Source organism: Lactuca virosa, chromosome 6 (assembly GCF_052849685.1).
Source record: "Lactuca virosa cultivar CGN04683 chromosome 6, Lactuca_virosa_CGN04683_v6, whole genome shotgun sequence".
Lineage (NCBI taxonomy): Eukaryota > Viridiplantae > Streptophyta > Magnoliopsida > Asterales > Asteraceae > Lactuca > Lactuca virosa.
This window is the reverse complement of record NC_136431.1, coordinates 25,240,367-25,312,455: the sequence shown is the minus strand read 5'-3', so window position 1 is coordinate 25,312,455 and position 72,089 is coordinate 25,240,367. Positions and strand designations below refer to the sequence as shown.

Below are 72,089 nucleotides of genomic sequence, written 5' to 3'. Positions count from 1 at the left end.
CGCCAGAGTAGGTATGGTAGCGTACCGTTTGGAGCTACCTGCGGAGTTGAATCAGATTAATAACACCTTCCATGTGTCTCAGCTAAGGAAGTGTGTAGCCGACGAGACGGCGGTTGTACCATTAGAGGACATTCAGGTGGATGCGAGCCTGAATTTCATTGAGAGACCAATTGCGATCATGGATCGAAAGGTGAAGGTTCTAAGGAACAAGGAGGTACCCCTGGTTCAGGTCCAATGGCAGCATAGGAGAGGGTCCGAGTTGACGTGGGAGCCGGAGTCCGAGATACGAGAGCAGTATCCAGAGTTATTTCCAGATCATGACTTCGAGGGCAAAGTATGATTCTAGTGGGGGAGAATTCTAACATCCGGAGTCCCAGGTACATCATTTTGATTATTTACTTTTGAAGTTTATAGAATGACTCGACGAGTTGGTGCTACAACTCGCCGAGTAGTATCGCGAATGGCCACGTGGGTTTAATGACCTACTCGACGAGTCCGAGAGGCGACTCGCCGGGTAGGCGTTGGGATGAAAAACCCTAAATCCCCGGGTCTGGGGCCTATTTAAAGGCACTTATAACCTTATTTGCGGCTACCCTTCCTTGAGAGCAAACCCTAAACGACCTGTGAGCCTAGAGAGAGAGAGTGCTTTGCTAATTGTGAGTGTTTGGTGCATTTTGTAAAGAGAATAGAAGATTTCCAAGCCAAGGGACAGGAGGGTGCTGCTAGATCTGAGGTTGTTTCACTTCAAAGCTTCTGGGAAAGGTATAAAGCTTTCGCCTTTCTCATCCTATTGTGTAGATCTTATGATTTTGTGAATCTAGGGTTTTTCCACCCAAATATGAGGACCTTGAGGGTTCCATGCTCATTGAAAGGGTTGAACTTCAGATCTGGACCATGTGAGGTCCCTAGAGTCCAAAAGTCCATGCTTTATCCAACCATAATAGTGATATTGAGTGAAAAACCCTTTTTGGGGTGTGTTTTGGCATTTTAAGCTCAAAATGTCATGCATGAACGTAAAGCCTGTGACTTTACGTGATAGATGAGCCTTAAGAGTGTAGATCCAGAGTTTGGGGAAGTTCCCTGCTTTGAAAACGACTGAATGAGAGATGGGTCTGAATGGACTCGCCGAGTCAATAAGCCGACTCGACGAGTCGGATGGGGTTGTCCCGATGGAATAGATCGTACAGCAACTCAACGAGTTGACGGGTCAACTCGGCGAGTTAAGCCAGACTTTTGAGTAATTCTGGGAATGGCGAGCAGACTTGTCGAGTTCCATGAGTGCACTCGACGAGTAGGGTCAACATGGACTGTGGCTCGAGTTTGACTTCTGTTGACTTAGGGTTTGGTCAACCCTGTCTTTGGGAAACATGGAGGGGTAAAATGGTCTTTTCCCCACTTCAAGAGAGAGAGAGAAAGAGAGATAACTTAGTAAAATGTGCAATATTAAGAGTTAATTAGATATACTTATCTTATGTGATTAGGAGGAGGCTAGACTGGTGATTTGTGTGCGAGAGTATTCATTCACTCGGCTTACTTACGAGGTGAGTCTTCTCAATATACTTGCCTTGAGTGGTACATTGTGTGATTGAGCTGTTTATTGTGTTTATCTGTGTATTTGATATTCTGCATTATGTTTTTGTGATTTATGCTGAATATTGTTACTATGAGCTTACTGAGCTGGGACCGGAGGGTCCCACTGAGACACACTGACTGGAGGGTCTTATCGAGTTATAGACTAGAGTGGCTAATGAGTTGTATGTGGTATTTTGGGGAACTCACTAAGCTTTATGCTTACCGTGTTATGTGTTATGTGTTTTAGGTACTTCCGATGATCGCGGGAAGCCCCCGGCTTGATTGTACACACACTCGCTTTGGGGATTTCTTTTGGAGGATCCTGGTTTATGTGATAAACAACTTTTGATAAGTAAATTGTACTAATGTTGCTACTTGAGATTTTCAGGAAATATGATATGTGATTTTTATGTTCAAAATGAAAAAAAAAATTGGTTTGAAAATTTTGGTGTTACAAACACTTACGTCAGATTCTAGAAACACTACGAGTAGAGAAGCTTTATGCGAAGTTCTCTAAGTGTGAATTTTGGATTCGAAGAGTCGAATTCTTGGGTCACGTGGTTAGCGAGGAGGGAATTGACGTGGACCCTTCCAAAATAAAGGCCATTGAGAACTGGTCAGCACCAAAGACGCCTACAGAAATTCGTCAATTTCTAGGCCTCGTTGCTACTATCGCAGGTTTATTCAGAACTTTTCAAAGATTGTGAAACCCCTTACCACATTGACCCAGAAAGGTGTGACCTTTGACTGGGAAGAGAAACAAGAAAATGCGTTCCAAACGCTAAAGCAAGCCTTGTGCAACGCACCAATATTATCCCTCCCAGAAGGGATAGAATATTTCGTGGTTTACTGCGATGCATCCATCCAAGGGCTTGACTGTGTTCTTATGCAATGAGGAAAGGTCATCGCCTATGCCTCAAGACAGCTTAAGACACACGAATTCAACTACACTACACATGATCTTGAGCTTGGAGTAGTAGTATTTGCTCTGAAGATCTGGATACACTACCTGTATGGTACGAAAAGCACTATCTTTACAGATCATAAAAGTATTCAACATATATTCGACCAGAAGGAGCTCAACATGAGACAACGACGGTGGGTCGAGCTACTAAATGACTACGAATGCGAAATTCGTTATCATCCCGGTAAAGCCAATGTAGTAGCTGACGCCCTAAGTCGGAAAGAATACTCTGGTCATGGAGTCAAGGCATTGACTATGACAATCCATTCACATCTATCCACACAAATTAAGGAGGCTCAACAGGAAGCCTTGAAACCTGAAAATGTGGCATGTGAAACCCTAAGAGGGATGGATAAGAACTTAGTAGCCAAGGGTGACGGAGTCTTATATCTCATGGATCGGATCTGGACACCAAAGTTCGGTGGCTTCAGAGACGTCATGAACGAAGCGCACAATACTCGATACTCCGTTCATCCAGGTTCAGATAAGATGTATCTGGATCTCAAAAAGTTATATTAGTGGCCTAACATGAAAACAGATATTGCTACCTTTGTGGGCAAGTGCCTTACTTGCGCCAAAGTTAAAGTAGAATATCAAAAGCCCTCAGGTTTACTACAACAACCGAAGATACCTGAGTGGAAGTGGGAGCGGATTACAATGGATTTCATAACCAAGTTACCCAAGACAACGGGTGGACTTGATACCATTTGGGTAATCGTCGACAGATTAACCAAGTCTGCACACTTCCTGCCAATCAAAGAAACCGAAAAGATGGAGAAATTGACAAGGACATACATTAGGGAGATCGTACGACTGCATGGTGTGCCCATCTCTATTATCTCCGATAGAGACAGTAGATTCACTTCAAGATTCTGGCAGTCGCTACAAAATTCCCTGGGAACTAGGCTGGACATGAGTACAGCCTACCACCCACAAACTGATGGACATAGTCAGAGGACGATACAAACGATGGAAGACATGCTGAGAGCTTGTGTGATCGACTTTGGTAAAGCATGGGATATCCATTTTCCATTGGTCGGGTTTTCATACAACAAGAGCTACCATTCTAGTATCAAAGTTTCTCCATTTGAAGCCCTCTATAGCCGGAAGTGCATATCCCCTCTATGCTGGGCTGAAGTGGGTGACACGCAACTAGCTAAGGGACAAGTCCCTAACAACACTCTCACAGGTCCGAAAATCATTCGAGAAATGACAAATAAGATCGTTCAGATTCGCGAACGATTGAAAGCCTCTAGAGACCGACAGAAAAGCTACGCTGACAAAAGACGTAAACCTTTGGAATTTCAGGTTGGTGACCTCGTTCTATTGAAGGTCTCACCCCGGAAGGGCTTGATACGCTTCAGAAATCGTGGTAAGCTAAATCCAAGGTACATTGGGCCTTTCGAGATTCTCGCAAGAATCATACCAGTAGCTTACAAACTCAAACTACCTCAATAACTTAGTAACGTACACCCTACCTTCCACGTATCGAACCTAAAGAAGTGCCTTTCTGATGAGACTCTTGTTATCCCACTCGATGAGATTGAGATCAATGAGAGCCTCAACTTCGTGGAAGAACCAGTAGAAATCATGGATAGGGAAGTCAAACAAACCAAGCAAAGTCGTATCCCGATAGTGAAGGTTCGCTGGAATGCAAAGCGGGGACCTGAATTCACTTGGGAGCGAGAGGATCAAATGAAACATAAGTATCCTCATCTTTCTATCTCGTAAAAGTCAAACTTGGTCAACTAAAGTCAAACATATTAATCAAGGGTCAAACTTATTTCTTTTATTATCTTAATATAGTTAGATTAAGGAGCTAAAAGTGTATGGAACTTGTATATATGAGTGATAGGGTTTATGGAGGAAAGTCTTTTGGAACCGAGGACCACAAACAACCTTCGGGTCGTGATCATGCCTACGGGCCGTGATCATGCCTTCGGACCGTGAACCATCGGTGTACGGCCGTGAACTCATCCCCTATATATATTAGTGTTGACTAATTTATGACTCACTTCTACACTTCTGACCGCAAACACTCCCATTCTCTCCCAAAGATCATCAACTGTAAACCCTATTTTCTCTCATCTATCATCCGAGGATCCTTAATCCACCTTCGGATCTGTTGAGAATCATCAAAAGTTCATCCTTTTAGCAATCAAGTGTTCTTCATTTGATGTTATATTCACTAACTTCATGCCAATATGTTGCATAAATTGCTATTTAGGACTTGTTTTGTCCCGGGAACTAGCTTGTGAATCAATCATCGTATATCGAACATTTAATTGTATCACTCACATAAGGTGAGTTCATACCCCTATAAATTACAGTTTTAAATGCTTTTAAATGATTTTTAGGGGGAGAATACAAGTAGAACACAATATAATTGTGTTAAACACTTACATGTGAAAACGTCAAACAAAAGGATTTCTTATACTCAAACACTTGTTAAAACCATTTTAAAACTATTCTTAGATTTCTGTTTTTATCAAAATCATATTTGTGTATCTATTTATGTATAAGTATGCTTTAACGAACTTAGGACTATTGCTAAATACCTTGACTCCTGTTCCTTGTTTGGTTGTGGGCTTAGGGTAGGATCACTAGTCCGACTGTCGGCTAAATCATAGTTATACTTGCTAAATATATACATGCATATTTAAACCCCCCGTTTTTAAGGAACATACTTAACTCAGTTGCTTATGTTGAACAATTGAGTCTTTTCTGCAAATCAGTAACAGTTCAAACAAACATACTACTAAACTATAATATGTATAGTTTAGAGGATCACTACACATTATTTCAAGATCAGAGGAACATACATGAGTCAATACATACATACTATAACAAGACTAAGAAGGAACATACATACTATAACAAGAATAAGAAGGAACATACATACTATAACAAGAACAAGATAACTAAAATGTGAGATACTATTTCATGATATAGCAATATACTTGTTATGTCACGTTTTGTAACTAGAGTCTCTTGGAGGGAGAGCGTGAGTTTGTGTATAGATCTATACGGGATTGACCATCCCACACCTTGCTGCTAGCTACAGTGGGACCTGTAGGTCTACGGGTGACAAATCTCATACCATTTTCGACGCCTGAAGAACGTCGTGTTTTATACTAGTCAATCAAGCATGGTTATAACCTAATCACATTTAACCTAAATTAACCATTTTGGTTACAAGGTAGTTAATGCATCAGTAGCTTATCTTATAAATATGGAAAACTTGCATTTTATACTAATTCAAGTACAAACATATATTTTTACAAGAGAACGAACATACAAAATAGTCGGGTCTTGGGTAGAAGACTACATTTCATTTTTAGAAGAAAATATAGGATTTTCTGGGAAGTATTCAAACATTTTACTAAACAAACACAAACATCTTCATGAAACAAATACAAACCTTTGACATTAAATACTTATGAACTCACCAACTTAAATGTTGATACTCTCTTTCAAAATAACTTGTATTCTCAGGGAACCAGTAGTCAGGTACACTGGACCAGCTTTTGAGAAGACGGAGCATGTTCAAGACTCGTCTTTTATTTTGATATATGCATTTTTGGTGTCATATAACTACTCACAGAACACACATGTATTAACTATTCTATTAATGCAATGGATGTTTTTGCTTGTTTTACTATTATGCATTGTTATGATACTGTACATGACGTCCTCCGCCTCCGAATGTTTCCGCCATCTCGGTTTGGGGGTGTGACAGCAATGTACCTTTTCGCACATAGTATAGCATAAACAGTTGGGTATCGATCACAGGGAACGGTTTAAGCTAACTAATTTATCTACTAAAAATTAACCTAAAATACGCAAAAGTAATTTGGTTTTTATATTATTTTACAAGTTCAGACAACTTACTCTCCTAATTATCAAATTCAATCAATGACTAAAAACACTCATGTTTAGTTTGAATGGTGCAAACGAGCCGAGTCGAACCTGAGCCTGGTCAGGCTCGACTCGGGCTCGTTTACGTTATATGAGGCTCGAGCTCGAGCTCGGCTCGATTCAAGCTTTCTTTTACTGAGCTCGGCTCGAGCTCGTAAAGAGTTATACAAGCTCGGCTCGGGCTCGAGCTCGACTCATTTTTATCTGACGTGCCTAAATAAGCTTAAGCTCGGTTCGAGCTCCTTAAAAAGCTTGTTTAATAATACCCTAAATTCATAATTCCCCTAATATATTTTTATTTTAATATATATAAATAATAATAAACTATATTGTATAAAGGCTCATTTAGTCTCGCGAGCCTAATCGAGTTTAGTGACATAGGCTTGAGCTCGAGCTCATTTAATAAACAAGCTTAATATTAAGCTCGGGCTCGTTTAAAATATGTTTCGAGTCGAGCTTTTAACGATCCGATCTCGAGTAGCTCGCGAGTAGCTTGGCTCGTTTGCACCTCTAGAATCCACTTCTCCTCGATGGTTAGCTACTAATTATGGTTAATTCACGTTGGTTACCAATTATTATGTTATTAGCAATTTAAGTCCAAATTTATTAATATTTAACTAATTAATGTAGAACTATGCATGGTCACACATAATTTAACACATAATCAATTATGAATTATGAATGGAGCTATGTAAGATTGATTAAGCAAATATAATTATAATCATAATATATTTCCTCCACCACAACCAAATTTAATAACTTTAATTGCTAATCTAAGATTGGTTCGATCCTATCTCTAGTAATTTGATTGTCACTAAATTACTAGGTTTCAATTTCATGCAATTTAATATCCACTAAGCTACACAGAACATGAATTTCAAGCAATTTAAGTATCAAATATTAGCATGCTAGGTATTCACAATCAAACACAAGCAATTAACCAACTAGCAAAATCCATAACTAAATAACTAAACCATGAGTTGAAGTTTCATCTAGCTAAACAGAAGTAGCTACATTCAGCTACTCATGGCTGAAATCAAACACTCAAACTTGATAAATAAAAACATAGTCAATTGTACCGAATTGAAAGATTAAGTTGTGATCTTCAATCCATTCTTCTTCCTTGGATATTAATGCTTGATTTCTCTGCCTTTTTCTCCGCCAGAATCGTATTCTCACCTTCTTAGTCTCCAGCCAATATCTCAAAATCGTAAGCATCAAGGATATATATATATATATATATATATATATATATATATATATATATATATATATATATATATATATATATATATATATATATATTCATGATTTGTATACTCCACGTTGTGAATTTGGATGAATCCTTATCGGGCAAGAACTCTGACTTCCCGTGTACTCATCTTCTAGAATCACCAACTCCACGTCGTGGATTTAGCTTTTCGCTGGGATTTTCTTTTATTTAGATTCCTCAATCCTCCAAAGTTCCGCCACTTGTCGCTTTTGGTCCTTATTCTTCAAGATTACTCATTTTGGCTGCAAAACATAATTCAATCTTATAAGTACCACCTATCTTTGCAAATAACCAAAATATTAATAAAAAAATGTATTAAAATATTGTCTACAAATGTGTATAAATATGGCAATATCAATTATCCAAGGGAACAACTGCGGACTCGTCGGCCACACACTTTCGAAGCTGAGAAACATGGAAGGTGTTGTGGATCTGGCTGAGCTCGTCAGGAAAATCCATCCGATACTCAGCCTTGCCCTCTTGGGCGGAAATCCTGAAGGGAACAATAAACCTAGGGCCCATCTTGCCCCACTTTCGAAATCAAATGACACCTTTCCAATGTGACACCTTTAGAAGCACGAAGTCTCCTACCTGAAACTCGAGGTCCGAACGTCGCCGGTCTGCTTAACTCTTCTATCGGCTTTGTGTGACTCGCAACCTGTCACGCACCTACTGAATCAACTTCGTAGTATTAAGTACTACCTCATTACTCCCCATGAACCGATGCTCGACCTCACCCCAACAAAATCGGGGTTCTGCACCTCCTCCCATACAATATCTCAAATGTTGGTCGGTCAATACTGGCATGATAATTGTTATTGTATGAGAACTCAGCCAGTTGGAGATAAGTATCCTAACTTCCTCCAAAATCTAAAACACATGCCCGAAGCATATCTTCGAGCATTTAAATCATCCACTCGCTCTGACCGTCGGTCTGCAGGTGATATGTTATACTAAAATGCAACTGAGTGCCCAACTCCTCATGAAACTTCCCTCAAAACCTGGAAGTAAAACGAACATCCCGATCTGAAACCACTAAAACTGGCACTCCATGCAAAACTACTACCTCCCGAATATATATGTCGGCTAGCTTCTTAGCAGATATACTCTCAGCAATCGGTATGAAATGAGCACTCTTGGTCAACCTACCCACAATGACCTAGTTAGAATCAACTCCATGTGTCGTCCTTGCCAGTTTTGTGTTGAAATCCATGGTAATCTTTTCCCACTTCCACATGGGAATGGGTAACGATTGCATCTTGTCGTGGGGTCTCTGATGTTCGACCTTGACTTTCCTGTAAGCCAGGCACCGCTCGACAAACCATGCTATCTCCCTTTTCATATAGGGCCACTAATAACTCAACTTCATATCTTGACACATCTTTGTGGTCCCCGGATGGATTGAGTACTTTGACTTATGTGCCTCCTCCATAACTGTCTGTCTCACCCCACCAGTAGTCGGAAATCAGACTCTACCACACTGAGTCAACAACCCCCAACTATCTTTGACAAATAAAGGAATTTTACCCCTTCTTCACTTCGCTTTCCAACTCTTTTTTTTCAATCCCTCCACGTAAGCCTTTATGATCAAATCCAACAAAGGCGAAGTAATAACCATCCTCAAACAAATATCCTTGATAGGAGCACCCATCACCTTACGACTCAGAGCATCGGCCATCACATTGGACTTCCCAAAGCGGTACAAAATTTCACTATCATAGTCCTTAACCACATCCAACCACCTCCGTTGTCGCATATTAAAATTCGACTGATCCATCAAATACCTCAAACTCTTGTGGTCAATGTAAATAGTAAACTTAACCCCATACAGATAGTGCCTCTAAATATTAAAGGCAAAGACCACATCCCACAACTCTAAATCATGCGTAGGATAATTCGACTCATGAGACTTTAACTGCCTCGAAGTGTAAGCAATCACATGACCCCTCTCAATAAGTGCAACTCCCAAACCTGAAATAGAGGCATCACAGTAAACCACAAACTCATCCGATCCCTCGGGAAATGCGAGAATTAGGGCCTCACACAATCTATGCCTCAGGATCTCAAAGCCAACTGCTGATTAGGCCCCCACCGAAAAGTCACATTCTTCTTCGTCAAGCGGGTCAAGGGCACTGCAATCTTGTAGAAATCCTGGATAAATCTTCGATAATACCCCGCGAGACCCAGGAAACTCCGAACCTCAGATCGGGTCGACCAATATACACTTCTGATTGACGATGTGCCCCAAGAACTGCACCTCGCGCAACCAGAACTCACATTTGGAGAATTTGGCATAAAGCCTCTCCCTCCTCAGGGTCTCCAACACCTCTCGCAAGTGTTTCTCATGCTGATCCTTGGTCTTGGAGTAGACCAGAATATCATCTATGAATACTATCACGGACCAATCCAACATCGACCTGCAAACCCGGTTCATGAGATCTATGAACGTTGTCGGTGCATTGATGAGCACGAAAGGCATCACCACAAACTCGTAATGACCATATCGAGTCCTGAAGGTTGTCTTATTCACATCATCATCCCTTACCCTCATATGATGGTACCCCGATCACAAATCAATCTTGGAAAACCAAGATAGACCCTCGAGCTGGTCAAATAAATCTTCAATCCTCGGGAGCGGGTAATGGTTCTTCACCGTTAGCTTATTCAACTCCCGGTAGTCAATGCACATCCTATGTGAACCATCATTCTTTTTCATGAACAGTATCGGTGCCCCCCATGGAGAACTGCTCGGTCGAATAAATCCCTTGTCTAGCAGCTCCTGAAGCTGCGTAGACAACTTTTGCATCTTTGGTGGAGCCAAGGGATATGGTGCCTTGGCTATTGGAGCCACGCCAGGAATTAGATCAATCCAAAACTCAACCTGCCTCTCGGGAGGCACTCCTGGCAAATCCTTAGGAAATACATCGGGGAAATCCCGAACGATGGGCACCCCACTCAATTCCGTTGTGCCCTCAACTTGAGTGTCTGCAACATAAGCTAGGAACCCAGAACAACCCTGCTGAAGATATCTCCTGGCCCTCGCAGCTGAAAAACCCATGCGAAGCTCCCTCGACTAGAATGAACAGTTCTCCCCCACTTGGGGTTCGAACTCTCACTAGCTGTCGCTCACAGTCAAACATGTCCCTATTGGGTCCCAACCAATCCATCCCGATGATAACCTTCGATCCTTGTAGAGGAATCGACACCAAATCAATAGAGTATCTCTCACTAAATAGATTCAAGACACACCCACAATAAACCCTCAACGCACTCATAGTATGTTCATCCGCAATCTCAACCTATAACGGGAATTCCAGAGTCCCGGGAGAATCACAAAACTTCTTGCTAAGTGCAAGAGATGCAAAGGATCAGATAACACCTAAATCAAACAGAACATGAGCAACCATACCATTGACCGAAAAGGTCCCTATATAAGATCACATATAATCACCAACATAAATAAGGAAAAAAATAATATACAAGGATAAATCACATACCAGTAATCACATCTGGTGTTGCACAAGCCTCATTGGTGGTTAGCTGAAATGCCCTGCTCTTCACCACAGGAGCCTCCGCCTTGCCCTGACGGCCATCAGTAATCCTCTAAGTGGTTGGTGCAGGCGCCTCCGTTGCTCCCCCTGACAATCTTGGACACTCAGCCTTTTTATGGCCGGTCTGATTGCAATGAAAGCAAATCAGAGCACCCCTGGGGCAGTCCCTACTCATGTGGCCCGACTGACCACAACTGAAACAACTGAACCCATCAATCGACACGCCCTACTGTGTGGCTTGTCGCACTTGCCACAGCGGCTCCGACCTTGCGAGCCTTTGGTGCGTGAATTGGAAGTCTTGGGCCTCTTAGCTTGGCCTACCGATGTCTGTACCTGCTCTGACTTCCGCTTCGTCCGAAGCTCCGACTCAATCTTCCGCTCGCGGGACTTATCGATCATATCATTCAGGGTCTTACACCCCGAGAAGCTCACAAACTACCTGATATTCTCTCTCAACATATCGTGGTATCTCATATTCCTCACTTCCTCATCCGCGATGTACAGAGGAACCAACAAACCCTCTCCCTGAATTTGGTGGTAATCTTCGCCACAGTCTCAGTAGTCTGGCGAAGGTCCTGAAATTCCCTCGCCAACTGATTCACCTCAATAGCTGGTGCAAACTCCCTCTGAAAACCTCTAAAAAAATCCTCCCAGGTCATGACTACCATTGCCGCTGACCCTACAGCTCGGCTAACCTCCTCCCACTAGTCTCGTGCTCGGTCCCTCAACAGGTAGGATGCAAATCCCACCTTTTCCCCCAGGGAAAAAACTCGTCCGCTGACCATTCTCCATGTCAGCGATACAACATCGGCTAGCGAATAGGTCCTTAGCTCCAAAGAACTCAGGAGCTCCACAGGCCTTAAACTTCAGGAATGAGGGAGTTCAAGCTCCTATCTGGCCCTCATCAATCTCAGCTCAAAAAGACCTGAGCCTCTCATCCATCAGCTTTATAATCCCCTCCTTGACGGTACCGAAAATCACAGGAGTAACATCCAAGATACCACGAGTAACCTCAACCGCAATGAACTCGCGCAACCTCTCATCAATCGGTTCTGTGCCTGAGCCAGAACTTGAACTAGAACCAAATCCATAACCTCCTCGAGTAATCATCACCATGCTCGAACTGAAATACAATATAAACAATCAAGATAAGACTCGAGGGGGGAATCTCCCTACACAGGTCTCCTTAAAGTCTCCAGGTTTGCTCTCGTATCAGGTATAAATCATGTGTTTCCAGTAGTACGATCCCAATACTACCTTTCACACATATATGTACCCTCCTCAAGAGTCGTCCTGATTCCTCTAAGTCACCACACTAGAACTATACACCATTCCTATGCTAAACAACATACATATCCTAGACTTTCCTAGGAATCCACAACTCCCACCGCTCGTAGTACCGAGAACCTCAATCAACACCGTTGGTTGCCTTATGCATACAAGTTATACACAAATGGAATCACATAGACTGTCAAATGATGATTCTACCCAAAGTCCACAACCAAACAAGGAACAGGAAATGAGGTTAAATCAATCATTCCAGGGCTATATGATCCTAGTTGTATACAACTTTGGAAGCATACACTTAGCAATTAACTGAGCCGATATCAATTCCAAGTAATACATAACATTAAATTCCCCTAGGCTATAAGGCCGCACACAAATCAGGCATTTCTATCATACGCTTCCTAAAAGTATCCTTATCCCTAATCTAGCATGCAATTCACATATTAAGCATAATGCTCATAACACATAATTATGGGTAATTTGGGAACCACTTACTTGAGCTAGGCTCATTGCACACATCACACCCCTTTTTACTTAGTAAAAGTCTTTTTAGAAATTCAATTTCGTTTTTCTTTTAAAAAGATTATCATTTCCTCAGTTTGAGTTCTGACACACCCGAAAGTGTGTCTGAATCCCTCAAACCAAGGCTCTGATACCAACTTGTAACTGTTAAAAAAACAATGATAATTTTTTTTCATTTAAAGGCTATCAATTTCATTCATTAATTGTTCCAAAAACCACCGTCAATGTAATATTCAAAACATCATAGTATAATTATTTAAAATGCTGAAATCATGAGGGGAGGATGTTGTGCTATCACACCGGGCCCTTCCCTTTCGAACGGAAAGTACATGAAACCATAAAAATAAACTGTAAGCACAAAGCTTAGTGACTTCCCCAAAGTACCACATACCAAAACATAAAACTGGGCTTAACCATGGGGTATAAACCAACCCGATATACACATACACAATGTTTTAAAAACCGGTTTGAACCGGCCGGTCGAACCGGTTGGACCGGGAACCGGGGGAGAGAGCGGTTCAACTATCACCGGTTTTACGTCGATTTCTGAACCGGATTAAACCGACCGGTTTTTAGAAAAATCTGGTTGAACTGGTCAAAATCAACCGGTTAAACCGAATAAAAACATTTGGAAAAGTACCATTTGCATAATAAACTTTGGTGATTTTTTTTCAAATCTATTTTGTTTCTCTAAATAAAAACATATGGTGAATGTTATAAATTTTTTGATGTTTTCTCTATTCATCTAAAACTATGCTTTGTTTCAGTATTATGTTTTATTTTTCTTTTTGACGTATATGGATTGATGTAAAACACTAAAACTTCTGGTTATGTGTTATTTTAATGTATTTGGATTGATTTACAACTTAATTTTATGTATATCTTTAATATTTGAACTTGTAAACGTCAAATCATGATTTATATATGTATGTATGTGTAGGAAAATAGAAAAAAAATGAAAATTATAGAAACCGGTTGACCCGACGGTCGAACCGGTTAAACCGGGAACCGGTCACCATATCGGTTCAACTAAAAAACCGGTTTTTAAAACATTGCACATACGGGGCCCGCAATGGGGTGTATTTCAACCCGATCAACAAACATGGGCCCTGTCCTGGGGCCTCACCCTGGGATATCTTTCAACCCAAACATACGATAGTAGGCACCGTCCTAGGGTTTGTTTCAACCCATCATACAAACTCATATAAGCCACATAACACCTATCGCCCTGGAGAACACAATAATGGACCGACATTGGTGCCTTCGACCCATGGATACAGAGAGAAGACTCACCTCATGAACAGATGAAAAACTGAAACAACACTCTGCTCCGGAATTAACTCTACCGGTCACCTTTATAAATACAGCGACCAACACTCAAAATACAAATCATAATATCCTAAATATCCCTAGGTCAAACTTTGGTCAAAATCCAGGCCAAAATCAAAAGTTAAAAATCAACCTAACTAGCCACCACGTCGTGGCCTCCTTTGACACGTGGTGGTTGCAAACCACCAAAACATACGGGTCTGGACCAAGTCACTACATCGTTGGGACCTCAACCACGTCGTGGTGATACGTGTGGACAGTTTAAACAATTAAGACTTTTTTTTCCTTCCACTACAAAAAACTCCAAGGCTCAGATCTGGTCCTTCCCATCGTCTTGATGGGTAAAGTTTCCAACTTTATCCCTCAAACCCTTCCATAAGCCAAACTCCCAAACCTAACCACTAATGGTGACTTAATGCATCAAGATTATCATTAAGCACCAAATCCTTAGAGTTACACCTCTAAAGTTTCCAGAATGGTTTCACATTCCAAAGTGACCTTGAAAATTGTGGCTTTATGGACTTGCATGTCCAAAACATCCTTTTTCCACATTAGGGAAAAAATAGGTTTTAATGACTAAAATGTCATGCATGACATCGAAACTTGATTATAATCCAGATCCAACACACTACTTGCTCACGTAGACCTGTATATTTATAAAGTTGCAACCTATATGAGATCCCATTACTTAAGTTCATCTAAATCATGGAAAAGGGGGACGAAATAAGAGATCTAGCATGTCTAAAACATCCTTTTTCCACATTAGGGAAAAAAATAAGGTTTAATGACTAAAATGTCATGCATGACATCAAAACTTGATTATAATCCAGATCCAAGACACTACTTGCTCACGTAGACCTGTATATTTATAAAGTTGCAACCTATATGAGATCCCATTACTTAAGTTCATCTAAATCATGGAAAAGGGGGACAAAATAAGAGATCTAGCAACATGGCAAGAAAAGGTTGAGTCTTGGGCACTCACCAAGGTCAAAAATATGAGCTTAGCTGAAGAAACGATGCTTTCCACGAAACTACTTCACCAAAAGCTTCCTTCTCCTTCTAAAATCACCAAAATGTTCCTTAAATAGGGTCCAAGACCCGAAAATTAGGGTTTTCACTAAAAAGCACCCGCCACGTCGTGGTGCCTCAAGACCATGCTGTGGTGGGTCATTAAAATCCCGCGATCCAAACTGATACGTGTAACATCCCAAAATTCGAGACCAAAAATTCCATTTTTAATTAAGTAATTATAAAACCACTAGTCTGAAACATCCATAGTGTCAACTCATTTCATAATAAAAAACCAGTATTTCAAATAACTAAAACATATCATAGAAAAGTATTATCAAAGTACAACTCCCAAATATCTCATAATGCGGAAATCATAGTGTGATGCGCTGCGATCCTGCCGGCTCCGTTCCTTTTGAAAAAGAAGTACCTGAAACCAAAACTGTAAATCATAAGCACAAAGCTTAGTGAGTTCCCCCATCATACCGCATACCATACAATACACATACTGCCCAACATATCCGGGTGTTGGCCTACCCCTTCGGTCTCTTTCAACCGGTAATTGCCTAACATATCAGGGTGCTGGCCTGCCCATTCGGTCTCTTTCAACCGGTAATTGCCTAGCATATCAGGGTGTTGGCCTACCCCTTCGGTCCTTTTGACCGGTAACGGGGACTATTTCACCCCTACTACTACCATATATCATTTTAGTACATAAACACATAAGTCGCATACTGCCTAGCATATCAGGGTGCTGGCCTACCCCTTCGGTCCTTTCGACCGGTAACGGGGTCTATCCTACCCCTCCTACCACTATCACATAATATCATAGCATACTAGCCCATAAAGCATAACAGATAGTGGCATACCAGACAATTATCACAAAGACAATCATCTCTACTATAATCTCCCACTAGTGGGTCGACATTGGTGCCTTAGACCCACTTCTATCGGAAGGTAACTCACCTCGAATGCTGAAGCTCGCTGCCCGAACTCCAAAGCTACTGCCCTGACAACTTCCCAAACTAACAATTTCCAACACAATATCCAATTAGCAACTAAGTTTTAAACCATGAACCATAATCCAATCTTGGGGTAAAATGACCATTTTACCCTTGGCCCAACAAGACCCATAACTAAGGCCCAATCCCAAAACAAATAAGGTCCAAAACCATAAGATCCATAAAAGCCCAATATATGTCCCAAATTCCAGTTGGGCCCCCTCCCTTCGCATGGGCCTCGACCTATGGCCCAATAATGCTTTTCTAATCCAAAAGGTCAAAGTCAAAGTCAAAGTCAACGCTCCGAGTTGACTCAACTCGTCGAGTCTGCTCTTCAACTCGCTGAGTTCTCATGAATCTCAAAATCGTGACTTTTCGCATCAACTCATCGAGTACTCCCTCAACTCGTCAAGTTTTCCTTTTCAGAGTCGGGACATTTCAAGAGCAACTCTTCGAGTTCTCTCATGAACTCGCCGAGTTCTTCAATATGTTAAGCCCTTCTTAATGGATTAAGCTCCTATCCTTCAGATCTAAGCTCTATACTTCATATTCATACTGAAAATGTCCTTTTATGGGTAAAGTTTCTAACTTTACCCGTTAATACCCTTCCTTAATGGATTTAGCTCAAACCCTAACTCTTTAAGACATAGATCTTGATCCAAAAGCCATTAATACTTCAAGATAAGGCATACCAACTGAGTTCTAGACCCTAGATACTACATGAACACGTAAAGCCTCTGACTTTCTCCCCATGCATGGCCTTTTGGAGCTTAAAAGGCCAAAATGACATCCTAAAGCTTGCATGGGGCTTCAATGGCCATAAAGTTTGCACCTTTATGCCATGAAAGCCCTTCAAGGTCCTAGATTTGGAGATATACTCACTTGGGACGTCCATTTCCCAAGGATCATGCTATTTGGGCCAAAAACCCAATAAAAGTGAAAGTGAAGAGATCTAAGTAATCATTAAGAAATTTTGAGACTTGCTTACCAAAAAATATTGCAATTGGAGTGAAGTTTCTGGATCTATAATCTCCTTCTCTAGTCCTCCAACTTCTCCTTCTTCCTCAAGCTTCACATACACAAGATTTCTCTCGAAAATGGCTCACAAGCTCACACAATACATCAGGGTTTCGAGATCTAGGGTTTGGGTCTTGGAGGCTGGAAATGAGGTCAGCCTATGGAGGTTAAAGTGTTTATGTAACGACCCAAAAATCAGGGGTAAAAATTTCATTTTTAATATAGCTAAAACATTGATTCCTTTTATTTCAAACATTTCAAATCATCATTAAGTAAAACATTTATCAGAGTTCATCCCAAAATCATTCATTGCGGAAAGTATATGTGTGTGCACTGCAATCAATCTGAGCCCTTCTTTTCCAAATCGATGATACCTGAAACCAAAACTGAAAACCGTAAGCACAAATCTTAGTGAGTTCCCTAGAGCATACACCACATAATCCACATATTCACATAATCCATATGAGTTGTAACAGCTACATAAACCTTATCAATCACACAAGCCATGCATACAAACATATAAGGATGCCATGAAAACCCTCCAAGGTCTTACTCCGGGTGTCATGGGAACCCCCACATGGTCTTAGCCCACTGTCATACCAACCATACATATAAGGATACCCTGGAAACCCTCCAGGGTCTTACTCCGAGTGCCCTGGGAACCCCCATATGGTCTTAGCCCAATGCCATGGAAACCCTCACATGGTATTGACTAAGGATGCCATGGAAACCCTCCAAGATCTTACACCCTAGTGCCTCGGGAACCCCCCGAGGTCTTCCTTGCAAGCATCACAAAGACAAATAGCATATCACATGCCACATAATCAACTAGCATACCACATAACACGAAATCAACTAGCATACCACATAACACGAAATCAACTAGTATATCACATAATGCATAATGAGCCGGCCTTGGTGCCTTAGAACCATTGGTATGGTGAGGAGACTCACCTCGAATGCAAAAGCTTCCCGAAAGAAATCCTTAGTTGCTGCCATGTCCACTTCCCGAGCTATCAATACCAATCAATATACCCAATTAGCAATTGAGTCCCATACCATAATCCTTAATCCATGCATGGGGTAAAATTACCATTCTACCCATGGCCCAGTATGATCCAAAACTAAGGCCCAGACCAAAACAAAAGCCCAACACAATAATGTCCATAAAACCATCAATGGCCCAATTTTCCAAATTGGGCCCGGACCTTTCTAATGGACCTTATACTAAAGCCCAATATTCTCTTTAGTCAATAATCCTGACCCCAATTGGCCCACGAAGGCCCACAACAACCTAATCCAAGAATTGGCCCAAATCGAGGCCCATAATGCGAAGTCCATTTCTATATTAGGCCACAAGGCCCAATAGGCCCAACTATTCAATTATTGGCCCAAAGATACATTCAGGCCCAACTATCATCAAATCCAGACCCAAAACCATTAGGGCCTAAAGGTCCGAAGTCCACAAAGGCCCAAGTCCTCCTGAGAGCGTACGCCCAACGTACCTCTTATGTATGCTTAGCGTACTGGGCAAAAGGGTTGTACGCGCAGCGTACTACATTATACGCCCAATGTACAAACGCCTGATGCATAAAATCCATTAAGTGCTTAATGCTTCAAACCAAGGGACCAAATTACAGATCTGAGCTCTTCCTAACGTCTTAATCCATAAAGTCACTGACTTGGTGACTTATATGACCTACATGAACCCAAAATCAAAGTATAACAATCTACTTCCATGAAAATGATCATAACTCTTGCATGAATCCATTAAGACCTCCAAGATGGCAAGTTTATGCCTTAGGGAGTTACTTACCACCAAGGGTGGCATCCCTAAGCCTAAAAACGGATTTGGAACCATAAAGCTCCATTCTTGGGACCAAAAAGATCCAAAAACTCAACATAATAGATCTAAGCATTCAATGGTCAAGTTCAGAGCTTTATACCTTCATCAAGTTGAAAATGAGTCACAAAAGCCAGATCCATAAGCTTCTTCTTGATCTCCATCTTTGCATCCAACTCCACCTTCTTGAAAATGGGTCAAACACCCCAAAAATGGACTCCATAAGCTCAAAATGCCACCATGGATGATATATGACGATTTATAGGGTTTAGAGGGATGGAGGCTGAAGGTATTAGGGTTAGGTTAAGAGATAAGGAACTTAAATAGGGTCTAAGACCCTAAAATAGGGTTTTGGTCTGATTGGCGTACGCCCAGCGTACATATGGTACGCCCAACGTACTCCGAGGAACATTCGCGACCATCCTGGTCATTACGCCCATCGTACTCCAAGGTACGCCCAACGTACTGCCTTATTCACTAGTACGCCCAACGTACGCCCCTCGTATTCGACTAAGCCTTAAACCCACGAAACTTCCGAAGGCCATAACTTCTTCGTTGTAAGCCCGGTTCCGACGATCCTTATATCAACGGAAAGGTAACAAGAAGCCCTACACTTCTAACAACTCAAACCTTTCTTAAGACCTTCCGAACAAGAATCCATTTTCCTTACCGAAATACCCCTACGCTCCAAAATACGAACCGAACACCCGGATCACTTCTAATGCATCACCCGAACCCAAATGGGCCTAGATCTTACCTTTTCAAAAGCCATAATTCTTATGATGACCGATCTTCGGGCCATATCCTCATACTAGGAATCTATTTGGAACAGGATGTTACAGTTTAAATAGGGTGTAAAGTCCCGATTTTAGGGTTTCCCAAACCCAGTCCAACTCGTCGAGTTTGTCCTCCCCAACTGTCGAGTTGGTCTTCTAAAACGCTCGGTCCAGCATTCCAACACGTCGAGTTTTCATCCTTGAACTCGACGAGTTGGCTTCTTAATTGAAGTTTTTCTTTCCTTAGTTAGTCTTCGAGATTATGGGTGTTACAATAAGCCACGTCATGGTGATGCTCCACCACGTCGTGGCCACTATTTTAAAATAAATACAAGAAAGATGATTCATACCTGGACCAGATGTTACAATCATAATTTTTTTATTGATTCAAGTTGTAGAGGTGATTGTGGTGGTGGGTTTTACCATAGACTACATCGTTTTTCTTTTCTAGATCAAACTTCACCAGAAGCCTGTGTTTCCCTCCTCTTTACTGAACGATTCCCCTAGAAATAGGTTCCAATTAGACGAGAATATAAAGTCGATGTCCCTGAATTTGATGCTAATAAAGATTTAGGGATCAAGATTTTGATGTTGCAATCGTACTATGTTGATTGATTTTTGTGAGAATCTTATTGTGTTGATTGGTTTTTATGAAAATTATACAATGTTGATTAACTTTTGGTGCTTATTACTTGATGTGGAAGTGTTCTTGTCAAATGCCTTTGGTTAGCATCTATGTGGTTTTTTTTGATTCTATATCTTCTTGTTAATTCCATTTTATAGGATTGATTCATATATGCTTGATGCTTTATTTTGGTTAAAGATTTTTTTTTTAATCTTTGTTTTAATTAAAGATGTTGGTTGAAGAATCTAAGACTTGGAGAAGATGAGAGTGGATTGGCGGTGTAGGGGATGATGGTGATGATAGTGGTGGTTAGAGATGGTGGTGATTGGTGATAGTGATGATGCTGATGATGACATGTAGGTGGTGGTGATGGTGGGCGAGTAGTGGTAGAAGCAATGGTAAAAGGGCAATTTCATTTTTTTAAAAAGGTTTAACATCCCCTCTTTAGGGCGGTTGGAGGGGATGACTACCGGTGTTACCAAGACCCTCCATAGTGACCAATGATATTACTTTTCCAAAAGTATGACCAAAGATGTTATTTTATGTAAACAATAGGGACCAAAACTGTAATTTACTTATAGAAAATGGTAGGGATGAGCATATGGACCGGGGAACCGGCCGGAACCGGTCCCGGAACCGGAACCGGCCGGAACCGGTCCCGGAATCGGAACCGGAACCCGATGGAATCGGTCGGGCCGGGACCGGTACTATAATCTCGTCAATTTTTGGAACAGGGACCCGGTAAGAACCGGTCATTGGAACCGGCCCAAAACCGGGAACCGGACCGGATAACTCACTCAAATTTTGAAAGTTGCATAACTCACTCAATTTAACTTTTTTTGACCTGGATATTTTTCCTACATGTAGATTATGATTTGTACTTAAGCTTAAACTATAAAAACGCTTGATTTGGTTAAAAATTAAATGAGTTACAAGCCCCACAAGGAAGGGTATCAAATCAGAATTTTTTTTATGTTTCAACAATTAAATGTAATCTGACTTTGTTGTTCAAATGTGCATAACTCACTCAATTTAACTTGTTTTGACCTGAATCTTTTTCCTACATGTAGATTAGGATTTGTAGTTAAGTTTAGACTATAAAAACGTTTGATTTGGTTAAAAGCTGAATGAGTTACAAGCCCCGCAAGGAAGGGTGTCAAATCAGATTTTTTTTTATGTTTCAACAATTAAATGTAATCTGACTTTATTGTTTAAATGTGCATAAATCACTCAATTTAACTTGTTTTGACCTGAATCTTTTTCCTACATGTAGATTAGGATTTGTAGTTAAGTTTAGACTATAAAAACGCTTGATTTGGTTAAAAATTGAATGAGTTACAAGCCCCGCAAGGAAGGGTGTCAAATCATAATTTTTTTATGTTACAGCAATTAAACGCAATCTGAATTTGTTGTTCAAATGTGCATAACTCACTCAATTTAAGTTTTTTTGACCTGAACATTTTTCCTACACGTAGTTTAGGTTTTGTAGTTAAACTTAGACTATAAAAACGCTTGATTTGGTTAAATATTGAATGAGTTACAAGCCCCGCAAGAAAGCGTGTCAAATCAAATCGGATCCAAAATCGGAAACCCAGCAAAAACCGGACCCGGACCCGGAACCGGTGGAACCGGAACCGGTAGAACCGCCGGGCCGGTTCGGTTCTTGATTTTGGCCGAAGCCTGTTCCCGGTTCGGGTCCGGGTCGGACCGATTCCGGCCGTTTTGGTCCGTTTGCTCATGCCTAGAAAATGGTGTTGTATTTAGATCCCGTGAGGGTATTTTGGTAAATAGATGCTTAGCTCGCACCTCTTTTGTTCCAAATATATACTATTTCCTCTCCAGCCCCACGATTTCATTCTCTCAATCCTCACTTTTTAGGGTTTTCGTAACCCTTTGCGTCTCTTTATCGCTGCACCATTCGATGGCTGAGGAAGCACAGTATTCGTCCGGAGCTGACTACGCCACCACGAAACGCAAGTACGATGACTCAACTACACCACCTCCGCCTTCATCCACCCGTCGAGCCACTGGATTTTCCGCTCCCATAATCCCTTCACAGTCTCCCGACTCCGCCCCGGCTTACAACAGCGTACCTCCGCCCGTAGATGAGATCGAGCTGGCTAAACAGAGAGCACAGGAGATCGCTGCTCGTCTCTTCAGCAGTGCCGAGGCCAAACGCCCGAAGTTCGATAATGGCGGAGGAGGCGGCGGATATGATTCCAATGATAGCAAGGGGTTCAGCTCTGGTCCTCCGGGTTCGATTCTTTGCTCTAATCTCATTTTTCATGTGCCTTTTCGCTGTAGGGTTTGTGACTGTGATTATTGCTTTGGTAACCTCGTCTTGATCTCTAAGACGAGCATGTCATTTGAATGAATTCGACTAAAGTTAGGTAATAATGAAAAATGAATCTTCTAATTGTTTCGGAGCAACTAGAAAGGGATTACAGGACTAGGAAGAATTCTGTTTCATGATTATGTGGGTTGAATAAATTGTAACAAACAGTTTAGGTTTCATTTGTGCTTTCACTCACAGATACACGTGCACAAAATGTGTGAAGTACTTAATGTGTACATGATCTGAAAACAGATGTGTTTTGTGTTTGAAATCAATAATGATTTATATACGTCCTCAGATCACCTGCTTATGGTTTACTTTTCTGTAAGTGCAGATTATGGACAAAAGCCTTATTCGACCACTGCTGTATCTTCTGCTTATGGTTATGGCAACCCAAGTAAAAAGATCGACATCCCAAATGGAAGGGTAGGTGTGATAATTGGTAAAGGTGGAGAGACTATAAAATATCTTCAGCTGCAATCTGGAGCAAAGATCCAAGTTACCAGAGACATGGATTCAGATCCTCATTCACTCACCCGAACTGTAGAGCTAACAGGTACTTCAGAATCAATAGCAAAGGCTGAGCAGTTGATTAAGGATGTGCTTGCTGAGGTATAGTTGATATCAACATGATATGCTTTCCATCTAGTTGTAACATGCTTTGAGTAGCATGTATATGTTTATATGTTCATAATTGTTGATTTTGTTATTTAGGCTGAGTCAGGAGGTTCTGGCATAGTTTCTAGAAGAATGCCTGGTGAGTCAGGTGGTGCTGAACAGTTTGTGATGAAAGTACCTAACAACAAGGTATTTTATGCTTAAAGCTGGTTTAAGTTTACTAGTCATTTGTTGCAACTGGTCTTTAACTGTTCCATTTTTGTTCATGCTTCTAGGTTGGTCTTATTATTGGTAAAGGGGGGGAGACCATAAAGAATATGCAAGCCAGTACAGGAGCTCGTATTCAGGTCTATTTAAGTTTCTCTGTTCTCTATGAGCCTATCTTCTATATCGAGTGTTAAAGTCTCTCTTTTGAGGACTACACTTGACAAGAGAAATGATTATAGCTGAAAAGATTATTGTACCTGTTATCAGGTGATACCATTACACCCACCCCCTGGTGATACTTCAACAGAGAGGACAGTACAGATAGATGGATCCAGTGAGCAGATTGAGGCTGCAAAACAGTTGGTTAATGAAGTAATCAGTGAGGTATGTGCAGTTATACAAGGAGACCAAGCATCAGCTTGGTTTCAGAAACTGTATGCTAGATTGCACTTGCTTTTCAGTATACATAGCATCTTTATTCTTACTTGGATAACATAGTATACTTTGATTGCTCAATATGTGAATCCAATGGTTGCATGATTCAAAATGAAACTCTTTAAAATGGGTTTTTTTTAGAACTTTCTGCTAATTTAGGACAAATTAGGTATCTTTTAGTTAAAGGTTGTTACACCTCCCATTTCTGCCCTTCTTATTTGGTATGTTATTGTAGAACATATTTTTTTTGAAGTCATCTTATACCATAATCCATAAACTCGATAAATTGCCACCACCTGCTTCTATTCCCTATATTCTACATGTACAATCTGAGGTTGCAGATTTCTGTTGGTGCTGCTCTTTGGAATGAACAGCTGTCTGAATGGTAAATGCATGCAGATACATATATTTCATAATGAAAAGAAGAGAGCATATTTGTATATTGGATTGGATTGCCTCTGCAGGGCTGTTGGAAGTTGGAACTTTGTCATCTATACTTACAGTTGTTAGAATCAACTGATGACTGTCTTATTGGTGTTCTAACAAGGAAATATATATATATATATATATATATATATATATATATATATATATATATATATATATATATATATATATATATTACATACCTGGTTATGAATATGATAAATCTAGGGTTTATATGGATATCTGATATAGTTAATAAGCATATAAAGATTATGCTGAACCTAGATTTAAGGACTCGAATATTATAGTTGTATATGTCTTGTTGCTGATATTGCTGTTAGGATGATTCAGTGGGTGTTGGGGTAGTTGGAGTTTTGGTGACACCAACTTGAAACTGGTATGGCTCTAAATCTCTTTCCAGAAGAACTGCAAATATATCATTGCTATAGAGATTTCTGCGTGGTGTGCTATACTATCTATACAGTATACATATTGGGGTTTGATTGAGGATATTAATTGCCTAATTCCTAACACACTATTTATAGGTTATTCACCATTTTTATAAACCATAAGTGTTTCTTTGGATAAGAATGATACACTGCTATCATATATTGTATAGTTTTTTGCCTCCTTTTTTGTTGTTGTTGTTGTTGTACCCATTCACTTCGAATAGGGAGAGGATGGTCTTCTTCTCACTTCTCTTCTGCTGGAGTAAGCTCGGTAATACCACCCGACCAGTACGGTATGTAGGCCACTAAACCCCGTCTTGATATATAATCATATCATCAATATCAATTAATGTGCTTTAATAATAATAATAATATCTGTGCTGCTACTACTTACTTGTAATATGTAATTGCTTTCCATGCTTTTTTCTGCCTACCATATCTATATGAATGTATAAAATTAGTAGTATATGCTTTGTTAATTAATTTTTACCATGCATGTTTATAAAATGTTTTTTTTGGCTAATTTGAGATGATGACTTTTATCATGCAGAATCGTCCGAGAAACTCAATGGGAAGTGGTGGAGGAGGATATTCACAGCAAGGCTACCAAGCTCGACCCCAGACAAACACCTGGGCCCCACCTGCACCCCAAATGCCACAACAAGGCTATGGTTACATGCAACCAGGTGCATACCCCGGTCAGCCCGCTCAATACTCCCAACCCCAATACGGCGGCTACCCTCGTTCAGGCGGATATGCCGCCGGCTGGGACCAGTCCGGTCAGCAAACCGCACCGGGAGCTGCTGCTGCTGGTGCTGGTAGTGGTTATGATTACTACAACCAGCAACAAGCTCCCCAAACCCAACCACCTGGCGGCACCGTGGCGGCAGCAGACGGGTCTGGTTACGGGTACAGTCAGCAGGGTCAAGGTTACGGTCAAGATGGATATGGTGGGTACTCGCAATCTGGTTATGCGCAAGGATACGATCAACAAGGCTATGGTAATCCAACAGCTGGATATAATGAAACCTCTGATGGTCAAACTGGTCAAACTGCTTCATATGGTGGACAAGGTGATACTACTGCTGCTCAAGCTCCACCACCTGCATCTGGAGCTCAATCTGGTTATGTTCAGCCTCCACCGCCTGCTGCTGCTTCATATGGTTCCTATGGGGCTCAGCCGCCTTCTGGATATGGTGGGTATGGACAGAAGCCTCCTGTTACTCCACCGGCTTACGGGCAGCCGCCACCACAGCAGTCTCCTAATGCTGCCCCACAAGGTGGTGGCTATGCCCAACCAGCTCCTTATAGTGGTTATGGGCAGGCGGATGCAAGCGGTCAGCGCCCTCCTTATGGTGGTGCTGCTGCTGGGTATGGCCAAGCAGCATATGGGCAGCAGCCAGCTGCAGCAGCATATGGAGGCTCGTATGGCGGTGGTTACCCCCAGCAACCTCCTGCATATGCCGGCGATGCTGCTGCTCCGGCGACCCAAGCAAGTCAGGGTAGCAGTGGTGGTGCGGTTGCGAAAGCTTCACCTCAGCAGAGTTGATCAGGTAAGAAGAGTAGAATGTTGGTTATAAAATTGTGGTAAGTGGTAACTCAGATGATCTTTTCTTTCCTTGTTAATTGAATATTTTTGCATGTTTTTGTTGGATACTTGGATATGCCCTTTTTAGACATTTCACATGTTCCATATTCCATATTGCATCATCATATGTATGAGTCATGTTTGGTGATTGTTTAAGTTAATTGTTGACATGTAACCTTGTTTCCCCTTTTATGATCGATTATGGCATGGATTTTAGTGAACTCTTCAATTAAAGTCGAACACTTATTCAGAAAGTTCTTAGCTACGGAGGTGAAGAAAATAATTATCGTAGATAGAATTTATATTATAAATTTGTGAGATTTGATTAGAGCATCGATCAAGAATGAAATAGAGCCACGTGCTCGTCTGCATATTCAAAACATGAGTACAATAAAATATACAATAAGGAGATTAATGTAAGGCTAAAATAAGAAGGGTAATTAAGCGAAAGATCCCCAAGTAAATGTGACTAATAAAGCAAATTTACTTTGGGTGTCGAAAACTTTGGTGAAGAATTTAGGGGTGGCCATTTGATCCGAACTTGAAAAAAACTGGAACCGGCCCCAGATTGGAATGGGATTACATATTATCCGTGCATTAAACTCGATTTTGGAACTTAATGGTAAGGCTTATGACTATATAATTATCATATAATAAAGTACATAATTTTAAAAGCAAGTAAATACGAAATTATGAAATCATACATCTTGTTCTACAAAACTCAACTACACAAAAATAAACAAAGCATCACAATTCACACAAAATGCAAATGAATACAATGCACTCGTTCAAAAGCTTAGTGAGACAAATATGATTTGATAATAACTTAGAAGATGTATATAGTAACACTTATATTAGTTATATAGTTTTTTAATTTTTTTTTACAAATTATCAAATTACATAAGAAATGAGAAGATGTATATAATAATATTGATTGATTAAAATTATGTTTTTAACATATCTAAAAGATTAACACTTGAAAAAAAATCCTTCAATTTTCATCAGATGACGATATAAACTCATTCCAATGATTGAAGATCGAGACAAGATGGTGAATAGAATTGTTGATCCGATGTGTATCATTCTCATCCATAGCTTTTAGAAATTATGATGTGATACTTGTTACATAAGACACGACTGAATATTGATACATGTTGTAATTCATATTACACGTATTAAATCGGGACTAAGACGTATGTCAATAGTATAACACTTGTACTTTTTTGTTCCATACAAAAAAAATTGTAACTCGCTATCAATCTTTTGTCTTTATAAAATACACAAATGACATCTTTAACATATTATCAAACAATTCTAAAAACTTGTCATATAACTTGGTTTAATTCCGTCACAGCCTAATGAAATTAGGCAACTCGCACCTCCCACCAAAGGGAGTAAATATGCGAATGGACAAAAATGATGGGAACCATTTGTATAATTTAGCCTAGTATTAGAGAAAAAGAATCAGGGACCTTGTTGTCATTAATTAAAAAAGCAAGGGTGAAATTTGTTGGTATATAACACTCATCCATGGACGCTCAAAACCCTTTTCACCACTCTCGACCATCTCTATAACTGCACTAAATTTAAGAACAAGGTAAATTGAATTTCCCTTCGTTTATTATATAGCATCTTCGATCAATTCCTAATCATATCGGAGCTTACGTTCAATATATGTCATTTCGTTTTTTCTTTGTAATGGATGATTCTATGTGTAAAATGTATCATAGATTGTAAAACTATTGGTTTTTTTGGGGAATATTTGAAATACCTGCGAATGTGTTCTTTAAAACCGTTCTTTTGATCGCCAATTGGTATGCAATTGCTTCGATCTTCTTAATTCATCATGCCTACGCTCAGTATTCCCATGGATTTACATGTATGGTTAATTGGAAACTCATGTAAGAATTTCTTCTGTTTTATTTCTTTGGTATGATCGATTTGAGGATATGGAGTTTAGGTCAAGTTGTATGGTTCATTTTTCAGTGAGTATATTTATCTATTGTTAAAATGGATGATTATGTTAATTACTTGTAATTCAAACACTCTTTATCTCTGAGTAATTTTATCTATGCTTTCCAATCGTAATCTTTTAGATTTAGTGAAAGCTAAACACTCTGAATTTCTTGATCCTTCATCTTACTGGCTAAATACAACCATCGACGTCTCTTAATTTCTGATTGCAAGTTGCAACCTATGTTTAGCATTTTCTTTTGTATGTTCAAATGATTTGATCCTCTTTATACACTATTATAATGTAGAAGTTATGGCATCAAAGTTGAATGTCTTACGTTCAAAGGTAGCTGAAGCCTCAAAGTTTTTGTCCAAGAATGGAAACACCTACTACAAACAAACACTAGAGCAAAACAAGAAATACATTCAAGATCCACCAACTATAGAAAAATGTCAGCAGTTATCAAATCAGCTACTTTACACTCGTCTTGCCAGGTTCCCAACTTTCCCACAACATATGTATATCTTGTTTTGTTTATGAACTAGGAAAAAAGACATAAATGCCATCGTCATCCTGAATGTTCTGTTGATGAACACCTGTCTTGTTGAATCAGTATTCCAAGTCGCTATGATGCATTCTGGAAAGAGCTTGAGTATGTGAAGCAACTGGTAAAGACAAGGCATGAGCTTAAAACTGAAGATATGGGAATTGCTGCTCTTTTTGGGTTGGAATGTTTTGCTTGGTATTGTGCTGGAGAGATTGTGGGAAGAGGATTTACTATTACTGGTTACTATGTTTAAATCCATTTCCTGCAATCAACGTTAGCTTTTTTGCCTATGCTTTGCTTTTTCAGGATATAATAAGATAGTCTACTTAGAAATACAGTTTTTCATATTTTATATGACAACTTAGGGGCGATAATCACTGCCCAAATAAATTCAAAAGATTCTTACTTTAAGTTTTGTGGTGTGGAGCACATAGTTTGTGTGTTTATGTGTGTGTGTGTGAAAATGAAGGGCAATGTCATTGGCAACTACTACTCACATCTGTAATAACATTGTAACCAAAATCTAGTTTTCTCAGGATGTGACATGACACTGGTTAAATGCTTATTGATGCAAACAATGTTTTCTTTTATAAGGATTTATACAAGAAGTGGTTTTGGACACACGTTGTGCTTATGTTACAATCGGTTAGATGAGTTCTATAAAATTTGGTTGTATATTTCGTTTGAAGAACCATTTTTCGCATAAATTCTGGGGGAGAAAAGTAAAATATCATTGTATAAACAAAGATTTAACATTTTAACTAAAAGTAAAAGTGGAATTACAATAGCACTTGATAATAATAATTGTTGTTTTACTAAAAATGCAAAAAATAATAATAATAATAATAATAATAATAATAATAATAATAACAAATTAATATTTGAGAAAAATGTAACTGTTTTTTTCCTAATGACAATGAGATAAAAGGTAACCATGAATTTGTATCAACAGAATCTGGGTGACCACTTGCCTCAATTTGGGACACGATTGCTTGGTTCGCATGGTTTGCAAGGTATTGTGTGAATTTTGAGTTTTCTTTGGGCCGATATACTTATCCGAAAAAAGAAGATGTAAATCGAGCATACATAAGTAAAAATGCTACGAAGTGACTTTTTAAAGATAAAATCAAACCAAGGACAAACAACCAAAAGCTTCTTATATCGATTAAAATCACACAAAGTGAGATGATGGGAACTTCCACCTAACAGAAATACCAAAGGGACTAAATATGTGAATGGACAAAATTGATGGGAACCATTTGTATAATTTAGCCTAGTATTAGAGAAAAAGAATCAGGGACCTTGTTGTCATTTATTAAAAAAGCAAGGGTGAAATTTGTTGGTATATAACCCTCATCCATGGACGCTCAAAACCCTTTTCACCACACTCTCGACCATCTCTGTAACAGCACCAAATTTAAGAACAAGGCAAATTGAATTTCTCTTCGTTTATTATATAACATCTTCGATCAATTCCTAATCATATCGGAGCTTTGCTAGTGTCTTATATATGTTATTTCTCTGTGAAAAAAGCTTATATCATGTTATATCAAATGCTGGTCTATATGCACTTTGTTCACCTGTTATATCATGTTATTCTTTTTTGAATAGACGTTTACTTAAATTAGAGGTTTGATAGAATAATGTGACAATAGGTTCCTGTAACAAATGTTGGTCTAATTTTTTTCAGGTGGTTATTTATAAATGGACAACATAGTGATTATGAGTTGGCCAAAATCATAGATGATATGGTAAAATGACTAAAATGATCATTTTCACCAAAAAGACCAAATTAGTCATTTTGACCAAAATGACCAAATTTGTCATCACCAAAATTAACGTAATTGGTAAAAATGATTTCTTTTTTACATGTTATTATATCATTTTTTAATTGACCAAAAAAATATTATTTTATTTGTCTTTTACGTGTGAAAGTAGCAAAATGACCACTTAAACCGTTAGCAAGACCAAAATGATGAGAATGCTTTCTTTTTTACAATTATCTTTCTATAAAAGTTGAATCTTCTTATCCAATATCATTTGTGTCTGTATTTTTCTTATCAAAGCATCATACTTTCAAAGTACCATGCCATGAATAGGTATACTTTCAAAATTAGCACCCAACTAATTTTTTTTTTTTTTCTAATAACTTAGCTCACTTGACTTTTCTTTGTAGTACATTACTACATTTTTCATATATTTGGTGATTAAAGTTGCATGATATGACAGATATAGTAATAGAATGTGCTCGATCTTTAATAAGGTTAGCTAAGGAATCAACACAAGGACGTAAATTGGATTGAATGGATGTTTAAACATATTAGGGATATCTACTTTCATTTCTTTCTACTACAATATTGTACTTTTAGTTTTTTTCTTATTAAAGCATTCTACTTTCATTTCTTTTTTTAGGACATTATACTCTATTCAATCTATCCAATTATAGTAGTATCCAATTGTTTTGTAAAAATTTACATTTTTTATACAAATTTATGAGTCGTCAAAGATCGGGTAACAAAAAGTTTGACTTTTTTCACGTGTAGTTAGGATGGAGGTACACCATGGTGTATTGGCTTTCAGAGAGTCGAGAATGGTGTGTCAATTCTTGGAGGTTAGTAAAAATATAGTAAATGACAATTTTACCCTCAAGACTCCACTTATTGTATAGACTTATTTTTATTTTTTTATTCTTCTGGCGTTTCATAATCGAGACAAAATTCAATGAAATTGTTGACATTGGTTTTAAAATTCAATTAACTCTTCTGTTTTTGCAAAAGGACCAAAATACCCTTATCATCTATTTTTAAATAAGACACCGATTTATCAATTTTTTATTTCATTTCATTTCAAGAACATTTAACTGATTTTTATTTACTTATAAACAACATAAATGAGATTTTTCCTAAGGTTTATTTAACCTTTGCTGGTGGTGCTTCCATGATTCATATACCTGAGAACTACCTTGTCCCATCACCTTGTGTCATGTCATTATGTTTCGAATTAGCATGTTCCTCATTGCAATCTATTTTTGTAATTATATTTCATATTTGTTGAAATCTTATATATTTATTATATTTTTTCTTATCCTACAAACTTTTCAAATTTACAGTTTTTTATATGGTATTTATTATCTTAAATTAGGTATGATTTTATATATTTTTGTAATTATATTTGACATGTTATATTGATCTTATTTTCAATACTATACCATATATAAGACATGTTTTAAGTATGGAAATGATATTACATTCCAAAATCTTTATGTCATATCAGCATTAATCAATTTTATATTTCCCTATAAATATAGTGTCTACGATTTTTCATTCAAAATCAATTTTCTCTCTAACTAATCATCTCCTTTCATTGCAAATAATAGTATTCCATGGCAACTAATAATGCAGACCAAGTCGTGTTTGATAAGGTTGCTGAAATCGATGCATCCAAAGAGTCTTGGAACATACGTGTTAAAGTCGTCTTGCTTTGGAAGCAGACCTATAAAAACAATCCTAAAATGGTCGGGAGCCTAGACATGATTTTAATTGACCAGCATGTACTGTTTCTACAAACTTTATTATTTAATTGACCATGTGTATGTCTATTTCTTGGAAGATTAAATGTGTCATGTTTCTACGAACTTTATTATTTAGATTGTCAGATTCTTTCTTCTTATTATTAATTGTGTCATGTTTCTACAAACTTTATTATTTAGATTGTCAAATTTTTATGTTATTACTTCAAAATTTATGTATTTTTGCATAAAAAATGTATTCTAATTGCTTTTTAAATATGGCATGGATGTTAATCGATTTCAGTTATTCTATTTTATTTTTATGTTATTAAATTTTTTGATACTTTTTCTTTAAATTTTATTTCTATTTTATTAAATTTTAATATATAATATTATTTTTATGTATTTTTATTAATTTTAATAATCAACTTTAGTCTATTCACTGAATCTGTTATTATTCCTCTCTTTTGCATCCATTTGATAAATATACAATTCTTAAAAATCTGGTTTTGTAGTTCCCGATCCTTTCACTCATTTACTCTCGATTTCTCAATTAGTATGTGTATGTTTGATTTCTTGGAAGATTAAATGTGTCATGTTTCTACAAACTTTATTATTTAGATTGTCAAAATTTTATGATATTACTTCAAATTTATGTATTTTTTCCTGAAAAGGGTATTCTAATTGCTTCGAATATGTGGTCATTCATATGGATGTTAACTTTTCCTAATTCTTTTGTTTTATTTCTATTTTATTAAATTTTGTGATACTTTTTCTTTAATTTTTATTTCTATTTTATTAAATTTTAATAAACAATGTTATTTTTATGTAGTTTTATTACTTTTTTTGTTTACACTTACTTATCTTTCATTGTCATCTACAAGGCAGTAGAATACAAGCAACAATAAAAAAAAACTCTTATTCCTGTATTTGAATCCTTATTCGATGAAGGAGCTGTCAGGGAGATCAATAACTTTGCTATGGATAGCAATGAAGGCGATTACATGTTTGTTATTCATAAACATAAAATCAATTTCTACAAAACCACAAAAGTTCGTGTATCCACTGATTTTGTTGATATGGTAGATCCTTATCATTTTATCTCTTTCCCATATTTGCTAGCCAGGAACTCTGACACTCGCGTTGCATTTGGTATGTTGTTCTGTTATTAGTTTAACTCATTTCTATACTTCAATTTTAATGTAATACACAATCGTATTATTATTACTAATTTATTACATTTGTCACATAGATTTTCTTGGTGAAGTTGTGTCAATTAATCCCATGCGAGTCATTGTTGAGAATGGAAGAGAAAAAAGGTTAATGAATCTGGTTGCTCAGGGTTTAAGGTACACATTCGTATTAGACCATCTGTTATATCCACCACTAACCACTTTAGTAGTGGGTGCCACATCATCACCACACACAACCACTAAAAGGTTGGTATACCCACCACTATAACCCTCTTATTTTTTGATTTTTAAATAAATAAATACATATATATATATATATATATATATATATTATTGTAGAGAGAGATAGAGAGAGATAGAGAGAGAAAAAATGTATTGGACGTTGGATTCCGTTGTGTGCACCACAATCCACCACTACCACTAGCTACCACTAAGTAGTGGGATGGTGTGCACTATAGTGGTTAGTGGCCACATAGACCACGAAGGGGCTCGTCCTTGGTATACCAGATGGCTTTATTATTACACATTCCCACTTTTATATTTATCTTTCATTAATAACCACCATGCATTTTTAGTGGTACGAAAATTGCGGTTGCTTTGTGGCATAGTTTTGCACTGAAGCTGAATACTTACATTTCACAACATCATAATGAAACTGATCCGGTTATCATCCTGTTACGTTTGGCCAAACTCAAATCTTTGGGTCGTAAGGATTTTTTTCAATAGATTATCGTTTCAACTTCAAAGTAATTACCGACAATATTATTTTACTATTCATTTACAGGTCAGCCTCAAGTTGGTAACTATTTGTTTGGGTCTAGATTGCATATAAATGATGATATGCCTCACATTTTAGAGTTCAAATCAAAGTATGTTTTCCTAATAATTATGAATCCTGTAATCTTTTATGTTTTTATATGATTACAAGTGTAATTATTACCTTAAATTAGGTATCTACCATACTTAAGACATTTAGCTTACTAAATCATTACTTTTATTTTTTAACCTCATTTTTTATATATATGTAGTGTTAATGCTTTGGATATGAATGTTGAGTCTTCTCCCCGTGTAACGACCCAAAAATCAAGGGTAAAATTTTCATTTTTAATATAGCTAAAACATTGATACCATTTGTTTTGAACATTTCAAATCATCATTAAGTAAAACATTTATCAGAGTTTATCCCAAAATCATTCATTGCGGAAAATCATAGGTGTGTGCACCGCGATCAATCCGAACCCTCCTTTTTCCAAGGCGATGATACCTGAAACCAAAACTGTAAACCGTAAGCACAAAGCTTAGTGAGTTCCCCAGCATACCACACACACAATCCACATATCACATAACCTGTTAGCTATAAAAGCTACCTATATCACATAAGAATACAGACATAAACATGTAAGGATGTCGTGGGCTCCCCCCAGGGTCTTACACCATTGTGACATGGGCTACCGCACATGGTCTTTACCTAGGAATGCCATGGGCTACCCCACATGGTCTTACATCCAACGTGCCATGGGCTACCCCACATGGTCTTTACCTAAGAATGTCATGGGCTACCCCATGTGGTCTTACGTCCAATAGCCACGGGCTCCCCCCGGGGTCTTCCATGCAATAACATACATAATCACATAACATATCATATATCATATACATATCTACACATAACACAAAGATAAACCTGTAAGGATGCCATGGGCTACCCCACATGGTCTTAACCTAGGAATGCAATGGGCTACCCCACATGGTCTTACGTCCAATTGTCACGGGCTCCCCCTGGGGTCTTCCATGCAAGTATCACAAAGACAACTAGCATATCACATATCATATAATCACTAGCATACCACTTAGCATAAAGCTAACTACCATACCAAAATGTCCATTACAGCTACTGTACCACATAACATAACATGGGTCGGCCTTAGTGCCGTAGACCCATTGGTATGGTGAGAAGACTCACCTCGCACTGCAGAAGTTTTCTGCATGAATTCCTTAGCTGCTGCCCCACCAGCTTCCCGAGCTGTCACTACCAATCAATATACCCAATTAACAATTGGGTCCCATACCATAATCCTTAATCCATGCATGGGGGTAAAATGACCATTATACCCTTGGCCCAGTATGATCCAAAACTAAGGCCCAAACTCGAAACAAAAGCCCAACATAAGTACTAGTGGCCCATTAATGGCCCAATTTGCTAAATTGGGCCCAATTCCTCTAATGGGCCTTACCCTAAGCCCAAACACCCTCTTGGCCCACATTAACTGACTTCTGATGGCCCATTAAAGCCCAAAGAACCAAAATCCCTTGAATGGCCCAAACCGAGGCCCAAAAATCACAAGGCCCATCTTTGATGAGTACGCTGGGCGTACTCCTATGTACGCTAAGCGTACAGGCTAAATGGTGCGTACATTGGGCGTACTTGTATGTATGCTCATCGTACTCCCCTGTTAAGTCACTTTCCTATTAAGTGCTTAATACTCAGATCCAGAAGCTACAATTACAGATCCAAGTCCTTTTCAACATCCTAAACCATAAAGTTGCTTACTTGATGGCTTTGCATGACCCACATAAGCTCCAACTCCAAAAATGATAATCTACTTCCATGGGAATGGTCTTAACTCATGCATGAACCCATTAAGACCTCCAAGATGACAACTTTCTACCTTAGGGACTCATTTAACACTGAGAGTGGCAACTCTAAGCCTAAGAATCAGATTTCAACCATAAAGTTTCATCCTTGGGACCAAAATGAACTAAAACTCACAAAGGTAGATCTAAGAGATGAATGATCAAGTTCAAAGCTCAAGCTGAGAATGAGTCCCAAAAGCCAGATCCATAAGCTCCTCCTTGATTCCCATCTTTGCAACAAGTTCCATCTTCTTGAAATGCACCAAAAACCACCCACAAAGCTCACAACACTCTAGGATGAAACTACCACTCGAAAGTAGGGTTTAAGGCTCTGAGAATGAAAGGGAGGCGCACCCCTCGGACTTAAGGTGCTTTAAATAGTGAGCCAACCCTAAAAATTAGGGTTTTGGAGATCCTGGACGTACGTTGGGCGTACTCCCCGTACGCTGGGCGTACGTCTTCAGCACCCTCGATTCATTTACCCAACACTACGCTGGGTGTACCCAGCTGGACACATGCATGCTTCCCTTGCATGCATGGGACTTGCTTGCCAAACATTTCCATTGGGGACAATTTATGCCAATAACTTCAAAGTGTTATAACTTATTCGTTCTAAGTTCATTTCCGACGAACTTTATATCCATGACAAGGTGGTGGGAAGCCCTACGCTCCTATCCACACCCCCAAGTCTAAAACCTTTCGGATAAACCCGGGACCCATAAAAGACCGAATCGCCCCTACCCTTTGGCTTCCGAGACCCTAACCGAGTGCTTACAAAACTGGGTGTTACAACTCTCCCCCACTTAAATTAGATTTCGTCCTCGAAATCATGCATCACCATTCCCGTCACACCAGACAACCTGATCAACACGTCCACAAGCCTGAGAATACCACAGCCTTCCCAAGGCAACTAAGACCAACCCTGCAGGGTTCTAAAACCCGAAGATGAAACGAATTCCTTGCAACGTAATTCCGTTTACTCAATCTGAGTCCTAACGTCTCGAGATGGCCCGTCTCCCTGAAAGACCGCCCATATCGAATCATTGCCGAGTTCACGGCACTTATCCCCCAACTGGCTATTCAGCTCCTGATATTATTTAGTCCAACTGCAAACAACTTAGTATATGCCCCGACTGACAGGCAATTCCACACACGGACCCCTAAACGCTGAAACCGCCTCAACTCCTCCCGCTGCCACATAGTTGCTCTCTTGAATAACGGATGGGACCTTCCTGGTCCCAACTTGCCTGCCAACTATCCGGAACACCGGACACCTACCCGGTTGCTGAGCCAGAGACACACGCTCAGCAGTCCCACATAACACCCGAAGGACACCTCGTCTGACAATAACTCCCCTGGCTATACCTCTTCTCTCGACTCCTTCAATCCTTTTATCCATCCGATCATGATAGGCGGACAACCTGTCGCCACTGAATTCGATGCAAAGATGAATGCTACCAGAACAACTGTAGTCATACATCATACCCGGTCTCCTTCGACCTACCGTTTCCTGATTCCAACATGTCGTGGCTCTATTACGGAAAGAGCCACCCGAGACACATCACAAGGGCTTAAACTACTATCAAACCAACCCGTTCATCATCCTGGAATTCTGCCCTCGATGCCCTCGGCATATAGATGCCCCACATCCCATCTCACTGAAACAAAATCCTGCACCAACACATGCGCGAATTTCGATTTCGGGTTCCTATCCAAAACCGAATTGATACTCTGCTCCTATCCAGAGATCCTCGAATCGACATTTGCATAATGAACACGACTTCTCGTCATCCTTTACTCGGACGATTAATAAATACCCTTAGCCGATTCCCTGAGACTACCAGTCTCACACCCGGTCCAACCACCAGGTTCTTAAGAGATCCAATATCAGGGCTACCCAGTCGTAGCCCTACTATGACACGCACTACTCATCCACATGATCCTGCATCTCAAGATCCAACCCTTGTCTCAACAATCTCTACTGGTTCCAACCTGAATTCACATACTCGTCCGAGCTCGCCCCCGGATAACTGATCGATCAATCACCTCTGGTCCTGATCCTAACTAAGTTGTGGCTCCCCCCGCAACCCTGCGAACTAGCCTACCCTAGTCCCAATCACCTGAAAGAATTCGTGAATGCTACGACACTCCCGCAGTCTTACACTATACCCTAACTGACCATTAGTGAATGCTACGGCTCCCCCATAGTCTTATATCACTTTCACCCTTGCTTCTGTCCTGGATACCTGGACGGTTCTCCCCCACTTAGATTCAACTAAATCCGCTCGGCACACGAAAATTGAAGGATTCCCAATCCTCATTACATTCCAATGTTCACCTTGCAGATGACTGATGCTTACCAAAGCTAGCACCCCAAAAGTATCCCTGTCCAAACAACACACTTCCTGAAAACCAACTAACACTTCTTGTATCCCAACAACATCAATGACTTCAAACGCTTAAAAGTGATATCACGATCAGATCTCGGAGTCCAAAGGTCGGATAGACTAACCAAAACCTCAGCAACAACTCTCTCTTCCCTCGGCAATCCCGATGGCTCTTCCAAAAACAATTACTAAGGCTACTGAAAGCTGGTCATAACTCCCTCGTTCGAGCCCTTGAACCAACCCCGAAAATGACTGGAGCAGATGCACTCACTGCTCCTCCCTGATCGTCAGACAGTCGACCTGCTTGTCGTCCACCTGAACCAACCCCTACCCTTTGGCTTCTGAGACCCTAACCGAGTACTTTCAAAACTGGGTGTTACAAGCCGTACATCGCAACTCAACTCAGATACTGTTGTGGCCAATCCAGAGGATTACTGCCTCCGTTTTCAAATAAAAAACATTGATGAGATTCCTGATTGGACGAGGTTTAGTTAACATTTTTATATAAGAGTTTCTGCATTATATTATTGTTTTGATTTTCTATGTACCATTCATATGAAATATGATTTTAATATGATTCCTTTCAAACAATGTATGAAACAGGAAGTTGGTTTAACCATCATCGCTACTATCATCGGTTTTGATATGGATGAAGGCTGGTATTCATTTTATTGCCGTGATTGTTCTAAAAAAGTTACTAAAAATGATTATGATGTTGATGCTGGCCCTTTTCATTGTGATGGTTGTGGATTAGTCTCAGATGTATATGGAAAGTAAGTAATTATTAGCTCTTGGACTATGCATGCATTTAACTTTTTTCATATATTTCATTGTGTATGTCAAGCTAATATAATTATTATGTTATATATTTAGGATTATGATAGTAGTTCGTGTGCAAGATGAAAGTGGGTCTTCTTCGTTCGTGTTGTTTGAGCGTCATGTAAAAGATCTTATTCATCGTGGAAACCAATGGTTGATGAAAAAAATATCTAAAGTTTGCAAAAAGTGTATCCATTATTTAAATGATTGACATATATGATTTTTCTTCTTTAACTTTTCAACTAGTTCCTTGTAATGTAAATTAGGATCAAGGACGCCAAAAGATGCCTGATGAGTTCAAAATCCTTATAAATAAGAAGTTTGTCTTCAAAGTTCAGATATCCATGTTCAATCTGCAGAACAACTATCGTGCTTACACTGTGCAGAAGTTGACTGATGGTGAAAGGGTTCTTGCTGAGGTTTTCAAACGGTCACCAAATCATGAACACCATATTTTAAATGATAATGGTACTTCTATTAACAAGCCAAATAATGTGGGAAACTGACTCATATATGTTTCTAAAGTCAAACCCTATGACCTCTTTTCAATATATATTTCTTTCATTTTCATGAATTTGTGCAAATATGTTATGTTTTTTATATTTTACTATGATCAGATTTTTATCCTTTTGTGTTTTCTACAGGAAAATAATGATTTTGTGCATGATGACAATCTTGATGTTGTTGATCTTGAAGCTTTAACACCATCATCCAGTACGGAGAAGCGCCCTATTGAAATTGTTGCCAACACTGACTCTTTGGAGTGGTCTTCTTCAAAAGATGGTGTTGTTCCTGCTACCTTGAAGATCCTAAAGATGGAAAAGTTGAACTAATATGAAGCCACCCATCAACATTTTACATTTCATCTTAAATATGTTTACAAACATTTTCTTTTTAATCCTTTGTGTGGCACTTTAAATTGTTTAATTATGGATCTTTTGGTCAAGTCTTTTGGTTGTTTTTAAAATTTTATTGGGTTGTTATTTAATCTGAACACGATGATATTCGTGTTATTTATGACAATTTCAAGTTATTTTATTGTTTTGATTTAATGAATATTTTGTTTCTTTTTCTTTCGTTCATCATTTGATTTTATATATTTATCATGTGTACATTATTATTCTAAATGAAGCATATCATATGTCTTATGCCTGAAATCCCACTTAAATTCTATGCATGTTTAATGTATTATCGGTTAAGACATTTGGATATGGTAACAAAATAAAATCATAGTATAAGTATTCAAAATGTATTTTTCTATAATGCATTTATTCCCACCATAATTATCTGCAAACTTTACCTTTTACATAATTTAAACCTTCTAATATTCAATTCCAATATTTAAAATGTTGGAAATCATTAGTAAAAATTTATATTTTTATTATATATACTATTTCACGTACTTTTATTTGTCTAAATGAAATTTAAATTTTATTTGCATAAGTATATATTGTTTGCATATTGAAATCATCATTATACTTTTTTTTTTATCATATAATTTAAAGTTACATTAATATTTTGCAGGAAAAAACATTGATTGTTGTCGGTACGATTAAGCGTGTGTGTGCTGATGCGGAATGATACTATTTTGCTTGTACTAAATGTCAAGAGAAAACTATAAAAGTCGTTTATATGCATGAGGATCAACTTCAAGATAAAGAAGTTTTGGAATGTTACACTTCAACTTGCATTAATAAAGAGATATTTGTTATTCCAAGGTTTTCAATTGTTCTTTTATACATATTATTATAATATTCGGTTAAACTTTCTATATCAATGGTTTTAGTTTCAAAATCACCATTACAATACAAGACTTTATCGGTTTGGTGTCACTTACGTTATTTGATCGTGACGCAAAGATACTTCTTGAAAAAACCGCACAAGAGTTGCTTGAAAATTTTAATGAGGTTATTGATATTATCTTTATTTACACAAAACTAATTTTAACTTTTTGTCTATCTATTTTTATAACCGTTCATTTTTTTAGGAGGGTAATATGGACATTTATCCATCTGCTATGAATGTACTTTTGGATAAAAAGTTGGCGTTCAAAATTCAAATTTCAAATGATAATTTGAAGAACAAACTTGATGGTTATGAAATCTCAAAGTTCACTGATGATAATAATTGCATTGCTCAATTGGAAAAAAAAATTAACATCAAACAAGTAACATATGAATTTATTTCTACCTTTAGAATTTATTTCGACATTAATGATGCTCTTTTTGCTTATTGTTTTTTTTTGTTTTACAGTTCTCATCATTGGACCCTGAGATGTTTATTGAGGATTTAAAGATCTCAAAAATGGAAAAGCTTGAATAACTTTAAGTAATTCATCATTATTTGACATTTTGGTTTGAATACTTTTTTTTATTAGTTTTTATTGCTTGCTTATGGATTTGTTTTGATTTAAAAGTTTATGTTTTTTTTTTCATCTGCTTCCCATAAAATTTCTTTTTTTAATTATTATGTGCTCCCCCGCATTTAACGCGAGTTATAGTATTTGCAAAATACAAAGTAGGTGACTATTCTGTTGGCATCGGTGAATGGTGATGCAATAGATGAGTGCTTATACAATATTAACTACTCTCGAACATGTGGATCATTCTATTTTTTTCAACTACATCAAAATTCTAATATAATGTTATAAATGACATCAAAATGTAATTTTTTTTTACTCACAAATATATGGATCATTCTATTTTTTTCAACCACATCAAAATCCTAACAGAATGTTACAAATGACATCAAAATGTAATTTAAAAAGAAATTATAAACTTAATTATAAATTTAGTGACGATACTTCTATTTTAAAAACAAATAATAACTTTTTGATTACACATTTAAAAATTATAAATAATATTTTTATTTCTTAACCGTAGCTTCTGCTAGTTTAAACCTAATGAAAAGATACAAATGTTTAATTTTATTAGCATATGCAAGTGCCGGTTAAATAAAAAAAAGGTAAGAAACTGAAGGTTTTCTTGTTAAACCATAAACCATCATTTGTATTTTCTTTAAATTTATCCATATTTTTTCAAATATATTATAAATATCGTTTACCTATACGGCTATACACAATATGGAAATAGGACAAAGAACTTATTGTAATAGTTACCGAATTTGTAGATTTAACGAAAATACAGGGACCATTTTAGTAAAATTGGATGACTATACACGGCCCATTGCACATCTTGGGCTTAAACTGGAACTTCGGTTCCCTTCGCCTCCATTTTTAGGGTTTTGAACCACCAATCACAAGCCATAGTCTTTATATATTCCAGTTACAACACAAGCAGATCATAAAGTAGATTCATCTGTAAGCCGCCGATGTTCGTTTTCTTTGATCAGTTAGTGTAAGAGCTTCATATCTCATTCAAATCAATATAATTTTTTTTTTTTTTACATCAATATAATTTTTTTTTTTTTACATCGTTTTTGAACAAAATGAAGTTATTTTATGCTACGAATTCTTCTAAACAAATGCTTGTTTTCTACTGTATGATTTTCGTTTTTACGGCTCTATCATCAGAGTCAACAGCAGGCGCCGACTTGTTGGCGACTTGACTGCCGCTTAGAGCCTAGATTCAATTCCGGTTGAAGATCCATGAAAATTTCTGTTAATTTTTTCACGACACAATTAATCGGATACATTTTATTTAATTTCATCTCCCATGAAAGTTGTTGAGGATTCATTAGTCTCCAAAATAGGATGGATGTTTATAGAAAAGGCATACTCAGACACAGGGGCTTTGTTGAAACTTGAAAACAAGCCGCCTTTTGCACGGTGCCAATAAGTTGCTACTTAACACGATTGGGGGAAGGTGTTTTTGCACATCTTCCTTCAAATTACAAGTAGCTACATCCAATTCTTATTGAGTTCCACTAATTTGTTTATAAAAGCCTAAATATAAGCATTTTTTATACACATTCAGGTCTAATTTGATTAGTTTTTGATTTATTTATATGTTTTATATTTCTGAAAAATGTCATTGAATAAGTGGTGGAATGCAGTGATGAGAAAGCTAACATGTAAGTAGAAACTTCAACTTTGTGTTGAATTTCTTCAATGAAATATTTTTGTTACGCTTGGCTTCTGAGCATTTGCATTAATGGTTACATCAATACAACACAATAATTAAAAAACAAGGATATTGCAATATAGAATCAGCTAATTTTAAAATTCCAATGCTTATAATTCAAACTCCTGTTTAATACCGAGTTACAACTGTATTTATATCTGAAGTCTCTTGATTGATCCGTTTCCATATCGACGAATTACAAAAATTTGGGGCGAAAAATTCGTGTTTCGTAAAATCCAATGATAAATCGTCATGTATCGAGCGTTTTTCGGACTCACAACGGTCGAGCCTTTCATCACCGGTAGTAACCCGTTTGCCGGAGATGGCGTTGTCACATCCTATCGCCTTGGGGAGCTGGTTATGCTATTTACCTCTTGGGATTGGCCGTGAGAAAAACATTTTGTACTAAATTGATAGCATTTGGGTTATTTGAATTTATATTTTTTAAAATTTGTTAATGCCGGTGTTTGGCTCTTATTAAAACAACTTTATTAACATTATTAGAGAGGTTAAAAAATTGTTGGATGAAAAGCAGCTTATTTTTTCCATAAGTTACGTCAAAAATTAGGAGATCTCAGTCACTGTATGGAAGGAAAAATCTGTGAAGTCACGTACTGCAGTGTTAGTTTTTGTGAGTGTTAACCAATATCCATTCTTAAGCAAGAAATCAGATGAGAAGTAGATAATAAGAACAGATGGATGAGCAATTTCAACACCCATCCAACCCTTTTTAGCACTGCAAATTCAGTTTCCAAATAGATCTGCGAGATAATCTTAAGTTGTTGACTTGTACGTGGTCGTCAAATAACATTGCTCAAATGGAAAAACAGAAAAATCTATGGTACAAATAAAATTTTCTATAATTGATATAATGTTTGATAATAATTTTTAATATTTTGTTTCTTTTAGAAATATGGAACCGCTAATTGTAAATAAGAGTGATTGCCGACTTTATTAAACAAATTTGCGAAGAATAATTTCCGTACCGGTCGATTTGTTTATTATAGAAGTGAGTCAAGTGACCCCATTTTGATGTAACAGAAGAAGGTCCAGAGTTGATTTCCAATTCAATGGACAAAACCCTTGAATATTTATTAGAAACTAACAAAATGTCAATTTAGGCTTTTTAGCAACACGTTATGGCGTTGAAACCTTGAATTACGAAAAAGGCCAGGTAGAAATGATGCTTTACAAATATTCTCCTTATCTATCAAGCATAATCGTGTAATTTTGATACAGTATCCAAGATACGAGATTCTAATGGAGTTTCAGAAAAAGATAAAATTGTCTATTTAAAATATGTTTTTATCTACGACAGGCTTTGAAACTATTAACTGGGCTGGGAAATTTAAGGGTGCGTTTGGTTGTGGAAAACTATTTTTATTTTTTAAGGAAAAAAAATAAGAAAATGTTTTTAGAAAATAGAATTGAGTTTTCAATGAAAATGCGTTTGGTTGGAACCGATGCAGTTTTCATTTTCCATCTTACAAATTTGGAAAACTGTAAAAATCGCTTTTCATAGTTACATACAATTTTAAAAACTGAAAATTTTCATTTTTTTAGAAAACTTTGGAAAATTGAACGAACCAAACGTTTTCAAAATTTCTGCTTTTCTTGGAAAGTTTTATACAACCAAACGCACCCTAAGATTTTTTCTAAGTTTTCTATTTGTTTGATATTTAATATTTAGCCCCCGGCACCTACCCTGTTTCATCTCATTTGTTTTACCCTCTCTCTCACTGTTCACCATTGTAACCCTCCTCCACCAACCAACACCATCACCTCTCACTACCAACTAACCATTCCTCGATCGCCACACATCTTCACTTGTAACACACATATATAGTAGCACAAATGTATAGTTACAAGCATAGATACACCTATAAGACAATTGATGAAACAATCTCAGCATGCATAAAGGATTTTTTTTTTTCATACATTTATTAAACCTAGAAATCAACCTCAAAAATGCGTTTCCATAGACGAAGTAGGCCTAGTCAAAATCGAAGGGCTCTGATTCTCAATCGTGATGATATTAAACCTAAAAACCGGCAACAAAAATTTGATTTTTAATTCCATTAACAAAATCGAATATATGTGACGAATTCAACTGATAGTTATGAAGAAATAAACCAACTTGATCTATCTCAATTCATTCGATGACTCTGAACCATACCACCCATTAAGACCTTCAAGATTCTCAAAAGCAAACATAACCCACATATTTTGAGGCTCCATTGAAGACAATGTTTTTTGCACCGGTTGAAGACGACTTAGGTGGTTGTAATGTTTCTCGACAATGATACGAGGATAAGAAGAAGAAAGACTCGATAATGGTAGGCGACAAGAAAGGTAGCTGATGCCGAATGAGAAGATGACGGTGTCAACTACTTTTTCTTCCCAAGCGGTACTGGTTGTATTTTATGACTAAGAAAAGTGACTATCACATCAATTTTTTTTCTTTCATTTTTATTCATCTTTTTCGACCCACAACACACGTAAACCCTATATTTTTCAACCCACTCAACCTATTCAATTAAAAAAATACAAAACAATCAAAGTAAAATCTTAATTAGCAACAAAGTACCGTCGGTACCACTCTCTTTTCAGCGGGTTGTTTAATTGGTTTCACTAACCCACTTCATCCTCTCTCTACTTTTTCTCTCTCATTTTCTCTTGTACCATGTGTTTTAAAACTTGTATTTTAGTTGTTTTGTATTTTTTTTAATTGAATGGGTTGAATGAATTGAGAAATATAAGATTTACGTGTTGTGGGTTGAGAAAGATGAAGAAAAAGGAAAAATAAAAATTGATGTGACAGTGGGTTCAGTGGGTTGGAAGAGAATGATTCCCTCATCCATAACTTAAAGACACAAAATAAGAAAAGAAAAAGGAACGATAAGGCTATGGGGAGTAGTCATACTCAACCCACTCAAAAAGTGATAACAACTCACCGTGATGTCAGCTCCATTATAAGGTCACTACTAAATCACTAGCCATTGGAAATGGTTACCACTCTATAATATTTATCTTTTTATTTTTGATTTTTTTGACATTAAATTAAATAAAAAACATAGTTTAAAACATAAATAAATATTTTACATTAATTAAAAAAACATATTAAAATCGTAAATTACTTAAAAAAACATAAAAAGTAAAACCTAAATTACTAAAAAAAACATAAAACATACCAAATAAAACATTACATTACTTAGAAAACATAAAAATTTAAAATCTAAAAAACATAGAAAACACAGAAAATACCACTCGTTTTCGTTGTCGTCCTCATCCTCATCATCGTCACTGCCTCACCGGCCGCGTTTTCGGCGTCACCGTCCTCATCCTCGTCGTCGTCATTGTCATTTTGCCTTTGAAATTGTCTTTCCAATATATGCTTGGTCAAATCGTGACGTAGATTGTGATGTGTTTCATGGTTTTGTATTTCCAAAACCCTAAAGTATACCGGGCTGCCAACTTGTATTACTATAGGTGGACTAAGTATGTCGTTCGTGGTATACGTACAAATAGCCGTACCCTCTTTTTCTATTATCATGTTATGTAAAATAACACAAGCAGTCAATACCATCATCAATTTTACCCTATCCCATGTCCGTAATCACATACCAAAAGTTCGTTTGCCGCGATACGATCCTGGTTGATCGACTTTCTATGCTTCTTCTCGACAGGGCTGACCTTAGTGTGTAACAAATTAAGCCCTTGCTTAGGGCCCTCACTTCTAAGGGGCCCCACTTAACCCAAACCTCAACTAGGGAATAATGAAATGTCGATTAGAATTCTCCAATTTCCATTCGCACACATCCGATCGGCAGAAAAAAAGAAACCGCTATCTATTGAATGCGACTCACAACTCATCGATTGTTCTTCAATTCTTCTTCTTTCTCCGTCGTTTGAATCAATTCTTCTTCTTTCTCCGTCGTCTGAATTTATGATTGATTCTATTTTCTGATTGTTCAGAAATCAGAAAAAGCGGTGATTCCATTGTTGATTCTTCTTTTTGAAAGGCTATCAAGTGTAAGACTCAAGAACTCAATTGATTTGGTGATTCCTGAATTTTGAAAAGTAAGTTCTTCTTCCATTCTTGTTATTATTCTCTGATTATCTATGATTGTGATTTGTGAATGTGTGAAAAGCTGAATCTATTATCTATGTTAAATTTTGTTATTTTGATGAAATTAACTTTGTTTGATAAGTCACTTGGACCAAGCAAATCACACCCCGAGAGCACATACTTCTAGAACTTCTTGGAAAAAATAAGCTTATTTTCATTTAAAATATGTGGCTAAAGCAAGTAAATATGAAAATTCCCTGATAAGTCACTTGGACCAAGCAAGCTCCAGGCCTGCTATCCATTCAGAGTGAAATCGTTTTTGGCATAACTTTTGCACACATTATCCAGTTCACTTGATTATTTTTGAGTTTGCTTCATTTTTAGTTTAGCTACATGATGAAATATATGTAAACCGAAACTTTACACCATATCATGGATTTTAAAATTCATTTCCAAAAAACTATAAACAAAAGTTTGTTCTCTATAGTGGGAGTTTTCCATTCAAAACTTATAAATTTACAATGAGAGCCTTTTCAATGATTATGGTGGTCTTATTAATATAAGCTCGTAGTTAATAGTATAATAAGTAGATCTCATAAATAAGCTATATGAAATGCAGTCATGTTGTGGATATATGTTAAGTTTTTTAATTAGGTTATTAACATGGTGACGACATGCACCAAAATGATATGCGAATTATGAAGTAATTTATTTTTTATTCTGTAGTAGTGCTAGAAATATTTTTTATTTTCTTCACAAAAGAAAGGAATAAATGTCAAAGGGCCCCGAATTTTTGGTTCACTTAGAGCCCCCAAACTAGTTGAGCCGACCTTGCTTCTCGACATTTGAAGTTTCGCCTCTATGACGTAACATGTCTTGTGCTGCGGACAACGTGTGCAAAATTAACCCGTCATCAGAATCATCATCATCGGATGAAGAAGTTAAACCTAAAAAGTTATCAATTTTATTGAAAGTATGTGTTTGTTAGATGTAAAAATATGTGTAAAGTGTATGCATGTATAGAAAGATTTTTTTTATTCATTGCAAACGGCTAGATTAACGGTCAAAAAATGAAACTCGATTGCCATTGGTTGTCTTGGCCTGTCTTCGCAACCCCATCACAACCAAGCCACCGGCCACCGGGACGGTGTTCTACACGTGACTTGAATGTCCACATAGACTCTCACGTGAGTTTGGTTCCCATAACCTAATGGTGGTGGAGTATCCCATTTTATTTGATCATACTATACCTTTTTGATTTAATGATTAAAAATGTAAAAAGGTAAAGGTAAAATAGTTTTTTTAATAGAGACCAAATTCATAATAAAGTATGCCAAAAGGACTGAATCAACTACTTTTTAACTTCGTTAGGACGTTAACTACATAAAATTAGAAACTAGGTGAACCATTTTTGCAAATTTGTAAAGTATTTAAAAAAACGAGAATAAGTGAATGTAGACGTTTGCTTTTGGAATTTAAAAAGATGCACCGTCATATATGAGAAGGACCCACGAAATCTAAAAAGATTAATTATACAAAGTTTCGCTTTGACTACATATAATAATATCTTTAAAATTTATTTTTAAATATCCCAACGCTTTGCAGGTAGGTATTAAGTATTAACAATCATTGGCATACCAATAACATACTTACCACGAATACATGTATATGCCCATCCATAATACCCCTAATAATTATTATAGTGATGTGTGCCACATCATGACTATACCCAACCATTAAAAATATGAGATACACTAAGAAATGAATTGCCACGGTGAATGGACGGAGGTACGCCGACGGAAGGGCAACGACAAAGTCAATCGGACTTTCCCTCTGTTGTTCTTGGACTCGACATCATTTTACGTTTCCAACCTCCAAAAGATGCTAGATGAAGAGAGTTGTGGAAAATATATGCCAAAGTTTGGCAATGTGTTTGATGTATACTTTGGTAGGAGAAAAGACGTTCAAGGGAACTTCTACGCTTTCATACGATTCAAAGGGGTTACTGACGCAATGGAACTCGAAATGGAACTTCAAGGGATCATGTGTATGAACTCCATCTTGTCGGTAAACATCTCCAAACATCCTAGGAAGCTTCCATCTACGCCGGGTCCAACAACAAATTCGTTTCAGTCCAAAGCTCCGACCTCGTTTCCCCCTCAACACAATGTAGGACTCTGAGATCCCAGATCATTCGCTGATGTCGTCAGGCCCATCATAGACCACTCATCTTCCACCCACATGCAACAACATACCATCCATCTCCGGCCTGCTCCTAGCATGGTGGGATGACGCACCAAATCTACTCTGGTGGGGGAAGCTCACAACTTGGATCATCTCAGACAACTCCCTGTTTCTCTACTAGGTGAAGATGATAACAGATATGGAGTCAAGTATATCGGTGGGTTAAAGATAGTCATTCAGTTCAAATATTTAGGTACTGATACTAAATTCTTAGATGACCCTAGTTAATGGACTGGGTGGTTTAAGTGGCTTAAGCGAGCTAACTTAACAAAAGTCGTGTTTGAACGTATCACCTGGATTAAAGTTATTGGACTGCCACGTGAATACTGGGATGAAGAAAGCTTCTCATTCGTTGCTAGCAGATTTAGGAAGGTAATTTCCTCGTTTGATGACATCCTTCACAGGTCCAACAACTTCGTCTCTAAAGTGGGCATTATCACTTCTTCTAGCTTATGGATTAATGGGGAGGTGTCGGTAGTTGATGGAGGAAGAACTTTTCAGGTTGGAGTAATGGAATATGCAGATGATTGGTCTCCGTTTTGTACTGGTGCTGTTAAATTCAGTGTGTGGGACTCAGTAAAAACCAAGAATGTGTCAAATAAACTTGATGGTGTTACTGATAATGATGATGTCATAACCAGTACAAGTTGTGGGGAAGACGACGATGAAAGTGAACCAGAGGACGAAGAATTTAGGCCGAATACAGATGTGTTAAACGTCGATGATGAACTTAACGACGATGATGAACCAAAAGATACGACGACATATCCCCGTGTAGTTTCCGTCGGCTCACCGGTTGTGGTGCCAGAATTGCATGCTGACGTGGAGGAAACTGAACTTGCAAACACAGATCTTCCAATGGGTGGTAAAGGAATCGAAAAGCCAATCATTGATTCCTTAATCTTGGGAACTCAAATCTTCGGATGAGAATTTGGGAATATTAATTGTACCACAAGCGGTCAGGAAACAAATAGCAGGCGCGTGAGCAGTGCTTCCCATGGTGGGTCATTCTCTTTCAAGGCTGGGCCCATCTCCACTTCCTTACTGGCCTCATGCTTTGGCCATCTCCCTTCAACTTTCATCCCACATCAAGTAAATTCCCATTTTAGCCCAAGTTATGAGTTTAACGTGATCAATGACGGTAGACTTAAAAGACACAAAACTAATGGCGAAGCTAACCCTTCTCCGATATCAACACAATTCCAAATCCCATTGCTTAGCGTGATCGAAGACTCCCACACTAACCTGAGCTCACCAAATCATATCTCATCTTTCCCTAATTACGCTCAAACCGAGGCCGTGTCTAGTGGCATCTGTATTGATGCATCTAATCTGGATACATCAGTTCCAAATCGTGAGGTTAATGCTACGATCGATTGAGGTTGGAAAGCAATTTGGGATCGAAATTGAAAGTGGAAACCCTATATTTTCAGAACTTATGGGAGATATCAGTGTATCAATTTGTTTTTAATAAATTGATTAAGTCTGGACATTAGGGGGATTGGTAAAGATGTCAAGGTAAGTTGGGCCAGAAGGTTAAAGGCTTTACTTAAATTTAGTTTCATTGGAATGCAGGAAACATCTTGGACGGTCCCCTCATCATCAATGAAGTTTGTTCATGGGTGAAGAAAACAAAAAAGGAACTACTATTGTTCAAGGTGGATTTCGACAAAGCATTCGACTCAGTTAATTGGGGGTACCTAGATTCTGTCCTCAAACAAATGGGTTTCAGGCATAAATGGAGAACTTGGATTAAGGGCTGTATTACTTCCTCTACGTCCTCGGTAATCATAAATGGCACTCTGACAGACAAGTTTGACACCAGTAGAGGGGTCCGACAGGGGGATCCTCTCTCTCCATTCTTATTTATTATTGCAATGGAAGGACTAAACATTCCGATGAAAACTGCATGTGACAAAGGCTTATTCCAAGGTATGAAGATCACAACTGATGGGCCTGTACTATCGCATTTGTTTTATGCTGACGATGCGATATTTGTGGGGGAATGGACTAGGCGATATCTCAAAAATCTCGCTAGGATCTTGAGGTGCTTTCACATTACTTCAGGACTGAAGGTTAATTTTCACAAATCCAAGGTTTTCAGAGTAAGGCTTCTCAAAGTGTCACGAATGAATGGGCTAATCTCTTGGGGTGCGAGGCTGGTACCCCTCCTTTCAACTATCTTGGGGTACCGGTCGGAGCTAATATGAATCATATTAAGGATTGGGATCCTATTCTGGCAAGGTTCAAATCTAAATTCTCAAGGTGGAAATCAAAGATATTGTCGTTTGGGGGGCGACTCACACTTATCCAATCGGTGTTGGGTAATGTACCTACATACTACATTTCTCTCTTTAAGGCTCCATGTGGGGTAATTAACAACCTTGAAAAGATCAGCAGGAAGTTTTTATGGGGGGGGGGGGAGGGGTAGCGCCGATAAGTCAAAAATCATTTGGGTCTCGTGGGACAAAGTTATAGCTCCTAAAAAGATAGGTGGACTTGGTGTGGGATCTCTACATTCACTGAATCTAGCGTTGATGGCTAAGTGGTGGTGGAGATACAAGTTGGATAATATGTCGTTATGGGCCCAAGTGATTACTGCCATCCACAATCTGAAGAACAAACCAGGTGATTATTTATCAAAGAAGACTATACCAAGGGTTTGGAATAATATAGCAGGGGCAAAACGGGATTTGGAGAACTGTGGCTTACATTTTAATGATATTATTCAGAAGAAAGTGAATTCAGGTACTAGTACACTATTTTGGTCGGACAACTGGATTAATGGAGGTAAGCTAAAGAAGAGATTCCCCGGTCTATACTCGATTGAGATGAAGAAAAAATACACGGTGACAGACATAATTAACGCACATGGATTCAACTGGGACTGGGCTTGTGATGGCCGGGCGGCGGGACTGTCACGTGAGCTTGCCTAAATGAATGCGGTTGTGGGTCTTTTCACACCTGGCGCTGCAAGTGATGGGTGGCGATGTGGTTTCGATTCCAACGGGGTCTTCTCTACTGATGTGGTCTCGATTCCAACGGGGTCTTATCCACAAGGGCACTTGGCTCTCCAGGGGTAAACTTCCTGGTGGTAACTTGTTTCCGAACAACTTGTTTGCCACCCTCCACACCGACGGCCATACACGCCACCTTCATCCATCTAACCCCAGTAAGAAGTCATCACTCCCAATCACTCGGTCCACCACACGGACAACACCCTTTTGGTGGAGTCAGGCCATATGTTCTTCCAAAACCTTCCTATTCGACCCCTCTACATCCAACTGATCATCCTACAGCTTCACTCTCCTCTCTAATGGCTCCTTCTCTGCCTCCAAGACCTCCACTTACTGTGAAAAATGCTCCACCTCCGCATATAAAATCACCACATGCTCCTCCACAGATGCCTTCTCCCTAGCCAGCAAGTCGTAGTGTCCCTCGAACTTACGCTTCTCAATATCAAGGCCCAACACCCTCCCCTTTATACCGCCACGCTTAGCATTGACGACAGTAAAGTCCACCAAATCCAAGCTAACGTGACGAAGGCGCCCAACTGCCGCCATCAAATAAGGGGCCACCTGAGCCGCTACATACTGCAATCTATTAGCCACGTGGGAGTTGGAGAGGAGATCCAATGCTTCTACGGTATCCGGAGGGAATGCGTGATGACTCTACTTCTACGTAACCAAATGTTGTGTAAGTAGAGACTCACGAGTGAGCGTCCACTCCGGGGGAAAGACACCAGGAGTAACTGAAGGAGAAATAGGAGCACTCGCATCAACATTGTCTCTCAATGGAGATGAAGTAAAGCCAAAGGAGGTTGGAACATTACCCTCTGAATCCTACCTAGAATCACCACCACCAAGGTCAAATCTGTCATTCGACTCTTCTTTTAGTTCATGAGGCGGTTCAGTTTCCTCAGTGCCCATCCTCTCCGACCGCACGAAAGGTCATCATCAAGGATGGTAATCAAAACATCGGACTCCCCCAACAAGAAGTCCATATTGTGTCTCTTTCGAAGATGTTTTCCAATGGTACTGGTACAATGTCTCCGAAAAGTGGGGAGTCCACCCAAGCTATCTGTCGTTGGTAGTTTCCCGGCCACCGCCAACCGCCACCTATTTCGCTGGTTCGTCTTCATAGTTTCGAGGCATAGAGTCATCGCGAGAAACACTCGCGACGACTGCATCCACCAAAGACGGATCAACTTGAGGACCAATCCCCTTATTCCCAGCAACAGGAGGTGCACCAAACTCCTGGGCTCGATCAGCACTAACGGGCGGAGGGAGGATCTCCACCAAAGGCACCTCACGGTACTGGAGATTCCCCATAAATTTTCCCTACATAATTGTTTCAAAGGGAAAGATCCTCTCATGCTTTGCAAAGACAAGAAGTAAGCGAAGTGAGTAAATCTCTTTCCCTACAAAATATATCTTTTTTTTAGTGGGGGTGGGGGGGGGGGGGGAGGGAGGAGAAGATACCTTACCGTTCTTTTCCACAAAGTACTAATGTATCATCCTTCGAGCTCTCCAGGTGGAAATCATCCCTACCGCGGCTAGGATATGATCCTCCCAGTCTTCCCTGGTAAAGTAGATTACCTTCAACGCATGCGCCACGGTTAGGCTAGCACCCCACAGTTGGGGTGACCGGTTAGAGTAAACAGTCACCCGAGGATGGCCTTAACTAACAAGCTTGCAATTAACCCAACACCACTTATCTTGCCAATTCTTCTTGGGTGCTTTTTGGTTAACGATAAACGCATGAATGCCTCTCCTTTGAGAAAAGGTATGGACGCCAGATTGGGTGGAAGATTTGAAATAGGCTTTGAACGCCCATAAATGAGGCAACACTCCAAGGGCTCGACAGGCCAGTTCAAAGTTCACGATTTTGTTGACAGCATTGGGAGTCAAATCATCCATCGAGAAGTTGTATTGACGCATGATCTCATCGAAAAATTCAGTTGTCGACAGCCTCAACCCTGCCTTAAAGATCCGAATGGGGACTCTGACCTTACCCTCCGGTGGACGAAAGATGATAGCCCCCCTTCCTGGGATACTTCACCCCATGTTCAGGAAAGAAGCCGAATCGGGCTTTCAAGTCCTAGAACTTGCTTGCAGTCAGCTCGATTCCAGTTAGTTGCATTGCTATTGTTCTTTGAGAGCAAGAGCAGAAAAGGAAGAGAGGGTAAATGAAGAAAAGATGGAAGAAATTAAAGAGTGGGAAGTGTAAAGAGTAAAACCGTCCTTGATAAGGGAAGTTTTAAATGAAAAGCTGGAGAATCGAACAGTTACCATGATGAAATCTTCTGTACAGACGACCTCATCACATCAACGGACGTCAAGGCCATCTTCGTCGCACACGTGTCTTGATCTAAGATAGAACATCTCAGCTACGCCAGGCCAACATTGACGTCTACTAGCCTAGGGGACTTGTTAACATATCCCAATAGGAATACATTAAAGACAACAAAACTGCTATCTTTAGGACGACCTAGTTAACGGTCGCGAATCCGCTCTAGCACCAGACCAGGGCCCTCGCCCTCGTGCTAAGACCCTCACACTTGGCGCTCATGCCCCCATGTCCAATTCCTGACGACCTAGTTAACCGGTATCTGTCATCGGTATCTTTCAACCGGTAACTGTCATCGGTATCTTTCAACCGGTATCTGTCATCGGTATCTTTCAACCGGTAACTGGGGAATATTTCACCCCTACCATTATCATACAATAACAAGGTATAATCATACAATCAGGCATAACTGGGTACTGACCAACCCCATTGATCCTAAAGACCGATGCCAGGGCAAAACTAATCCCTACCACTACCATTATCACACATAACATATCATACAGGCATATCCCATGACTAAAGCACATAACCATACCAAGATAATTATCACAAAGAAAATCATCTAACAACTACCCTTGTTGGTGGACCGGCATTGTGGCCTTAGACCCACCCCTACTGGAAGGTAACTCACCTCGAACGAGTAGCTGCTGATAATCTGCGCGGGAAATCTCTGTCTGCTGCTGCTCCGGAAGTCCTCCGGCTATAATCCCCACAAAACACTTAATCAGAGTCTGATATCTATTCCTAGGGTAAGATGACCATTTTACCCCTGACCAAGTCCAAGTCAAAGTCAAAGTCAACTTCCAGTTGACCTGACTCGCCGAGTTAGGCCGCCAACTCGTCGAGTCCCCATCTCTTCAACTGTCCTCATCCACGTCTCTACTCGTCGAGTTTAGCAACGACTCAACGAGTTCTCCTTCTAAAACCACCCCAGATGAACCTTCATCCGACTCACCGAGTTGTATGAACAACTCGTCGAGTTCATCTTCATCCTATGAACAAGTCCTGTCCTCGACTCGCCGAGTTGTATGAAAAACTCGTCGAGTTCATCTTCAAGAGTTGGGAGATTGCCTTGGACTCGCCGAGTCGGCTCATGAACTCGCCGAGTCCTATGAACTCTAGGACTATGGCTTATCCCAATACGTTTGGGTCACTCCCCTGGACCCTCTAAAACCTTTCTAACACTTGACTGGGTCTCTTGAGCCATAACAGAAAAGGGGAGTCTAACCTCGGACTCGCCGAGTCCCAAGAACGACTCGCCGAGTCGATGCAGTCCAAGTCTATTTCTTCGATTTCTGGTGTAGAACTCTTGTCCAAATGATAGATCTAGGTCCCTAAACTCGATCTAGCATGTAAAGTTACGAAATGTACGTGCATGCATGGGACTTTGAGCCAAAAAGGCTCTAAAAGAGGCTCTTAAGTTGCATGGAGGCTTCCATGGGTGCAAAAGCAGCCCCTTTCTGCCTTGTAATTCCTCCATGGACCTAGATCCGAAGCCTCAACCCCCAACCATGCTTGCAATCATGGTTGGTTACCAAGAATGGCTTATAAAAGCCCTAAATCTCCCCAAAAAGGGTTCTAGCAAAAGAACAAGCAAGGTATCGACTTTATACCTTCTGTGAACTGCAAATGGTGCACAAACTTGGACTCCCTTGGTCTCCTCTTGATTCCTCTAGGCTTTTCCTTCTCCTTTGAGTTCAAAATCACCAAAAAGCACCACAAATGCCTTAGCACTTTATACAAACGACTAGGGTTTGCTATGGGGGTTTTCTGGAAGCAATAGGGACGAAGGGTGGCTGAATGAGATGCTTAAATAGGGTGCAAACCCTTAGATTAGGGTTTTGTCCAGTTAGAGTCTACTCGTCGAGTCTGGAAGCCGACTCGACGAGTCCGTCATTTAAATCCCAGATCAAATCCGCTTCTACTCGACGAGTTGGGCCTTCAACTCGCCGAGTCCCAGGCCAAAAACGCAAAATACTTAAATAAAATACGTACCAGGAACCAGGTGCTACAAATCTCCCCCACTTATTTTAGACTTCGACCTCGAAATCTGCTGCTCGTTCCTGGAAAAGCTCTGGGTAATGCTCCATCATCTCATCCACCGGCTCCCAAGTCCATTCCGAGCCCTTCCGGTGCTGCCATTGCACCTTCACCAGCTCGACCCTCTTGTTCCTCAGATCCTTCGACTTCCGGTCGAGGATCGCTACAGACCGCTCGATGAAATTCAGGCTGTCATCGACCTGAATATCCTCTAAAGGTACCACTGCCAAATCGTCCACCAAACATTTCCGTAACTGGGAGATGTGAAAAGTGCTATCGGCTGGCAGGTCCAGCCTATACGCCACTTTGCCCACCCGGGCTATAACCCTGAAGGGTCCAATATTCCTGGGACCCAACTTGCCCCGCTTCCTGAATCGGATGACGCCCTTCCATGGCGACACCTTCAGGAGAACCATATCCCCGACCTGAAACTCCAGGTCTGATCGGCGCTTGTCGGCATAACTTTTCTGCCGACTCTGAGCAGTCTGAAGTCTGCTCCGAACCTGCTGAATCCTCTCTGTCGTCTTGAGCACCACTTCGGTGCTCCCCATTACCCTCTGGCCAACCTCACCCCAACATATCGGGGTCCTGCACTTCCTCCCATATAACATCTCGAAGGGAGGACGGTCGATACTCGCGTGGTAGCTGTTGTTGTACGAGAACTCAACCAATGGGAGGTAAGTATCCCAACTACCACCGAAATCTAACACACACGCCCGCAGCATATCCTCCAGAGTCTGGATGGTCCGCTCGCTCTAACCATCTGTCTGCGGGTGAAATGCAGTGCTAAAGTGCAGACGAGTACCCAGCTCATCATGAAACTTCTTCCAAAACCTGGAAGTGAACCGCACATCCCTGTCTGAAATCACCGAAACTGGCACCCCGTGCCTCGCCATCACCTCCCTGATGTAGATATCGGCCAACCTTTCTGCCGAAATACTCTCTTGAATCAGAATAAAATGGGCGCTCTTGGTCAATCGATCGACGATGACCCATATCGAATCTACGCCTCGCGCGGTCCTGGGAAGCTTCGTGATAAAATCCATCGTAATGTCTTCCCATTTCCACATGGGAATATCTAACGGCTGCATCAAGCCATGTGGTCTCTGATGCTCGGCCTTGACCTTCCTGCAGGTCAAGCACCGCTCCACGTACCATGCCACATCCCGTTTCATGCCGGGCCACCAATAGTCAAGACGAAGATCCCTATACATCTTCGTCGCCCCGGGATGGATAGAATACCTGGATTTGTGCGCCTCCTCCATCAATGTATGACGCGCACCTCCATGATGGGGGACCCACACCCTACGGTGGAGGGTCAACAGCCCTCAGCTATCATAGTCAAAGGAGGAAACCTGACCCACAATACGCTCGCTCTTCCGATGTTCCTCCTTCATAGCCTCCTACTGGGCCTCTCGGATCTGCTCCAGCAGCGGAGTCACCACGGTCATCCGCATACAGACATCCCTGATCGGCGCTGCCTTGCGGCTAAGTGCATCGGCCACCACATTGGCCTTCCCCGGGTGGTAAAGGATCTCGCAATCATAATCCTTCACCACATCCAACCACCGACGCTGCCTCATGTTCAGATTCGGCTGATCCATGAGGTACCTCAAACTCTTGTGGTCTGTGTAAATGGTACAACGGACCCCGTAGAGGTAATGACGCCAGATCTTGAGGGCAAAAACAACCGCCCCCAGCTCCAAATCATGCGTCGGATAATTCGCCTCGTGAGGCTTCAGCTGCCTCGAAGCGTAAGCGATAACATGTCTTCTCTACATCAAAACTGCGCCCAAACCCGAGATGGATGCATCGCAGTATACGACAAAATCCTCCATGCCCTCTGGCAGAGCTAAGATTGGCGCCTCGCACAATCTCTGTCTCAATGTCTCAAATGCAGCCTGCTGCTCAGGCCCCCAGCGAAAGACCACGACTTTCCTCGTCAACCGGGTCAGAGGCACGACTATCTTGGAGAAGTCCTGAATGAACCTCCGATACTAGCCTGCCAGTCCTAGGAAGCTCCGAATCTCGGATGGAGACCTCGGAACCTCCCACCTCATCACGACCTCCACCTTGGCCGAATCAACCGAAATCCCGTCCTGGTTGACAAGGTGCCCAAGAAACTGCACCTCGCGCAACCAGAACTCACACTTGGAGAACTTGGCATACAAGCTCTCCCTCCTCAAAGTATCCAACACATCTCGCAAGTGCTCCTCATGTTGCTCTCGTATCTTGGAATAAACCAAGATGTCATCGATGAAAACTATCACAGACCGATCCAACATCGGCCTGCACACGCGGTTCATGAGATCCATGAACGCGGCAGGAGCATTGGTGAGCCTGAAAGGCATCACCACGAACTCATAGTGGCCATAGCACGTCCAGAACGTAGTCTTCTGCACATCCTCCTCTCTGACCCTCATCTGATGATATCCTGAGCGCAAATCAATCTTGGAGAACCAAGATGCACCCTGTAGCTGGTCAAAGAGGTCATCAATCCTCGGAAGGGGGTAACGGTTCTTCACCGTTACCTTATTCAACTCCCGATAGTCTATACACATCCGATGCGACCCATCCTTCTTCTTCACAAACAGAATCGGGGCTCCCCAGGGTGAACTGCTCGCTCTAATGAACCCCTTGTCTAACAGCTCCTGCAGCTGCGTAGACAACTCCTGCATCTCAGGAGGAGCCAACCGATACGGTGCCTTGGCTGTCGGAGCCGCACCAGGGACTAGGTCGATCCTGAACTCTACCTGCCTCTCCGGAGGTATCCCTGGCAACTCTTCGGGGAATACGTCCGCAAACTCTCGCACCACTGGCACATCGCCCACCGTCGCCTTACCCGCCTCCCGGGTATCCGTAACATAGGCGACAAATCCTGCGCAACCCTGCTGGAGGTAGCGCCTAGCTCTAGCTGCCGAACATAAGGCTGGTCCTCGCTGTGGCCTCTCGCCCTGAACCACCAGCTCTCCCCCACTTGGGGTCCTGATCCTCACCAGCTGCTGCGCGCAGTCGATCACTGCCCCATTGGGGCTCAGCCAATCCATACCGATAATAACCTTGTTCCCCCGCAAGGGTAGAGGAACCAAGTCTACCAGGTAACGCTCCTCGAACAATCTCAAAACACAGTCCCTGAAGACCTCTGATGCTCGCTGACGTGCCTAGGGCAGCACGGCAGAAGCACGAGCCGGACACGCCAACCGGCCCCATCCCAGCAGGCTTAGCGTCCGCTGGCACCCCCGGGAGTGGAAGGCACAGGCGAAAGGGTCGCACACGCCAACCGGGCCCAACCCAGCAGGCTTAGCGTCCGCTGGCGCCCTCGGGAGCGGAACGCACAGGCGAAAGGCTCGCGCCCGCCTAGAGACGCTCCCAGCTCCAAGACAAAAGAAATGGTCAGGAGACAAGCAGGAGGATCAGACCATTACCGTTAGAGCCAATAAGAGCGCCCTAACGGTTAAAGGCGCATGACTCTCCAATCAGCGCCCCTGATCCTGTCTCCCCAAAAAGCGATCTTGTCTGGTACGGATCAGGCAAGGGAGCTAGGTATAAAAGGATACGCTCTCAGACCTACGAGGTAAGCTCTCTGGACTCTCTAAGAGCGCACACCCAAAGATCCCAAACACTCTCTAACTTGACCGTCAGAGCGTTCTTCCGGGAGCTCCTCCTGGAAAGCCGCTGACGACCTTCTTTCTTTGTGATCTTGCAGAGGCAATCGAGAATCCAAGTGAACAATACCGATCGAGCCAGACCAAGGTCGCATCATTTGGCGCCATCCGTTTGTGAGATCAAGAACACAAACTAAAAGCACGAAAGTGACAAGTGAATGGCGTCCAACGGCAGCGAGGGACAACAGGCAAGTCCCATACACCTCATGGCAGCGTTGGACGAAACACCGCCGCCTACAGCGGTCAGCAGGGTCGCTACAGGCGAAGGAAGCTCAACGGTAACCACTGAAGGTGCCCCACAACCGCCAGTTCACCAGCCAAGAACAACTCCAGTGGGGCCATTTCCAACAATGTCCTTTCAGATGCCACCATTCTTCGTGCCGCCATTGCAACAAACACAACCGGTTCACTCAACGATGATTCCACCAGGCCACATCTTCAACATCCCACCGTCGTTTACAGCGACGCCGCCGTACCAGGTGACAAGCGGGCAGAGTTCAATGCTTTCAGTACCACCGTTGGCACAAACCATGATAGCTCATCCGCCACCTGTCTATTCACTGGCCGACACATGGGCCGGACCAACCATCACCGCTAACAATAACTTACAGCAGACAACAACGGTTAGCCCTATGAACCCTATACACCCTTTCCCCTCCAGTTACCCCCTCCAACTACCATTCCAGCCGTATCCCTTTTACGGACCAAGACCTGGCTACCACATGCCGCCACCATATGGCTTAAATACACAATACCAACCGCCGGGAGCGTCCCCAACCCCAGCCCACGAATGCCTTTCCCGTAGTGTGACGTCTCCATTTGTCAAAGAGTTGTTGGACTACGAAATACCAAACACAGCCAAACTACCGACGCTCAAGACGTATAACGGCACCACTGACCCGGATAGCCACATCGACACATATGAATGGACCATGACGTCATTAAAGCTTGATGAAAGGTTTTGGTGCACGTATTTCCCAACTACACTCGACGGCAACGCCGACACGTGGTTCAAGACGCTCCAACCGGGCAACATTTCCAATTTTGCCCAGCTTAAGTATCTTTTTCTTACCAACTTTATGCAATTACGCAAGTACAAGGGAGACTCTCATTCAATCATAGGCTGTAAGCAAAAGGAGGGTGAAACTGTACGGGAATGCTTCACAAGGTTCATAAACGCCACGTTAGACGTACCGGGGCATGATGAGGGGCTCATAGCCGGTGCCTTAACGTGGGGACTTTTGCCAAGCCCTTTATCGCAAAAACTCATGGGAAAGAAGCCTCTAACACGGGCCGAATTGAAGGAAAGGGTGGAGCGATATTTGAGACAGGAGGATGGCGAAGCAGCAAAACAGGCCTACTTGAATGCAATGACTACCAGACACCACAACCCGGGTCACACAGATTTCCAAGGGGGAAGTAGGCACTACGGCCAAGCGAGGAGACCACAGGCTCGGTTCCGACCGTTTGCCAAGGATGACAGGCGTGGTCGTCGCCCGGAGGTGTACACGGTGTCGGAGAAGCAGCAGCCAGCCAAATCGCCAAAGAACCGCTACTGCGATTACCACAAAAGTAAGACGCATGACACAACTAACTGTTCGGTATTAAAAAAAGAAATGGAAGAGAAGCAGCTTCAAGGGGACCTGGTGGAAATAGCACGAAGCTTGTGTGCCAAGTTTGACGCTGAAAACGCTAAAAACATACCTCGCGAAGGAGTCCAGCCTAAGGAGATATTCATGATACGGAGTAAGAGAAGAAGGGGAGAGCAACAAACGGAACAAGGGACCACCAGAACTCCGATGCGCACACTCACATTCTCTGTTCAAGACCCTCGCCCAGAGGGATGGAGGGGCGACGACCCACTGGTAATCCAAGCCTCCATCAGGGATGTAATCATACACAGGGTCTACGTTGACACAGGAAGTTCGGCGGACATCATTTATGAGTACTGTTTCCGGCTTCTCCCAGATCGCTGGAAAGACAACCTACGGCCCACGATGGGGAGGCTGGTCGGGTTCACCGGCCATAGCCTATGGCCGCTAGGCACAATTCACCTTCCCTTGACCATAACCAGCCACGATAAGCAGCAAAAGAAAACCGCCTTGATTGACTTTGTGGTCATCCGACATGCGGCGGAACACAATATTATTCTGGGGAGAACAGCTCTCTTAAAGCTAGGAGCAGTTCCATCAACCATGCATGGAGTTATGAAGTTCGACACTCCAACGGGCGCAGCCACGGTACTGGCCACTCCACCGAAAGAATTGCAATGCTTTACAATTATGAAACCAACAGAGATAACTAAAGAGGCCAAGAAGCTGAGACGTGACCCCGCAAAAGGAAAGGAGGTGATCAACGCGGAACACCCTGACCAGCCGGTCAGTATTGGATGTGATCTCCCGAGTCGCGTAAGAGGAGCGTTGGTCGACTTGCTCAAGCGGTATAAACATGTGTTTGCATGGACCCCCACGGACATGGTGGGGGTACAAAGGAAAGTCATTGAGCCCAAACTTGTAATTAAACCAGGAGCAAAGGAGATTAAGCAAAAGAAGAGAGTCCAGGGTGGGGACCGTAATAGGGCAATCAACGCCGAAGTGGCCAAACTAGCAGAAGCTGGAATAGTAAGGGAAGCAATATTCCCGACATGGATCGCCAACCCAGTCGTGGTCCGTAAGCAAGATGGGTCATGGCGAATGTGCATAGACTTTTCCGACTTAAACAAAGCATGCCCTAAAGACTGCTAGCTCCTCCCAGAAATTGACCAGAAGGTAGAGTCATTGCAAGGATTCAAGCTGAAGTGCCTTTTAGATGCATATAAAGGGTATCACCAGATCTTGATGAGCAAAGAGGACGAGGAAAAAACGGCTTTTTACACGGACCATGGCACCTTCTGTTACACTAAGATGCCTTTCGGTCTAAAGAATGTCGGGGCTACATACCAACGCCTAGTTGACTCAATCTTTGCCAAACAAATTGGGAGAAACATTGAAGTATATGTGGACGATATGGTGATCAAGAGCCCGCACGAAGACAAGATGTTGCAAGACATCGAGGAGACTTTCCAAACCCTAGAGAAGGTAAAAATGAAGCTAAACCCGACTAAGTGCACGTTTGGGGTGGAAGAGGGGCAGTTCTTAGGGTACTATGTCACCAGGCAGGGCATCCAGCCCAACCCGACCAAGGTGGACGAGCTCATTGAAACGCCAACCCCAGGCACCCTCAGGGATGCGCAGGGCCTGAACGGGAAGCTTACAGCTCTGAGCAGGTTCATCTCAAAATACGTTGACAAGGCCATGCCGTTGTTCCACACGTTAAAAGGCTGCATCGAGAAGAGCAACTTCCAGTGGACGAACGAGGCAGAAGTAGCGCTCCAAAAAATCAAGGAGGCATTACACAAGTTACCCACGCTGGCCAGTCCCGTCCCGGGGGAGACGTTGCAAATGTATCTTTCGACCTCAAACGAAGCAATATCCTCAGTATTAACTGTAGAAAGGGAAGGAGAACAGAGGCCGGTGTATTTTTTAAGCAGGGCACTACAAGGGCCAGAACTCAACTACCCCACCCTGGAAAAGTTAGTCCTGGCACTCATCTACGCGGCACGACGACTAAGGCGGTATTTTCAAGCACATCAGATCGAAATGCTAACAAACTGCCCCATCAAACAAATACTGCTTAAACCAGAGACGTCGGGCCGACAAGCGAAATGAGCAATCGAATTAGGGGAACATGACATAAGTTACCACCCGAGAATAAGTATTAAGGGACAAGCGTTGGCTGACTTCCTGCTAGAAATCCCAGACGAGGGGGGCCCTGCCAAGGAGAAAGTGTGGGCAGTTGAAGAAGCTCCGCTCGACAACAGTTTGTGGACATTATATACGGACGGAGCATCCAGCAGGGAAGGCTCGGGGGCGGGGCTAATCCTGACTAGCCCAGAGGGGGAAGAAGTGACCTACGCCCTCCGTTTTGATTTTCGCACATCAAACAATGAAGCGGAGTACGAGGCTCTGCTCGCAGGATTGCGACTAGCCAAGCAAATGGGGGCAAAGGCTATAACAGCCCTGACGGACTCAAGGCTAGCAGCGAACCAGGTCAATGGAAGTTTCGAGGTGAGAGATCAGAGAATGGGAAGGTACGTGAAGACGGTGAAACAACTAATCGAGTCGTTTAAGCAGTTCACAATAAGGCAGATACCTAGAAGCGAGAACAAGAAGGCGGATGCCTTAAGCAAATTGGCATCCACGTGCTTCAATCACCTATCGAAGAAAGTCTTGGTAGAGGTGCTCCGAGAAAGAAGTATAGACGAACGGCAGGTGAATACCCTAACGACCACTGGACCAACGTGGATGACACCATTCAGGGAATACCTGCAAAGAGGGGTGCTCCCGGACGATCACGGCGAGGCCAGGAAGATACGTATAAAAGCGCCCTCATATGCATTAATAAATGGAGAGCTATACAGGAAAGGGTTCACAGCGCCATGGCTGAAGTGTATAGACCAAGCCAAAGGGAGAGAGATGCTATAGGAAGCACACGCAGGCCAGGTGGGTGCACACGAGGGGGCACGGGCCCTAACAGGCAAAGTACTACGAATGGGTGTATACTGGCCCACAATACAACAAGATGCGCTAGAAATAGCCAGGAGATGCAGGGAATCCCAGTCGTACGCCCCAGTCCAAACAAACCCCCCAGCACCACTGCATAACATATCTAGCCCGTGGCCGTTCTATCAATGGGGTATAGATATAGTGGGCCCATTCCCGGAAGCACCAGGGAAGCAGAAATACATGGTGGTGGCAGTGGATTACTTCACAAAATGGATTGAAGCGGAGCCGTTAGCGTGCATCTCAGGGAGACACATGATAAAGTTTGTATGGAAGAATATTATAACAAGGTTCGGGACGCCTAAAGTACTCATCAGTGACAACGACCTGCAGTTTGCCGAGAACCCATTCAAGGAGTGGTGCGCCACTAAAGGGATAAAGCAACGGTTCACGTCAGTAGCGTACCCACAAGCGAACGGGCAGACGGAGGTGTCCAATCGGACTATTGTGAATAGGATTAAGAAAAGGCTGGGCAGAGCAAAAGGGAACTGGCCGGAGGAAATACCAATAGTGCTATGGTCATACAGGACCACACCACGAACAAGCACGCAAGAAACCCCGTTCAGCTTGACATACGGGACAGAAGCCATGCTCCCCATGGAATTAACAGTGAGTACGCTAAGAGTGGCCATCACAGATGAAGAAAGCAATGCACAGGACCTGAGGATAAACCTAGATATCCTAGAAGAAAAACGCGAAAAATCAGAGATGCGCCAGGCTGCATACAAGCATGCAACAGAAAGGTATTACAACCAAAGGGTAAAGGAGAAAGTGTTTAAAGTGGGCGAGTATGTTCTAAGGAAAAACGAAGCAAGTCGAGCCCAACCCCAAGGCAAACTAGGCCCAGCGTGGGAAGGCCCTTACAAAGTCACGGAAACAAAATGGAATGACGCGTATGCCTTAGAAACGATGGAAGGAAAGCAGATTCCAAGAACGTGGAACACCAGGAACTTGAAAAAGTTTTTCTTTTGAAAAGAGAAAAGTATAATCCCAGTCGATCGATACGCTGCTTAGTGCGGCACATCCCAAGTACTTAGTGTACACAAGTTCATGCTTAGTGACATGAGTTTCATACTTAGTGTATTTGTAGTCCATGGTTAATGTAATGGGATTATTCAAATGCTAATCTTTAATACTTAGTGTATTAACTCTTAACGATTGAAAATGTGCATGTAGAGATCCATTCGTTGGGTACTAAGAGCACCCAGTACCGATATTTAGCGTATCGACAATGACATAGGCGAAGCAGAACGCCTAGCGCATCAGAGCGCTATGTTCTTTTTAATATATATATATATATATATATATATATATATATATATATATAAGAGAGTAAGCAACAAACAAATAGCGCTTAGAGTTCGTGATTACACACATAAAACAGAGAATACTGTTCAAAAGCCCATACGTTATACAAACTAAAGGCACCACATGGCCATCAAAAGAAACATACAAGACAGAAACTAAAACATGCAAAGAAATTTTCACGCCCCAAGAGGGGTAGCACACGATGCCAGAGCATCTTCAACAACATCATCCTCGCCACATGTGACTTCGTTTCCCACAACAACCACCTCACCTTCTCCAAGATCACCATCACCACCCTCGTTACCCTTCCCAGCATCGACCTCAGCCACCGGCACAATACCCTGACCCATTGCACTTTCCGGAGTACTTCTGAACCAGCAAATGAGCACAACTCTCGGAGACCTCCAACACCCAATTCACCCATACCCAACAAGGACGCATGATCCATACTGGCAAAAGATAACAAAGTGTCGTTCACACTAACCATGGGACCGACAGAAGCGGCATCAACACCGACATCTCCACCACCAGCACTAGCAGTGGTTTTCTGAACAGACTCAACCCCGACCATAAAAGCAACATGCCGGATGAGACTTATCGTGTTAGTAAAGTTCGGGTGCTCAATCAATTTATCAACAATTCGAACAACACCAACATGCACCAGCCAATCCAAATCCTGACGGGAAGCGTCCAAATCCGATTGCAATGACGAAATAAGCTTATCACGATCAGCAACATCGCGTTCAAGACTTTCCACCTGGATCATCAAACCTTCATTCACTTGAGTCAGGGAGTCGACCTTAGCTTCCAAGACAACCCTAGTTTCGTCAAGGACGGTCTTCTCAGAGGATAGCAATTCACATTTTTGCTCAGACAGACGGAGGTCCTCGCCAAGCCCGCCAAGGCGACGTTCCAGCCCCGTCACGTGTGACCCACAAGTAGCGTGGGCGGCCTCCATCTCGCCAAGAGCATGAACACGACGGGAACCCACGACAAGGTAAAACATGGCATGCGCAGCAGCATAGGCCATGTTATGAGCGAGCGCAGGATTACCCATAGCCTCCATATCGCCAACAGCAGCCGGAGGAAAAGCATGGCGGGAAAATTCCAAAGCATTGTTACGAACAGAGAGTCGGGAATCGTTGCGGAGATCCCAGGAAGGAACAAAAATAGGAGACTCAGTAGAGCTATCTCCAGAAACACCACCTAAAGGAACTGAAACTGACCCAGGGCCGCTAGAACCTTTAACCAGGGAAAACTTTGGGGAAACCAAGGAACCACCTGGAACGGGAATAGAGGAGAGAGCAGGAACAACGGGCTGTTCAGCCGTCCCGTCGACCCCTTCTGACTGTTGCATGTCGTCATCAGGGATCACGACCACACCGGCCGGTGAGGAAGTCATAGAGCTCAGCAGACGAGAGAAGTTGCGCCGGGTATGAACCCTTTTGGTAGCGGTGGGCGCGCCGGTAACTGGCTCACCCATGGCTAAGGCAGCTTTTCTCTTCGCTTGCATTCGCCGGACATCCGTGATAATCCCCTCTTTGCTGTCTTCGCTACCCTCCACGGAGGAGGAGCGAGCGCTACCCAGGGGCATGACAGCAAAGATTGGGCGGGCGCGTAAAGGATCTCCCTCCGACGCTGACGAGCCTGCAGGAGGGGTAGAAGGAGCAGCAGTTAAGGCAAGCTGGTCCAGTCGGCGGGGTGGAGGAAGCCGATCAACCAGATCCACCTCACGATACTCTAACTTGCCCCGATAACGCTTCCGTAACACCTCATCCATGGACAGGGAAGACTCAACACCTAGAGATATCAGAACAAGGAATATCAGTCATATAGTAGTAACAAGGGGGAGAAGGGAAAAAGAAGGGTACAACACCTACCGTCGACAACGGAGAAAAACACCGCCATTTTGCCACGACGCCTCCAAGAAGGGCTCATCCCCACACCAGAAAGCAGAGCTTCAGAATAATCCTCAGGGGATACTTGCACACACTTCAGATAATCAGCGACACTTTGGTTGTGAGGGAAGAGCTTGGGGATGGTATCGGCAAAAGCATTCGGACGGTACCGGCCGCTTCCGACCAACTCCTGGTCTACCCATAGCCACTTGTCTTGCCAATTCTTAGGGGTCCGCCCGTCGGGAACCAAGGCGTGCCCCCCTCGCCGGACCGAAAAGGTGCACTTATCCCCAGTGACGCAGAATCAGAAGAAAAACTTAAAAAAAAAGTAATCCGGAAGATACCCGTTGGCCCTGCAGATCATCTCAAATGCAACCACTTTGTTGACTGCATTAGGGGTCAGCATCTGAAGACTGCAACCGTCTTTCTGAAAGACCTCTTGAAAATCAGTCAAAGGGAAACGGATGCCAGCGTCTAGGGTTTTCAAGTAAACCCCAATCTTACCAGGGGGAGGGGATGAGATACTAGAACTAGGTGCAGGAAACTCTACACCTTCCAAAGAAGATAAGCCATATGTGACCTCCAGTTGACGATACTCAGTGGCGGAAGGGAGGATACCGGGAAGGTTTTCCATGAGAAAGGAAGAGAGAAGAAGACAAGCTAGAAAAGAGGAAGACGAAGAGGGAAGGAGGAAAAGATAAAGAGAAATCGTTCAAAGGCCCTTATAAAGAAGAAGAAGAGGCGGGATATTTAAATGCCTGACACGGTGACGTAATTTCCAGACATCATGCGCAGTCACGTCGCCATTAAAGATGGAACGGCGGGTAAAGGAAAACCGACACGCGTAAGCTATCTAAGTCCAGAACGCCATAGCTAGCGCTGCAACGCTACGGCTACAGGACTGGGGGACTTGATGACGTGCCTAGGGCAGCACGGCAGAAGCGCGAGCCGGACACGCCAACCGGCCCCAGCCCAGCAGGCTTAGCGTCCGCTGGTACCCCCGGGAGTGGAAGGCACAAGCGAAAGGCTCGCACACGCCAACCGGGCCCAGACCAGCAGGCTTAGCGTCCGCTGGCGCCCTCGGGAGCGGAACGCACAGGCGAAAGGCTCGCGCCCGCCTAGAGACGCTCCCAGCTCCAAGACAAAAGAAATGGTCAGGAGACAAGCAGGAGGATCAGACCATTACCGTCAGAGCCAATAAGACCACCCTAACGATTAAAGGCGCATGACTCTCCAATCAGCGCCTCTGATCCTGTCTCCCCAAAAAGCGATATTGTCTGGTACGGATCAGGCAAGGGAGCTAGGTATAAAAGGATACGCTCTCAGACCTACGAGGTAAGCTCTCTGGACTCTCTAAGAGCGCACACCCAAAGATCCCAAACACTCTCTAACTTGACCGTCAGAGCGTTCTTCCGGGAGCTCCTCCCGGAAAGCGGCTGACGACCTTCTTTCTTTGTGATCTTGCAGAGGCAATCGAGAATCCAAGTGAACAATATCGATCGAGCCAGACCAAGGTCGCATCATTTGGCGTCATCCGTTTGTGAGATCAAGAACACAAACTAAAAGCACGAAAGTGACAAGTGAATGGCGTCCAACGGCAGCGAGGGACAACAGACAAGTCCCATACGCCTCATGGCAGCGTTGGACGAAACACCGCTGCCTACAGCGGTCAGCAGGGTCGCTACAGGCGAAGGAAGCTCAATCTGACCACGTCATAGCCTCGATGGCTGGGGCTCCCAATGTATCACCAATCAAATCCCACCAATCTCTGGCTCAATCCCTCAAATATCCTGCAGCAAAACGAACCTTCGACCCTTCCGGGCAGAAGCTCGTCAACTGCGCAAACTCGATGTCTGCGATCCATCTCCTAGCAGCAATGGGGTCCTTCACCCCATGGAAGTCCGACACACCACTTCCTCTAAAGTCCTTGAAGGACAGCGTGCGCGTACCCAACTGGCTGGACGCCACATCCCTCCTGAATGCCTGGAGGCGATCCTCCATCAACTCAATAATCCCCTCCTTGATCGACCCGAAGATGATGGGGGTCGAATCAAGGATACCTCTGGTGATCTCAGACGCGATGAACTCGCGTAACCCTGCTCGGATCCCGTGCCCGAGCCTGACCCTGATCCTGACCCAGATCCTGCTCCATGTCGTGTAATCGCCATACTGAAAATAAACACATAAACGTTAGGATCATATATACCCCTGAGAGGTCTCACGCACTTTCCAAGTTTCCTGGTTCCATCTCGGCCCTCCTTGACTCGAGTACGGATCCTCTGCTTTCAGTAGTACGGGCCCATACTACCTTCCACATCTATCCGTACTTCCCTCAAGGATTGCTTCAACTTCACCAAGTCCCTTTACCGATACCCTTTTCTAATAATCTCGTCCTAGGCATTCCTAGGGCACTCCCCGACCTACTCTCCGCCATCAGCTGCACTAGGAGTCCCTACTTCCCTTCCCTAACTAGCTTGCGAGTTATGCTACATACCCGCTCACTAGTTAGTTAAAGTTAGCCAGGACCCCTTAAGCAGCATTCGTACATCGAGTAACCACATCAGGCATAACCCAATCAGGCTATCCTACTGCTGACTAAACCGTCTTGGCATACAGCTCCTACAACAGGCATATAAGGCATCCTTCCTAGATCCTTAGCCCTAATCTAGCATGCAGTTCTCAGAATCATAAATCATATAACATAGCATATCAAGTATAGGTATCTTGGGGAAAAGTTACTTGAGCTCGGCCGGTAGCATGCATCACACACCTTGTTCTTTCTCGAAATCCCTTAATTTAGATTTTAGGAAACCGTTTTCTTTGTAAAATCTTTTAATCCCTCGGTTTGAGTCCAGACACCCCGAGGGTGTGTCCGAATCCCTCAAACCAGGGCTCTGATACCAACTTGTAGCATCCCAAAATTTAAGGCCAAAAATTTTGTTTTTAAATTAAGCAAGTCATAAAATATGTTACCAAAACCTTGTCAATATTACATCAAGTTTAAACAACAATGTCATGTCTCAAAATCATAACATCATAAGTGATGG

At 41.3% G+C, this 72,089-nt stretch overlaps 4 protein-coding genes, 1 long non-coding RNA gene and 1 other non-coding gene across 7 annotated transcripts; all 6 read left to right on the top strand.

Annotated features, from left to right (window-relative positions):
- The first annotated feature begins 22,531 nt into the window (after positions 1-22,531).
- LOC145118990 (KH domain-containing protein) lies at positions 22,532-26,854 on the top strand. The gene is made up of 6 exons (XM_079054635.1): positions 22,532-22,944; positions 23,359-23,636; positions 23,739-23,831; positions 23,918-23,989; positions 24,117-24,233; positions 25,710-26,854. Exons 1-6 carry the CDS (start codon positions 22,611-22,613, stop codon positions 26,706-26,708), a joined length of 1,893 nt encoding a protein of 630 aa, XP_078910761.1. The 5' UTR covers positions 22,532-22,610; the 3' UTR covers positions 26,709-26,854.
- Positions 26,855-28,233: 1,379 nt separating this feature from the next.
- Positions 28,234-29,869, top strand: LOC145118966 (uncharacterized). Of its 2 annotated transcripts, none has more exons than XM_079054610.1 (3): positions 28,234-28,344; positions 29,009-29,195; positions 29,315-29,869. In XM_079054610.1, exons 2-3 carry the CDS (start codon positions 29,014-29,016, stop codon positions 29,499-29,501), a joined length of 369 nt encoding a protein of 122 aa, XP_078910736.1. In that variant the 5' UTR covers positions 28,234-28,344; positions 29,009-29,013; the 3' UTR covers positions 29,502-29,869. The 2 variants fall into 2 exon arrangements, with proteins under 2 accessions (XP_078910736.1, XP_078910737.1); XM_079054611.1 differs by lacking the exon at positions 28,234-28,344 and adding an exon at positions 28,410-28,648.
- A 3,867-nt stretch (positions 29,870-33,736) lies between these two features.
- LOC145121393 (uncharacterized) lies at positions 33,737-40,619 on the top strand. The gene is made up of 9 exons (XM_079057145.1): positions 33,737-33,908; positions 34,009-34,105; positions 34,525-34,655; positions 34,734-34,818; positions 34,978-35,038; positions 39,571-39,740; positions 39,841-39,961; positions 40,053-40,205; positions 40,431-40,619. Exons 1-9 carry the CDS (start codon positions 33,737-33,739, stop codon positions 40,617-40,619), a joined length of 1,179 nt encoding a protein of 392 aa, XP_078913271.1.
- A 2,386-nt stretch (positions 40,620-43,005) lies between these two features.
- LOC145118870 (uncharacterized) lies at positions 43,006-44,368 on the top strand. Its single transcript, XR_013713528.1, has 2 exons — positions 43,006-43,142; positions 43,319-44,368. It is a non-coding gene; the product is annotated as an uncharacterized LOC145118870 (long non-coding RNA).
- LOC145122896 (small nucleolar RNA R24) lies at positions 43,794-43,891 on the top strand. The gene has a single exon (XR_013714793.1). It is a non-coding gene; the product is annotated as a small nucleolar RNA R24 (small nucleolar RNA).
- Positions 44,369-65,269: 20,901 nt separating the features above from the next.
- Positions 65,270-65,758, top strand: LOC145121392 (uncharacterized). Its single transcript, XM_079057143.1, has one exon. It carries the CDS (start codon positions 65,270-65,272, stop codon positions 65,756-65,758), a length of 489 nt encoding a protein of 162 aa, XP_078913269.1.
- Positions 65,759-72,089: the final 6,331 nt, after the last annotated feature.

Bases quoted from the DNA above. Each gene is read 5' to 3' on its own strand.
- LOC145118990 (XM_079054635.1), top strand. From the start codon at position 22,611: ATGGCTGAGGAAGCACAGTATTCGTCCGGAGCTGACTACGCCACCACG. The intron at 23,832-23,917 runs GTATTTTATGCT...TCATGCTTCTAG, and splicing joins TGAAAGTACCTAACAACAAG to GTTGGTCTTATTATTGGTAA. The intron at 23,990-24,116 runs GTCTATTTAAGT...ACCTGTTATCAG, and splicing joins GTACAGGAGCTCGTATTCAG to GTGATACCATTACACCCACC.
- LOC145118966 (XM_079054610.1), top strand. From the start codon at position 29,014: ATGGCATCAAAGTTGAATGTCTTACGTTCAAAGGTAGCTGAAGCCTCA. The intron at 29,196-29,314 runs GTTCCCAACTTT...TTGTTGAATCAG, and splicing joins CTTTACACTCGTCTTGCCAG to TATTCCAAGTCGCTATGATG.
- LOC145121393 (XM_079057145.1), top strand. From the start codon at position 33,737: ATGGATAGCAATGAAGGCGATTACATGTTTGTTATTCATAAACATAAA. The intron at 35,039-39,570 runs GTAAAATTTTCA...TGTATGAAACAG, and splicing joins TAACGACCCAAAAATCAAGG to GAAGTTGGTTTAACCATCAT. The intron at 39,741-39,840 runs GTAAGTAATTAT...TTATATATTTAG, and splicing joins GTCTCAGATGTATATGGAAA to GATTATGATAGTAGTTCGTG.
- LOC145121392 (XM_079057143.1), top strand. From the start codon at position 65,270: ATGGGGGCAAAGGCTATAACAGCCCTGACGGACTCAAGGCTAGCAGCG.